Below are 54,915 nucleotides of genomic sequence, written 5' to 3'. Positions count from 1 at the left end.
ATCTTAGCACGAGGTCCAATTCAACTCAATTTTATTTATAGTATCAAATCATAACAAGAGTTATCTCAACACACTTTACAGATAGAGTAGGTCTAGACCACACTCTATAATTTGAAAAAGACCCAACAATTCCAGTAATTCCACCAAGAGCAAGCATTTACTGTGACAGTGGCGAGGAAAAACTCATTTTTTAGGAAGAAACCTGGGACAGACCCAGGCTCTTGGTAGGAGGTGTCTGATGGGACAGACCCAGACTCTTGGTAGGCGGTGTCTGACGGTACAGACCCATGCTCTTGGTAGGCGGTGTCTGATGGGACAGACCCAGGCTCTTGGTAGGCGGTGTCTGACGGTACAGACCCATGCTCTTGGTAGGCGGTGTCTGATGGGACAGACCCAGGCTCTTGGTAGGCGGTGTCTGACGGGACAGACCCAGGCTCTTGGTAGGCGATGTTGGGGGTGTGATGAACAGTGGCAATAATAGTCACAATAAAGATAATGGATCAGTGACTAGAAATGGTAGTTGTAGTAGTTCATGGCATAGCAGGGCACTGCAGGGCGTTACAGGATGTAGCAGGACGCAGCAGGACACTGCAGGACACTGCAGGGCACCGCAGAGCGTAGCAGGGCGTAGCAGAGCGTAGCAGGGAGTGCAGCAGGACCTCGGCGACAGCTGCAGCCAAGATTTTAGTCCACTTACTGGAAGTGATCTCTGGAAACAACCTTCATCACTCTTCTACTGTTTGCTCCCGTTGGAGGATAGTCTTATTAAACTAACTTCATGTTGGATCTTGTTATTTTCTAAGATTGTAAAATGACTGCCAATATAATGTAATACTTATAAAATATAGTGATCGTTAAAAGTGAGACAAGCATCTATCTTATATGGAACAGATCAGGTGTTACACTGTACTGATTAAGATGATTATTTTAGAGGAATAGTGTGGTACTCATACACTGCATTAAGAGACAAACATAGTAGTAAAAGTCTGTCATTTCTGCCGAAAAGAACCACCTTCATTGGGTAGGTTTTTGGTGAACTGGACACACCAACATTGTTGAACGGAGATGTAAATTACACTCCGTGGATTGTATTTGTAGGTATTATAAGGATCCCCATTAGCTGACGCCTAGACGACCAGCTAGTCTTCCTGGAGTCCAAAACAACATTTAATCAGACAATATTAAAACATTTCATAACATATACTGAAAAAAAAAGAAAAAAAAAGAAACTAAATACCACAATATCTGATTACAAAACTAAATAACAAACAAGACAAATTACAATTTGCATTCGCGACACCGGATAAGCGGACGAAGATGGATGGATGGATGGACAAATTACAATTAAAATTAAATGAAAAGAATAATAAACCAAGCAAATAGAGAAATATCTTGAAAACAAAGTTATATATTACAGTATGTTACATAGCTAACATTAAGGTAGCTCACATTGAAATAGACGAAAATCTGATATTTTTTCCTCACACAATCAGAAACCTCATGATAAATAATTTAAATGAAGGAAAGATTTTACTTTCTTTTTAAAATATACCTTTCCTGTAATAAAACAAATGTTAATTGGGATTTTATTCCACAAAGAACTATAACTCTATAAATGAAAGGTTTTTTTCAAGTTATTGGATTTTGGTAAAGGTAAAGTCATCTGCCCCCTACTGGCTCCTCTTGTTAAATAAGTATGGATATCTGAACTGTAGGTTATGCTATCAAAAATACATGAGAATGAACATTTCCTTGTGATGGCAACTGTTCTGCCCATCTTAGTAACTATATAGTCAATGTAATCTGACCATGACAATGCACTATCAAGCCGTAGTCCTAGAAGCTTAACTTTATTTACTTGTTTTATAGATTGGCCTGCAACTACAAGATTCAATTCAGGCCCATGTGCTAATTTATGTTTAGAGCCAAATATCCTACAGACTGTTTTTAATGCATTAAGCACAAGTTTGTTTGCTATTATCCAATTAAGTACGATGTTGAGCTCACTAGATAGAACCTGATTAAGCTCAGAGCATGTGGATGCGGCATAATGGAGGGTAGAATCATCTGCATACATTGTTACACTTGCTTTCCCAATAGCAAGTGGCAGATCACTGGTGAAAACTGCAAAAAGAAGAGGTCCAAGGCAACTCCCCTGTGGAACACCACAGTCTAACGCCTTGCTGTTTGAAAAAGTGCCATTGTAATATACTCTCTGTGATCTACCAGATCTAACACAGGATTGTGTTATAGTCTCTGTTAGCTCTAACAAATCCCAAATAGAAGTATGGTCTAAATGTTGTAGAAATTAGTTGATCTCTCGCATTGCCAGATCTATCTCCACAGCACTGTGGAGTAAGGTCTGGCTACACCATGCATACTTATTTATTTTCAAGGATAACCCCTTGAGATGCACCATCTCATTTTCAAGGGGGACCTTTAAGATACAAAAGAAACCAACATCAAGATGGAGAATCATAATTAAAGTAAATACAGCACAAGACAATAACAAACATTTAAATACAACAACATTCACATTCATATACACACACTCACTAACAATGCTCCCACAAACCTAATCCCTTCCCTTTAGCCCATACCATAATCAAAGTCAATCAGTGAGCCATCTGCAAAAATGCAGATACAGAAATAAGGTATAAATATATTTATGCACTTCACTATCGCATGCAGGTACATAACTGCAAACATGTACAGTATATGAGAAAAAAGAAAGAAAAAAAAAAAGAAAAAAGAAAGAGATCAGAAACAGGAACAAGATGTTTGAGAATAAGTAAAAAAGAGATGATTTGAAAACATAAAACGAAGTTATAGATCTGAGCGAGATAGATTGTTCCAGTCTGATGGTGCTTTAAATTTAAATGCACAATGACCTACTTCTTTGTTAATTCTGGGTACATAAAAGAAGAGCTGATCCGTATGCCTTAAATTGTACTGTGTATTAAAAGAAATTAGAAGACATTTCAAGTATGGAGGGAAATGGAAATGAATACACTTAAAAATAAGTAATAACCAGTGGAATTGCCTTCTTGACTTGGGAGCCGGCCAGTTCAAAGACTCATACATTTGGCAATGGTGAGTTCTATAAGGCCATAAGGCAAGCACAAATCTGCAAAGACTATCATAAAGTACAGAAATAGGACGAAGATTTGAATCTGTGGTATTCCCGTATATAGTATCGGCATAATCAATTATTGGAAGTATCAAATGAGTTATAATTCTTTTCCGAACCTGTTGTGAAAAGCAATCTACAGAGCGATAAAGTGACTTCAATTGGCCATATATTTTCTTGCAGATTGAGTTAATATGAGGTTTGAAGGAGAGCTGGGTATCAAGCCAAAGACCAAGATATTTATACTCTTCAACTATTGTTAAAGCTGTTTTATCAAGAAAACCAATTGACCAGCATTTAGGTATAGGCATAGAATTAGGTCTAGTGCAAAACAACATAGTGCATGATTTTTTTCTGTTCAATAGGAGTTTGTTAGAATAAAACCATTTTTGAACTAAATTAAAATCCGATTGAAGAGATAATTGGATTTGTGAAATATCAGAACTGGATGAATATATTACGGTGTCATCTGCATATAAATTAATTAAACTGTCAGTAAACATTTGCGTTAAATCATTAATAAAGATCGAGAATAAGAGCGTGCCTAAGGATGAACCATACATTCTTGGATAGGAGAAAAAATGCTCTTGGTTGTTGTTGTTTGCATTTCTTTAAACCAATCCCAATGGTCTTGGGCAGCGGTAAGCTCCAGACGCAGCAACGGTGGCTCTGCTAAATAGTCTCAGGAAGGAACTTGTGGAACATTTGCACCCTGCAAAAGAAAACGCCCCATACAATACTACAAATCCTTGTCATTCATAACCTAGCTCCACCGCCACTTGTTGCCTATATCAACAGAAGATCAGATACTGTTTGAGTCACAAGAGGATCCTTACGAGGAGACTGTGTTATTCCGATGCGGAAAAGTTCTTTTAGTCAGTCAGCCTGGTCCATCAGAGGGTCAAGAGAGTGGAACTCAATCCCAATCCACATCAGACAGTTAAACACATATACGTCTTTTGCTGAGCAGCTAAAACACTGCATAGTCAATACATATACATGTCAGCACTAACACTATTTATGATACATATTATTCTGTTAGTTTGAGTCAACATACATGAACATTTTGTTTCTTCCTAGTTTAATACTGCTCTTAATGATCTTAATGGTTATGTCTGTTCTAATTTATGTGTATATGTGTATGTGTATGTATATGTATGTGTGTGTGTATATGTATGTATGTATGTATGTATATATATGTGTATATATATATATATTATATATATATATATATATATATTTTTTTTTACTTTATACCCTGTTGTTTTGCTCTGTTGTATATCATTCTGCTTTTGTGTTGTGTCTTGTTTTGTGCTACGTTGTGTGTTGAGCTCTGTTTTGTTGTGTTCTGTTTTTGTGATGCTTTGTGCTAAGTTTTGTTTGCTTGTGTTGTTTTTTGTTTCTTTGTATTTTAAAAAGCCTTTTTAACATCAAAGGCAGGGGACTACAGATGAAAAATAGCCTTTTGGCTAATTCTGGCTTTTTTAACCCATGGGAAATCATGTGTTTTATTAATTTGCGCTGTCCCCTTTTATAAATAAACTAAACTCAAACTCAATATTAAATGAAGTTAACTGTTGACACAATACAGTAACGTGAGGTATTTAAATGAGCTGATACATGGTTAAACCTCATTGGCTCTTACCAGTGTATCTCCTTGTGTACTTGGTCCACAGCAATCCCACCAATCAGTCCCAAAACGTCACAGTTAGAGAGGAAATTATGTAAATATATTCTTTGTTAACCATTCCCTGAATGAACCAAGCAAGCCTGCCTTGATGCACCATCCAAATTTTCTCCAAGACTCGTCATTTTCAGTGTGTTGTAGCTCGAAGTTTGTTGTTGTTTCCCGAAGAAAGCGAAGTTTGAGAATGGCAACACACAGAGAGCGGGAGGTGAGGGACTTCTTTTATCCTTCAGTTATCCTAAAAATGTACTTCAGGTAATCCAGACATAATACGATATTAATGTTTCTAGTGTTGGTGCCCTCTAGTGGCCCTAGTTATAATAACGGGAGTAAAGCAGGAAGTAAGGTGAAGTATAATGCGCTTGCGACTTACAATGACTTACAAAGATACATAACGCATACAAGTGTATGCACTATACAGGATTTACCCTATTATACTTTATCGACAGGAGTTGATCAAACAGCAAACAGCCACCCACAAATAGTCTATAAACAAAGCATCAGGCTGTCTTTGAGATTTCACATGAACAATGGTTAAAGTTACTCAGGCTACCGAAGAATACCATAACTCCTCTTTTCAATTAGGCCTAAGAGACACACCCCAAGCTTCCATCTTTAACCGTTGTGCCAGCAGCGTGTTGGCATTTGAACAGAGTGCTGTGTGTCCACAGTGTGTGCAGACTGTAGTTACAGTTTTGCCTGAGGCCTTTTAGAGGAGCCACACTTAGGTTTTAGTTTGTGATCTCCCTGCAGGGGACATGTTCTGTTTGAGCTTCAACTTTACTCTGCAAACAAAAGTGTATTGGAGAGTTGAAATTGGAATTTTTTCCAGTCTGAAAATAAACAACAATAACTTTGCTATTAAAATGTGAAAAGGTGAAGTGAAAACATGCAGCTGTTACTTGCATCTATTCTAAATAAATGATGCAGCCAATGGCCAAGTGTGACTTTGGCATTATACTGTCAGCTATTCCATCAACCAATAGATAATCTCTCTCAAGAGTTAAAGATGCCACAAGGGTAACCAAACAGCCATGTATATGGGCTCTTCAGCCTCTCCACTGCTGGCTGTTCCAGTTTAACGGGAGAGAGGAGCGAGAGGGGTTAGGATGGTGACCGGCCTCTGACGAGCTGTTACCACCTCCGTCTTTAGCCAGAGGGGTTAGGATGGTGACCCTTTGACGAGCTGTTACCACCTCCATCTTCAGCCAGAGGGGTTAGGATGGTGACCAGCCTCTGACGAGCTGTTACCACCTCCATCTTCAGCCAGAGGGGTTAGGATGGTGACCCTCTGACGAGCTGTTACCACCTCTGTCTTCAGCCAGAGGGGTTAGGATGGTGATCGGCCTCTGATGAGCTGTTACCACCTCCGTCTTCAGCCAGAGGGGTTAGGATGGTGACCCTCTGACGAGCTGTTACCACCTCCATCTTCAGCCAGAGGGGTTAGGATGGTGACCCTCTGACGAGCTGTTACCACCTCCATCTTCAGCCAGAGGGGTTAGGATGGTGACCCTCTGACGAGCTGTTACCACCTCCATCTTCAGCCAGAGGGGTTAGGATGGTGACCCTCTGACGAGCTGTTACCACCTCTATCTTCAGCCAGAGAGGACATTATTTCTTTAGCTTCTTCTTGCGTTGCCACCCCGGCGGGAGGTGAATCGGTCGTGCTATTAACGTCATCGCTACAGAATGTCTTAGTTAAACCAAAATGAATTAAACTGCCTTGTTTTCTTATTGCCATGGCTATATGATGCTAACTGCAGAATGGATTTCTAGGACTTTGCGTGCCAATTAATGGCCTCCAACGTTTATATTTTTTCTACGAATCTTTGAGTTAACATGAACTAAACATGAGTTGAATTTTCACCGCAGCGATGCCATGACTTGATGCTCATGCCAAGAATAGCATGTATAGTATATAGTATAGTATATAGCATGTATAGTATAGTATAGTTATATTTGTTGAAGTGAATTAGGTTTAAATCGCTGTCATGCATGAATGAATATTTTTGCAATTTTACACATAATAATCCACGATGATCACATTACACAAAACTAGCTCCTTTTATTTATTTAAAATGTATACTCATGCAAATACTGTTGGCATGCTACCTCCTACGTTAAATGAGGCAACCATAACCGTATTACTTAAAAAGGGGAAAGATCCAGAAGACGTAAGTAGCTATAGGCCAATTTCACTTTAAACATGTGACCAAAAAATTCTGGCTAAAGCTTTGTCCAATAGGCTTAGGTCTGTAGTTGATAAACTTGTTCACCCCGATCAGACAGAATTTATTCCAAATAGGCACTCCTTTTCCAATCTTAGACGTCTTTTTAATATAATTTACTCCCACAACGCACATGCAGATGACCTGGTTATTGTTTCTCTTGACGCAGAGAAAGCATTTGACCAATTGGAGTGGTCTTATCTGTTTAAAGTTTTAAGACAGTTTGATATTGGTGATAGTTTTGAAAAGTGGATAAAGATTCTCTACTGTAAGCCCTCTGCAAGAATTCTGACTAATAAGATGCTCTCTTCAATGTTTCTACTACACAGAGGTTCCAGACAAGGTTGCGCTTTATCTCCCTTACTCTTTGCTTTGGCACTCGAGCCCTTAGCACACACTATTTGTTCCGACCCCAATATACATGGATATAGCACAGAGAATACATTAAGTAAAATCTCATTGTATGCTGATGACATCCTGTTATATATTACTAAGCCCCATTTTATTATAGCTAGAATCTTGGAAATTATCTCTCATTTTGGTACATTTTCAGGGTACCGGATAAACTGGTCTAAGAGCAAATTAATGTCTATAAAGGTTCGAGATTTTTCTGTTATACAATATTGCCCCTTTAAAATAACACAGCAAAAATTTACGTATTTACGAATTGAGGTTACAAAGGATTTTCATTTATTATTTAAGGCTAACTTTCCCCCTCTAGTATCTAAATTGAAAAATAATATTCAGTTTTCGAGATCACTCCCTCTTTCCTTGGTAGGTAGGGTTAATATTATTAAAATGATTTTTCTTCCTCAAATTCTCTTTTTCAGAACATCCCAATATTTTTTTCAAGCAATTGGATTCAATTATTATTTCTTTTGTATGGGATTACAAAGCCCATCGAATAAGTAAAGCGCATCTTTGTAAGCCTAAAGCTGGAGGCGGATTGGCACTCCCTAATTTCTCTCTTTATTACTTTGCCAGTGCTCTTCATACTATTATAATGTGGCTAGATCCCAACTTTGCACACTCCACTTGGATCCAAATGGAAAGAGAAGCATGTAGCCCATATGATATTGGGGCAGTGATCTTGTCTCCTACAAAGATAGGGAAATTGGCTTACAATTATAACTGTATAATCCATAGTACTATTCGCATTTGGAAGGAGATTAAATCAAAATTTGTCTTTTCTCTTACCAATTGGAGGGAATCCATCATTTATTCCTTCTACAATGGATTCTGCTTTCACAAAGTGGAGAGACGTAGGTATTCGAAATATTGGTGACCTATTCATTGATGGTTCTTTTGCCTCCTTTAGTCAGCTGCAGGCAAAATACGGTTTGCATAAAAACATTTTTTTCCGATATTTGCAGCTCAGGGACTATGTAAGAAAGCATTTGCCTTGTCTTGATGAGGCTTCTTCTGCAAAGTTTGATGATCTTTTAGGGCTTGGATGTGGGGTCAGTCACTTGATTTCTCTAGTGTATAACTCTTTACTATACACAACTCAACCTTCTACACAGGGTATAAGATTACAGTGGGAGCAGGAAATGGGGGTGGAGATAAGTGACAAGTTATGGGTTAATGCGTTAGAGAATATTCATAAATGCTCTGTTAATTCTCGGCATTGCCTTATTCAATTTAAGATTATTCATCGTCTTCATTACTCTAAGACAAAGCTGCATAGAATTATTTCAGATGTTTCCCCAATATGTGATAAATATCAGACAGAGGAAGCCACACTCTTGCATAGTTATGCTCTTTGCTAGTTAACTCAATTCTGGACTAATATTTTTCAAACTCTGTCAGAAATATTGCATGTTCATTTAGAGCCTAATCCACTTGTGGTGATATTTGGATTCTCAGATGACATTACCTTTCAAAACTCTCAAAAAAAAAAAAAATTCTTTATCAAACTGATCCAGTCTTGTTATCTTGTTTGATAAAGAATTTGATTTGCGTGCTGTAACGCTGTCTGACGGCTCCAGCATTAGCTTAGCCTAGCACAGATCCTGCAGGTGAATGGTTCCAGTAATCTTACGGCTCCAAATTGTGACAAAATAACTCCAACATGTTCCTATTTACATGTTGTGATTTGTAGAGTCACAGCATGTACAAAAAACAACGTAACACGCTGTGACTCTACAAATCACAACATGTAAATAGGAACATGTTGGCGTTATTTTGTCACTTATTCGGAGCAGTAGGATTACTGGAACCATTCACCTGCATGTTCTGTGCTGGCCTGATTCTGCTGGAACCGTCAGACAGCCTTACAGCACGCACGGAGATGAGAAGGGTATGTATCGACTTATCTAACTCTAGGGGTTACGGTGAATAAGCTAAATTCCCAATAAGTCGGCATGTTCCTTTAAGGGTTTAATGTACACACTTACACTTCCAATGTGTGTTACTGTGAGGCAAGTTTACACTCTGCATGAAGTTCTAGTTTCATCCCACATTCTTTCCATTTGTATTTAGGGATAATACGTGGATTTATTTGAATGCACATGACAAAGACAGTAGATGATATGATGAAAAAGCACAGACACATTTCAAAACAATACTTAAAATATTTTATTCTTTGCACTACTGGTGTTTGGTACCTGATGGTACTCAGCCTAACACATACACCTCAATCTTGTGATTTGGTGATTATGGCTAAAGTTTCCTGAACTTGGCTTTGTCTGCTGTATATTCTCATGCATAAAAGACAAAAGTTGCATTGTTCTCAAAATTGCATTGCATTGCAACATTGTTTAACCCCCCAAAGAGACTACTTGCCTTCATTTTTTAATTTTTGTAGTTCTTTACAGTCCATGGTTTGAAGTATAGCCTGTGGACTGTCTGTGGTGTAAACATAGGCACTCTAGTTGTAACTGGCCATCCCTGTGGGCCTCTAAAAGAGGTTTGATCACGTTAATCCTGTACACATGGCTCTGTGGCCCACTGGCTTTGGGTCAGCCTCCAAAAAATATCACAGGAGGATAAAAACAATGCACATACTATTCTGTATTAGATATGTGACAAAACCTTCTCAAATTCCTGTAACAGAAGGCAGGCTGAAAACATTATGCTTGTGGTTAATAAAAAGACCCAATGAAATAAACTGTTGGAAGGATGAAAAATGGAGAGAATCAAATGGGTTACCCGTGGGCCATTTTAGGACATCTCAGACTTGAGAGCTTGTCAGACTCCATTGTACTTAGGCTCATCTGTTTTGAGCTCAATCCTGACATGCTAAAAGTGCTTACATGCGAATGATAGGTTACTAAAGCGCTAACGTTTAGCGTGTGAGTTAACTGAGAAGCCAACATGGCAACATTAGCATGTTTGCATTCTTGTTGGCATGAAAGCCAATAGGTCAACATTTTGGGAAGTGCCGGTATGCCGGTGCTGCACTGGCTCATGTGTTCAAACCAATAACCGTACACTTATGTCACTTTAAGTTCCTTATGTGCTGGGATTGGATCCACTAAAGCTAAAAAAGAAACGCGTGTTAAGAACTAGGATCGTTCCTAGTTCTTGCGGTGCGGACACGACGCAAAGGGTGCTTCTTAGAACAATGAAAAAGTTCCTCCGGTCCGAAAATGCCTTCAGAGACAACCTTCAATCTTCTTATCTACTGTCATGTACTCGAGAAAGTGGGGGTCCAAAATGTCAAACTATTCCTTTGAGTGATAGATTTGGATACTTGCATGCCACATGTTGAATGAAAGAGTTATTGGTCTTTGCATTCATTCAGTGATACCTTTAAACTATCCTATCATTTAATCATCAGCTGAATCTGATAATAGTTTGTTCATTAGTTCATAACAAGATAGAAGGCTTGATGGTAGCGCTATATGAAAAGTGATGTGATCACCAGAGTTGTTAGAGTCGTCCTTTGTGGAGTGTGATGGTCTGTACTAAATATCATGACAATCAGTTCAACCTGTGTTGAGATATTTCACTGTAACCCAAAGTGGTGAAGCAACAGAGCGAGCCACATCAGCATCTGGAGCACTGCGCCGCTAGCATGGCTGAAAACCCAGCAAGCCTATTGCACATAACCTCGATTTTAGCACAGTCAAAAGACAGGCAATTGACTTTAAGTCCTGACATAGGATATTATAACATTTCAAAGTGTGCATATATTCAGACATGGCACAGTAATAAAATATTATTTATAAAACACAAAAGGGTATAAAATTAAAAACAGTTGGTTCTGTGAATGTGCAGAGGGTTTTATTGTTCAGTGTTTTTTTATGTAGGAGTGTATTTACACACCTTTCTTAGACTATTTTTTTAGACAAATTGTATCTGTCCATCTTGCTTTCTTTTAGCTTAAGAAATTAAGTATTCCTTATATTTCCTCCTTGACTTGGTGGGCATCTTCTCCGTCTTGAACATTTCACCTGTGTTTGTTCGGTCTGCTGCTCTCCTCTCTTTGTCCTGTCACACCTTGGTGTTTTTTTTAAGTACATATACCCTGTTGTGGAAGTGGATTTCATGCGGGAGGAGAATATTCCTTCCCTACCTATCCCTTTCATATTTGCAGTCCATGCTGCGGTCGGTGACCAGTTGCACACGATTGGCTCTCACGGTCCTCTTCTTCCTCCATATCTCCTTCTTTCTATACTTCTATAGTCTTAAAATAGATCCTGGCATATATTGAATCCAATTGGCTGTGTAGGGCGTGGAAGGAGGGTCTCTTGGAGGGCTCAGCGGCCCAGCAGTCCATCATGATGCGGTAAATATTCGGCGGACAGCGAGTTGGACAGGGCAGCCGAAACCCCGATGACAGCAGATCCAACACTTCCTTGTTGCTTTTTCCTAAAAGAGAGAGATATCATAAAAGCATAAAAAGGAGTGTACTCATTTCTTAACCTTTTCTTTTGCAGGAAGGGATATTCCACTCTGCAAATAGCCAGCAACCACTACTGTGATAACATCAGGATTTACTGCAACAGCTCAACTTTGAAAGGTAAAGTCAACATGACTCCTTTTAAATCAAGACATTCAGTTACCTTGCAAGATTGCTCATGGATTAAAAAAAAACACCTAAATGATAAGGCTATTGTTTCTCAAATGTTTTTCCCCCTTGAATATACCAAAACCAACAACGTTAGTCGGTCTCTCAGCACTTCAGACTTCCTGCCTGGCTCTCAGCCCCAAGCCCAGGCGTAAAGCTTTAAAAACACAAATATTGCAACATGATATCATAACTTCGCGTAAACATACACGCCACTTTCCACTTTGCATGTTATCTGTACGCATTTTGAGCTATCCGCGTGTATGTCGATGCTGTATACAGCGGACGGCAGTCTGCAACGTCACAGCGCAAACATACACGTCACGTGGCATTTTCTAAAGCCATGTGACGTGTTATCGCGAGGCTACAGTTGGCTTTAGGAAATGTCACACATGGGACCCGATCCCCGGTCTCCTGGGTGAAAGTCCTGTGTTGTTTGACCCATCCTCCCCCCTGACCAACCTCCCTACGTGGATTTTCGCCCTTTCATACTACTCGCTACGGCGTGAATTCACACGCAATCGCAAGGTAATGTTAGTCAATGGAGGCCATACGGCGTTGATAAACACGCTGAAAAACGACTATGCGTCTTGATAACGCCAATAACGGCAATGGCGAATTGGTGTGTCATCCATACGCCACTTCACAACATTAGTCTGAATACTGTATATAGTTTCATGAGTAATTTTACTTAAACAGCTGCTCACTGTAGTTTGTATCAAACAAACAGGAGGAAATTGTAGGTGCACTATTTTCAGCAGCGGATTAATCCACATTTGGTGCTCCAGGGAGTATTTGTGGCAGCAGGACAGCGTACTGTATGTGGGATTAAGTTAAAAGAAACGGTACCACTTTGTAATAACCAATATTAATAAATGGTAATTTGATTAATTTAACAATGAAATTATTATAGTTTAGTGTAATATAAAATAATTAGTTTATACATTGAGAGATAAATAATACTTGGTTAATAACTGTTTTGTAAATCATCTATAAATGTTATTTGGATGCTATTATAAACTTGCAACCAATGCTTATAATAATTAGTTGATGATTAATAAGTACCAAGTACCAACCCTGTACAATTATAGGGGAAACACTACTGCCCTCTGCCTGTATTTTATTTTTAAAATACAGGCATTTAGACCCCACGTGGATGTCTAACCCCCACTTTGCCCCTCAGCATCTCATACTGATGACCTATAAGTCTAACTGACAGACACACACAGACACAGACAGACACACACACAGACACACACACAGACACACACACACACACACACACACACAGACACACACACACAGACACACACACACACACACACACACACACAGCAGTGTTGGGCAAGTTACTTCCCAAATGTAATACACTATAGTTTACTAGTTACTGCCATTTGAGAGTAATTAGTCATATTACAATTATTGTAATATGACTCTGAATTGTAATGCTTTACACTACTTTTGCGTTATTTTCACCAAACTCACAGCGGAAGTATGACTTGACAGATAGCTTGTGAATTTCACCACAATATCAATAAAGTCTCCTCTTAATCCCCTATATACATCATAATTTATTCTTATTATTTTGTATTATTAATATGAATCTGCAAAGTAACTAAAGCTAAAATAAACAGTTGCGTCAATCGTACAATAGCCTACTTGACTCTGAATTGTGGTGGACTAGAAGTAGCAAATAAGTAGGAGAAAATTAAAATACTCAATTAAAAGCACCTTACAATTGAATCAAGGTAGCCTACGGTATTGTTACTTTTCCACCGCTAATAAAATGTAATGATATTACGTGTAGCAAGACTTAAACATTAATTCCTGACATTCCCGCATGACACAGATGTCCCTAGCCCACCGTCTCTGGTACTGTCTCTGACCACGGGAACACTGACAGAACACAGATGTCCCTAGCCCACCGTCTCTGGTTCTGGTTCTGACCACGGGAACACTGACAGGACACAGATGTCCCTAGCCCACCGTCTTTGGTTCTGGCTCTGACCACGGGAACACTGACAGGACACAGATGTCCCTAGCCCACCGTCTCTGGTTCTGGTTCTGACCACGGGAACACGGACAGGACACAGATGTCCCTAGCCCACCGTCTCTGGTTCTGACCACGGGAACACTGATAGGACACAGATGTCCCTAGCCCACAGACTCTGGTTCTGATTCTGACCACGGGAACACTGACGGGACACAGATGTCCCTAGCCCACCGTCTCTGGTTCTGACCACGGGAACACTGACAGGACAGAGATGTCCCTAGCCCACCGTCTCTGGTTCTGGCTCTGACCACGGGAACACTGACAGGACACAGATGTCCCTAGCCCACCGTCTCTGGTTCTGGTTCTGACCATGGGAACACTGACAGGACACAGATGTCCCTAGCCCACCGTCTCTGGTTCTGGTTCTGACCACGGGAACACTGAGAGGACACAGATGTCCCTAGCCCACCAACTCTGGTTCTGGTTCTGACCGCCCACCGTCTCTGGTTCTGGTTCTGACCACGGGAACACTGACAGGACACAGATGTCCCTACACCACCGTCTCTGGTTCTGGTTCTGACCATGGGAACACTGACAGGACACAGATGTTCCTACACCACCGTCTCTTGTTCTGGTTCTGACCACGGGAACACTGACAGGACACAGATGTCCCTAGCCCACCGTCTCTGGTTCTGACCACAGGAACACTGACAGGACACAGATGTACCTAGCCCACCATCTCTGGTTCTGACCACGGGAACACTGACAGGACACAGATGTCCCTAGCCCACCGTCTCTGGTTCTGACCACGGGAACACTGACAGGACACAGATGTCCCTAGCCCACCGTCTCTGGTTCTGGCTCTGACCACGGGAACACTGACAGGACACAGATGTCCCTAGCCCACCGACTCTGGTTCTGGTTCTGACCGCCCACCGTCTCTGGTTCTGGTTCTGACCACGGGAACACTGACAGGACACAGATGTCCCTACCCCACCGTCTCTGGTTCTGGTTCTGACCACGGGAACACTGACAGGACACAGATGTCCCTAGCCCACCGTCTCTGGTTCTGACCACGGGAACACTGACAGCACACAGATGTACCTAGCCCACCGTCTCTGGTTCTGACCACGGGAACACTGACAGGACACAGATGTCCCTAGCCCACCGTCTCTGGTTCTGATCATGGGAACACTGACATGACACAGATGTCCCTAGCCCACTGTCTCTGGTACTGTCTCTGACCACGGGAACACTGACAGGACACAGATGTCCCTAGCCCACCGTCTCTGGTTCTGACCACGGGAACACTGACAGCACACAGATGTACCTAGCCCACCGTCTCTGGTTCTGACCACGGGAACACTGACAGGACACAGATGTCCCTAGCCCACCGTCTCTGGTTCTGATCATGGGAACACTGACATGACACAGATGTCCCTAGCCCACTGTCTCTGGTACTGTCTCTGACCACGGGAACACTGACAGAACACAGATGTCCCTAGCCCACCGTCTCTGGTTCTGGTTCTGACCACGGGAACACTGAGAGGACACAGATGTCCCTAGCCCACCAACTCTGGTTCTGGTTCTGACCACGGGAACACGGACAGGACACAGATATCCCTAGCCCACCGTCTCTGGTTCTGGTTCTGGTTCTGACCACGGGAATACTGACAGGACACAGATGTCCCTAGCCCACCGTCTCTGGTTCTGACCACGGGAACACTGACAGCACACAGATGTACCTAGCCCACCGTCTCTGGTTCTGACCACGGGAACACTGACAGGACACAGATGTCCCTAGCCCACCGTCTCTGGTTCTGGCTCTGACCACGGGAACACTGACAGGACACAGATGTCCCTAGCCCACCGTCTCTGGTTCTGACCACGGGAACACTGACAGCACACAGATGTCCCTAGCCCACCGTCTCTGGTTCTGATCATGGGAACACTGACATGACACAGATGTCCCTAGCCCACTGTCTCTGGTACTGTCTCTGACCACGGGAACACTGACAGAACACAGATGTCCCTAGCCCACCGTCTCTGGTTCTGACCACGGGAACACTGACAGGACACAGATGTCCCTAGCCCACCGTCTCTGGTTCTGGCTCTGACCACGGGAACACTGACAGGACACAGATGTCCCTAGCCCACCGTCTCTGGTTCTGGTTCTGACCACGGGAACACTGAGAGGACACAGATGTCCCTAGCCCACCGTCTCTGGTTCTGGTTCTGACCACGGGAACACGGACAGGACACAGATATCCCTAGCCCACCGTCTCTGGTTCTGGTTCTGACCACGGGAATACTGACAGGACACAGATGTCCCTAGCCCACCGACTCTGGTTCTGGTTCTGACCGCCCACCGTCTCTGGTTCTGGTTCTGACCACGGGAACACTGACAGGACACAGATGTCCCTAGCCAACCGTCTCTTGTTCTGGTTCTGACCACGGGAACACTGACAGGACACAGATGTCCTTAGCCCACCGTCTTTGGTTCTGGCTCTGACCACGGGAACACTGACAGGACACAGATGTCCCTAGCCCACCGTCTCTGGTTCTGGTTCTGACCACGGGAACACGGACAGGACACAGATGTCCCTAGCCCACCGTCTCTGGTTCTGGTTCTGACCACGGGAACACTGACAGCACACAGATGTACCTAACCCACCGTCTCTGGTTCTGACCACGGGAACACTGACAGGACACAAATGTCCCTAGCCCACCGTCTCTGGTTCTGGCTCTCACCACGGGAACACTGACAGGACACAGATGTCCCCCCACCAAGCCCACCGTCTCTGGTTCTGGCTCTCACCACGGGAACACTGACAGGACACAGATGTCCCTAGCCCACCAACTCTGGTTCTGACCACCCACCATCTCTGGTTCTGGTTCTGACCACGGGAACACTGACAGGAAAAAGATGTGCCTAGCCCACCGTCTTTGGTTCTGGCTCTGACCACGGGAACACTGACAGGACACAGATGTCACTAGCCCACCGTCTTTGGTTCTGGTTCTGACCACGGGAACACTGACAGGACACAGATGTCCCTAGCCAACCGTCTCTTGTTCTGGTTCTGACCACGGGAACACTGACAGGACACAGATGTCCTTAGCCCACCGTCTTTGGTTCTGGCTCTGACCACGGGAACACTGACAGGACACAGATGTCCCTAGCCCACCGTCTCTGGTTCTGGTTCTGACCACGGGAACACGGACAGGACACAGATGTCCCAGCCCACACTGGATGTGGACCCGGGAACACTGACAGGACACAAATGTCCCTAGGTTCTGGTTCTGACCACGGGAACACTGACAGGACACAGATGTCCCTAACCCACCGTCTCTGGTTCTGGTTCTGACCACGGGAACACTGACAGGACACAGATGTCCCTAGCCCACCGTCTCTGGTTCTGGCTCTCACCACGGGAACACTGACAGGACACAGATGTCCCTAGCCCACCAACTCTGGTTCTGACCACCCAACGTCTCTGGTTCTGGTTCTGACCACGGGAACACTGACAGGAAAAAGATGTGCCTAGCCCACCGTCTTTGGTTCTGGCTCTGACCACGGGAACACTGACAGGACACAGATGTCACTAGCCCACCGTCTTTGGTTCTGGCTCTGACCACGGGAACACTGACAGGACACAGATGTCCCTAGCCCAGTCCTCTGGTTCTGGTTCTGACCACGGGAACACGGACAGGACACAGATGTCCCTAGCCCACCGTCTCTGGTTCTAACCACGGGTACATTGACAGGACACAGATGTCCCTAGTCCACCGTCTCTGGCTCTGACCACAGGAACACTGACAGGACACAGATGTCCCTAGCCCACCGTCTCTGGTTCTGACCACGGGAACACTGACAGGACACAGATGTCCCTAGCCAACCATCTCTGGTTCTGACCACGGGAACACAGAAAGGACACAGATGTCCCTAGCCCACCATCTCTGGTTCTGGCTCTGACCGCTCAATGTCTCTGGTTCTGGCTCTGACCACGGGAACACTGAAAGGACACCGATGTCCCTAGTCTACCGTCTCTGGTTCTGGTTCTGACCACGGGAACACTAACAGGACACAGATGTCCCTAGTCCACCGTCTCTGATTCTGGCACTGACCGCCCACCGTCTCTGGTTCTGGCTCTGACCACAGGAACACTGACAGGACACACATTTCAAAACGTTGTAATGCGTTGTAACTTGCGTTACTGAGATTGTAACAGGTATAATATTACCAACGGGTTATATCACTGCGTTACAGCAAAAAGGAATACACTGCTGCAATTGCGTTACTTTTGTAACGCGTTACTCCCATCACTGGTCCTGAGTGGTGGGAGGGAGGTTTGCGTCAGAGGAGCTGAGGTTACGCGGGGGATTGTGGCAGTGGAGCAGGTCTGTGAGGTAGGAAGGAGCTGGATGCGTTGGGAAACAGGGAGCCAGTGGAGGTTCTGGAGGACGGGAGTGATGTGATCACGGGAACGGGTGTGTGTGAGGAGACGGCCAGCAGAGTTTTGGATGTATTGGAGTTTATTTAAGGCTTTATTTAAGGCTGCAGGTGAACCATAGAGGATGCTGTTGCAGTAGTCAATCCTGGAAGCGATGAAGGTGTGAATCAAAGAAGGTGAGTGATGGGCGGAGACAGGCAATGTTTTTGAGGTGAAAGAAGGCAGTTCTGGTTATTTGGTTGATGTGGTTTTCAAAAGTGAGGTTGCTGCTGAAGATGACTCCCAGGTTACGGATGTGTGGGGATGGAGACAGGGGGGAGTTGTTGACAGGGAGACCGAAGTTATGGGTGTTCTTTGTGAGGGATTTTGGGCCAATGGAGGAAGTTGGTTTGCATCCAGGTTTTAATATCGGTGAGGCAGTTGGTCAGGGTGGAGGATGTAGCTGTGGTGATAAAGAAAGATCCTTTAAAATCCTGCGGCTGGTTGAAGAGATCGAGTTGCGGGAAGAAGGCCGTTGAGTTGGTTCTCCGGTGGGATCAGGAACCACCAGCACCCTCAGCTGCCGACAGACACTGTTGATGGGTCCTGGTGGGGGGGGGTCGGCTGGATGGACTGGGTTGGAGTCAGCTAGTCGGAGTAGTGGTTGGAGAGACTTACGCAAGGTGGGGCGACGGACCCATCCAAACCTGTCCTGTGGCCCCTGGTCGCCACCTCCATGAAGACCCGTGGTTTGGGGTTGAGCAGGAGGGTTGATGGCAGGCGGAGGGGTCCCATGCGACGGTGTCTTGGAGGGTTGAGTTTGGCTGCTTTTTGGAGGGCTCAGCCACTATGAAGCTGATCAGGACTGGGAGACAGGTCGAGAAACTGCTCAGCATGGAGTCCTTCGTCTGGAGCTTGTCCGAGAGTCGACGGATGTCTTCTTTAAGGTTGGAAATCTCTTTATTTGCCTTTCTGAGCAGCTCGCTGTCATTGCAGGTCACAGCGGGCATTGTTGTAGTGGGATGTAGTGGACCCTCTGCGGAGATGGTGCTTCAGGGTTCGGGCTATGCTTTGCTTGGTTTCCAGTGGATCCAGCTAGCTATGGTTGTTAGCTTCCAGTGCTAAAAACCAACCACCGGTAGCCTCCTAGCCTCCTAGCTATGGTTGTTAACTTCCAGTGCTAAAAACAGACCGCCAGTAGCCTTTTGGCAGTGATTCAGGTGATTCAGATTATTAAAATAGGTGAACCGGATTAAAGGTGGACTTATAAAAAAAGTGTGTTCTGAAGCATAGAGTGTGAACTGAAGAAGAGTAACTTTTTAGAGCGGGTAAGCAGCGTACTAATGATGGGCATGATTAATCGACGATCGATAATTGATTATTAAGAATTTTGTCGATGACGTTAATTTGAAGCAATTAAATTAATGTCACAGTGTGGCAGCAATTAAACATTTTACCACTCTGGGGCAATATTTGACTCCATACTCAGTTACCTGGCTGCAAGTTTCCGTTTTTTGATTTCAAAAGTAATCATGAAGAGGACACGGCCAAGTGTCGCGTGGGACCATTTTGATTTTTTTTTTTTTTTTTTTTTAAACGACTTAGTTCACAACACTGAGATGCCGTGAAGTACAACACGGCCGCGACTCACATGATGTAGCCTACCACTAAACAAAGTGTATCCGAGCCTGGTTAATGTTGGTGGTGGCCGCGGTGCATCCTGTTCTCAGTCTCAACCTAGCATAAACTCGGCGTTAGCATGGAGGAGCTGCGATGCACAACGAGCAGAGAAAATGACCCAAGGGACCTGCAAGTTCACTGACATGGATATTGGAACCAGCATATCACATTTCATCACAACGTGCCATCACCAGACTGGTAGAAACTCACTACGAAGAACAGAATAAGCTTCCCTGGGCTGGCCAGGTTAGCGCGGAGGTACCTGTGCATCCCGGCAACGCGGCTGTTTTGGGCGGCTGGACTGACGGTCACCAGGTAGCGGTTGCGTCTGACCCCAGATCATGTCAACATGCTTATCTTTCTCAACACACATCAGTAGACTGGTGCAGAAGTTGTATGTAAGTTAGCCTACTGGTTATTTTTGATTAGGCTTTGTCCCGTGCCTTGGATAGTTTGGAGTTACTTTCGGTTTAAGAACGGCAGCTCGCAGCTACAGGTTCTGCTGCTTCAGAGTGCCGCACCGCAGCGCATATATCTATAATCTATATCTATAACCTCCAGTTTAACTGCCACAAGTTGTTCTTCTTGTAATTAAGATCTCATCGAGGAAAAACATGCTGTATTTTTGTATTTTCATTGCATTTTTAACCTATAAAAAGTTAAATAAATAATGAATTTTAATATAAAAATTTTAATGATTAATCGATAGTCGATCGTTAATTCTCCCGACGATCGACGAAGAAAATTTAATCGAATGCCCATCCCTACAAGCGTACAAACAAATTGTAAACGCATGTCAACGCATGCACAGTTGAATGGACTGTCTCGTGAATCACAAAAGGTGTGGAACCTGTTGTCTGATTACTGCTTTGTTCGGTGCTCCCTTTCTTCATTCACTCTCTAGCTCGCTCGACCACCCTTGTGTTCTCTCTCTCTTGCCAACTTTGACAAAGAGTAAGCCGGTACTCATATACATTATGCCTTTAAAGCACACAATAAGCAGAGAAGGGTGCAACCACACAATTGAAACAATCATTTGCACACCCAGTACGTCCATTGTATTTTTACACCCATGAGTGTACAAGTCCATTGTGCAACAGAGAGTTGTGCATGCTTCCAATTCTTTTCCACTGCTTAATAAACAGGTAACACGCTCCCATCAATCTGCTGGAAAGCTCTGTAGTTTATATAGCTTCATCAAAAAAGTAGAAAGAAGTCAACACCATACCATCATAAGGCATCTTGCCCCGGGACATCATCTCGTACAGCAGGACCCCAAATGACCAGACATCTGATTTTACAGAGAAGCGCTGGTAAATTGCTGCTTCGGGAGCTGTCCACCTCACCGGGATCTTTGTGTTTCGACTGGCTGTATACACACTGTCCTGTAGAGAGAGATGGGGACGTTGGTAACGTTTTACAGAACAGAACCTTTCAGCGGTCTCTTTCTTAGCGGATATAAAGTCTTTCCATGTCTGTATGAATAAAACATTCTGTTATTATTGCACACAAACTGGGAATTATGCAGATTTGAGTGCTGCTCCATTATACCGGACAGATGGAGGGAGGATGGAGTTATGCATTAAGTATACATGAGGTTACACAGGAACAACAGAGCACACTATACATATTCAAAAGAACATGGGCAAAGAATTATTACTAACGTTATTCTAAAACAGGAACATTTTAGAAAAACACACACACACAACCTGCTTACCCTTATAATCCGAGCCAGTCCGAAGTCGGCCACCTTGCAGATGAGATCTTCTCCCACCAGGATGTTCCTGGCAGCCAGGTCCCTGTGGACGATGTTTCGGTCCTCCAGGTAGGCCATGCCCTCGGCGATCTGACTGCCCATGTAGATCAGATGAGCTGATGTCAGCACCTGGCCTTCAGCAGCTGAAAACACACACACACACACACACACACACACACACACACACACACACACACACACACACACACACACACACACACACACACACACACACACACACACACACACACACACACACACACACACACACACACACACACACACACACACACACACACACACACACACACACACACACACACACACACACACACACAGGTTAACAGCATGAGGATAACCCAAACAGTGATTTTCATACAGCCTAAAAAATAATACTTACAAGTTAAAATACATAGAATAAATTGAGAAGGTTCAGAGCAGAACGAGTAGCAGTAGCAGCAACAACAACAGCAGAGAGCAGAAGCCAGCATGCAAGTGTTCATAAACTTCTGGTGTATTTACAAACTTTCCAATCCATCGTTTTATGAGTACATAACCTATATGTACTACTGTAGACGTTTGGTATCATTTCGGGCATTATTAGTGGGGTCATTTACGAGATACAAACGTGGGTCCATTAGCCCCTGCGCTAAGCTATTCAGCTGATAACGCTACTCTACGCTAACTCTCCCAATGTTAGACCCAGGTGAAAAAAGATTCTGGGGGGGTGTTTGGCTCAAGGTCATGGTGCAAAGGCCCTGGGGTAAATTACTCTGAACCATCACTTTAATACATTTAAAAATTAATTTATTAACTTTTTTGATAATCGATTCGGTTTGAGTCATTTTATTATGAAATAATAGAATAAAACTCTAAATGACTCCTAAAGCTAAATGTTTATTATGATAGATGTTACATTAGAAAAGCAATGCTATTTAAGGAACATTTTATTGTTCCACTTCCATTGGCAATAATCAGCTGCAGTACTCAACAGTTTGCCAACATTTGGTTGTGATTTGCCATGGTTTATTATTGTTTACACACATACTCAAAATGATGCTAGATCCTCTTTTGCAAGATAAGAAGAAAATATCACTGGCAACCTGTGTGGAAACAGAGGTTTTACTGTAACAACTTTAATGCAGCATGGAAACCATATCGTCCAATTTCCCAACCAGATTTTGGATGAGGTCATTTCTATTCTCTCTTCTTGCTTTGTTGTACTGCATGAGGGCTTTCAGTGAAAAATATCAAAGTTGTGTCTGGTGACAAGAGATTAGGGACCGCATTGCAAGAGGGGACTGATCACTCCCCAAAGGGTATGAACATGAATGTGTGTGTGTGTGTGTGTGTGGGGGGGGGGGGGAGGGGGTTCAGCTCCTCAGGGTCTCCTTGTCTGTCATGTACTTTAAGGCCCCCTTCAGACTCAGATGGAGCCACCCATATAACCGGCAATTTCCACTGGATGAGGAACGTCGACGGAGTCATCAGGTTTCCATTAAAGTCAGTGTGTGTATTTTGTCTGCGTCCCGACTCCGTCCCAGTTCCATCAGTCCGCAGCCCTCCGCAGCAGATACGCAGAGCTTCTATTTTTGACGGACGACGGAGAGCTCCGCAGCAATTCAGCACACGGCAGATAGTGCGGGACAGGAAGTGGAGCACAGAAACAAAATAAATATCCGGTTAATTTTCAAAATAAAATAAATAAAATACACCATGCTCACGACGGATCATATCTCCCTGCACTACACCTTGAAAACACAGCACAGAGTCGTTTCCCCTCTACTCCTCTGGATGGAAACAAACTGTTGTTGGTTTTGTGGTTCTATTCTACCTGAATTTGCGTGAACTTGTGGGTCCTCGTGACTACAGCTGTCAGTCATGGCCGCAGCCGCTCCGCAACAAATCCGGACCCGGTGGGTATTGACGGACGGCGGAGCACGCAGCAGACACGCAGCGGAGCCGGTCCGCAGCTGTTACGCATCCAGTGGAAATCCCCGGTAACACTTTATACATTGTCTACTTTGTAGCCTATTGTACAGACTGAAGTGAAGGCATGCAGGCTTATACAGTATATCATCAGTCAGCAGCAGCCTGGACCAACACTAAATACTGGATTACTCAGAAGACATGATTCATGATCAAGATTTTCTTGCAGAAGTACAGTCATGACATGCAGACACACACACACACACACACACACACACACACACACACACACACACACACACACACACACACACAAAACATGAGGTATAAAAACCAACTGGAATGTATTATGTAAAATATCTGAGTCAAACCCTTCACACTGTGTACACTAAGACTCCCTGGGATTGAAGCCTTTTTGTAAAATGTCAGAACAATATTTCTCTGCGGAGCGGCGCTGCAAGAATGCTGATTATAATTCCATTTGGATTGGATTTAAGGGCGAGAGATTTAACCATCACCTGGCCTAAATACTATTTCAGAGGGATTTCCAAAAAAACTCGGAGGTATGGGCTGAAATTCTCAAACCCCGTAAAAAGCAACATTAACTTCCTGTTCTAAACCTGTTTGCATATTAAAGAGGTGCATATTGTGTGTGTTTGTGTGAGTTACACTCACAGGCGAGGTAAGACTTGAGGCTTCCTTTGCTCATGAGTTCGGTCACGATGTAGACCGGCTCTCCCCTGGAGCACATGGCCAGCAGCTGGATCAGCTTCGGGTGATGGAGGCTCTTCAACGCCTGAACCTCCTTCACAAACTCGTCCTGCTTTGTGTCCTCTGGAGGAGCAGAAAACACAAGTAATCCTCCTTCCATTCTCCCGCTTTTCCTTTTGTTCCCTGTTGTTGCTGCTTTCATGTCATTCATTTTGCTTTACGTTCATAGCTTTCCATCTTAAAAACCACGCCTGGCTTCTCCACGCAGCTTCCCACATTCCTCCAAACTTTCCCCCCCATTTCCATAATTTATATTCTCACCTACCATCTCCTCACTCTTTTCATTAATCTCATCTTATTTTCTCCCTATAACACCTTATTAATTCATGAGACAGACAGACAGACAGAAATAGAGAGAGATAATCCCAGCAGGCAAATTCTACTATCAGATGCATTGTGTTGCAATGGGCTTAACACAAATGCCAAGACAGAAAAGGGTGATATTAAGTTGTGGAATCGTACTTCATTTAAACAGAATCTACCTACTAAGTGTTTCAGCATGTGATAAGCCTCAAACTGGACGGATGGTTTGTGTCTGGTTCTTGGGCTGTCTGCACACAGCCTTAAAGAGTACCCAAACACCAGGCTGTCTTGCTGCCCTCTCTGGTACATTAAAGGGCACCTATACTTTGAACGAGAATGAATTAAGGCGGGGTATTAAGGAGTGAAAGAATGGACAGAAACCATTCATCCATTTCTTTAAGTATCACTTGTCTGGTTGGAGGTGGTTGTGGTCAGTAAGTGTGTAAACTTGAGTGTATCTTGTGCACGGTGATGACAGTTTTCCACTGATCTACAGGGGGCTTAAATGTAAAAAAAAAAAAAAGACGCATAGTCCTGGCAGGCCTGACAGCTGCTGAGAAGATTATCGCGGTATGATGGAAGCCTCCCCAATCACTTGCCATCAGACACTGGGTCCTCACCTTTTTGGATGTAATATATCTGGAACTGACAACCGCTCGGATTAACAGGGCCACTGAGAGCTAATTCTCAAAAAGATATGCTATCTAATGTGATCTTCTAAAAAAAACTATTCTCTTAATTTTGTGCATTAAGTAAACTCTCAGAAGCTCGGTTTCCCTCGGTGTGTGTGTGTGTGTGTGTGTGTGTGTATACCTGTGAATAAGCGCTTGTGCTTGTATACATGCTGGGGATTATCATTTTTGTTGTTGGAGTGCTTGTAACCGATAATCTACCTAGCTGTCCTCACTTTGTTTTATTTCTTGTCCTTTTTTTCATTTGTGATACACATTTATATCTGTGACACATTGCTTTCCAAAGTATGCGTTGTATACGTTTATGTAAATTGTCGTCTACACAAGTATCTTGCACTTTTTGCCCGTTTATTAGCATTTGGAAAATAAATATGGGACCGCAACAAAGCATTGCTTTTAATCCCCAGAGATGTCTGAGACAGCATCTCCCTGCATTCATACCTCGTTTCAGCGTCTTTATGGCCACTTTCCTGTTCTCTGTGGTCCACATGGCCTCCCACACCTCTCCAAAGTGTCCCTCTCCCAGTTTGTTGTGGAGTCTGAACTCCTCTCGAGGTCTCTCCCACGGCTCCATGTCGAACAGCTCCCGCTGCACAGAGACCACAGGGTGAGTCCAGACAACTTTAAAGTTCATTCATTCAACGTTTATTCATCCTCGAGAGACCGTTGAGGGGCGACCCTCTTTTTCTTTGTCATTGGGTCAGAGTACACAGACAAATACAGAATGACAACACAGGAAGTACAATCATAAGAAATATAGAAAGGCAATAAAACATTCAGAACAGGAAAATAATAGGGATGCAAAAGAAAATACAATTATATAAAGCAGTTACATGTAGAGCTTTGCAGGTTTAAAACCAGATTTCTAAATTGTCCAAGAAGCACAGTTGAGTTGATTTTAAGAAAGTGCTGTCAGGTGCACTGAAGTTAAAAGCAGTTTTTCTAAGTTCACACCGAGCTCGTGGAACATGAAGTAAAAGCCAGTCAGCAGAGAGAGTCTGATAATGTCCCTCTGAGTAAGGCCGGCTGCACACTGGCTGCGCGGCGTGAGCGTGTCAGCTGCGTGGCGTCTCCGTTTTTATTTTGGTTCCCATGTTAACAGGTTAGAGCTTGCACACTGCCTGCGTGACACGCACGTCTCAGGTGCGGCTCAAACCAGTGAAGATCTTGTCTTTCTTGGAGAGAGGACCACCCAATACTTTCATATGAAAGTTAAAACGGTTTCAAACTAATGGGCAGACGACACTGCAGAGACAAAAACCAAATGGGCAACTTGGTTGTATTTACACATCTTCCAGCACTGAGGGATGCATTGTGCATTTTAAATAGTGTCGGATTCATCTAGGACTGTCCCTGACCAAACAAAGTCTTAGTTGACTAACACTCGTACAATTTGATCGACTAATTGATTGGTTGATTTAATCGACGGATCTGTAAAACAGAGTTTCTACACAAAGAACCATGCAAAGGCACCACTTTAAAGGCTGGGTTTGTCTGTAATATTTTGTCTTCACCTTGTCAAATTAAAATATTATTTGTATTATGCCAAATTCTGATTGTTCTCTATGTTCAGGTTTGATGCACAGAATAGAGATTTCCCGTTTGATGACAGATCAGCAGCACGGTGTAGACGAATGAATGAATGAATGAATGAATGACAGGCTTAATAAATGGAACATGAATGCAAAGATGATATGACAAATGTATTGTCAGTAACAATCAGCTGCTATGGAACATTTTTTTCTAATGATCAAGTGCTTTGATAAACATGAAATTAAATGAACAGATCAATGAAATGATTGGTTTAAAAAGAAACCTGATGAATAAATTAAATAACAATTAGCCATCGTTCATATATAAATAAGACACTACAAATCTACACTACAGAGTAATAGTAAAGATAATTAGTGTAAATCAGGTGATGGACAAAGCCACTTGTTGCATTGCCTCAGCAGGTTTGCTGTCATGTACACAATCCTTTTCATCTAGACACATTCATATACATAAGTAGTAGTTTAGTGATATTCGTTTCCCTTTGCAGCTGGAGCTTGGACACAGAACACAACGTCAGTTGCCTGGTGTGTAAAAACACAACCAAAAAGCTCTATGTGGTCCGGAACAAACTGAAATAATAGAGGACATTGAAATTGAAAAAATATCAGTTTAAGTCTGTCGCATCTCAGTCTACTTCATACTGAAAACACCATGACAATTTTCTTACTTCCATTTTCAGTTTTTGGCACGTTTCCCCATCATCATCCTAATTGTTTCAACCAAAAGGTCATGCCGATGGTTTTGTTATTCCCATTTAACTCAAATGCGGCCTGCCTCGATTTATAATCATGCGTGACATAATCTCACTAATAGCTTTAAGTTTGACAAATGTAACCACTCGGGCTTTCACACAGTCCGTTGGCTGGCAGATTATTAGGCATTTAAACAGCAGGATTAGTCTGCTTTTAGAAACTAAAAGCTAACAGAAGAATCAGATAATGTCCTCCCAAAGCATGCTTTATCAGTTTTTATTGACTATGTCTCTTGGCTACATCATTACAGTAAAAAAAGATGTTGTGCCAAGTCAATAAAAAGTGATCAAAGGCATCGCTAGGGACTCTTTTTACTGGCATAGCAATAAATTGAAATGTTTCATTCATTTTCTAAAAGCAGATTACTTCTTGTGTTTGAGGGAGTGAAGGATTAACTGTCAGACTGTGTTTAAGCCCAGTGAAGCTGCGAGGGGCAGCTGGAGGAGCGGTGTATAAATGATAAGAGAAAACACTTCAATTAGGTCTTCGCTTCATAAATAGAATATTCGGTATTCAAACTGAAAATACAAACATTTTGGCAGCCATGAGAAGTACAACTCTTCATTACTTTATACATGTTAAAGGGATAGTTGAGATATTTTGAAGTGTGGTTGTATGAGCTACTTCTCCATTGTCAGTGTGTTAGCTCCAGTAGATGGGGGGTCAGCACTCCCCCAGTTTGGAGCAGCAGGCAGGAGTACCGACACAGAAGCTAAGCAATGTCCTGCTGTGGACGGGGGGCACAGGTAAACACATTTTAGACACCTAAAAACATCTTTATCAGTTTAAGTGTGTACTTAAACTGATACAGATGATTTTAGGTGTCTAAAATGGGTTTAGCTGCTGCCCCCGTCCACAGCAGGACATTACCGTGTCGGTACTTCTGCCTGCTTCTCCTAACTGGGGGAGTACTGACCCCCATCTACTGTAGAGAAGAGAACCTCTTCAGGAGCAGTGACATCAAGCTGGCACAAGATCGAGATCGGAATAATCACGGGCTGTACCATCTCCGTAATCCCGTTCTCCCTGGCCATGATGACACTCACAAAGTCTGCTGAACCAGAGTGCAGAGGGCCCAAGATGAAGTCAGCTCAACGCCACTGATAAGAGCATTTATGGATGACCTCCCAGTTACAACAGAGTCAGTCCCAGGCTGCCGGAGGATTCTAAACGGCCTCGAAATGGAGTGGGCACGGATGCGTTTCAAACCAGCCAAGTCAAGATCAATGGTGCTGAGAAGAGGAAAGGTGGACGACAAGTCCCAGTTTAAACACCGTTTAAAATCAGAAACACTGCAACTTAATGCTCGTCTTTAATATCTGTTAACGGTACATACTATTCCTTTAACCTAAAACATCATTCTGTATGTATAATGTGGCTCTCAACAATGTGAAGAGTGGCTGTTTTAAATAGGTGGTTTCTCAGTTTCCAGATACTGAGAGACCTGAGTTTGGTTTCACTCCCGCTGGGCTCAAACTGATGAGCCATGAATAAAGAATACAGCGCGCTGGGGGGTGATGTAAGCTGCAGTGCAGAGATAGTGTGTTCAATTACAGTACTGCCACGTGATTATATTCTGAAATAAATATTTTATCCTCTGGTTAATTACACTCCAAATATATGTTTGCCTCTTGGTATTAATCTATGCATATAAAGCAGAAGACAGTGCTCATTAAATCTCTGCTGCAGAGCAACAATAGAAAGATTAATTCAGGGTCTTTGTTGCAGATTGCCACTGCAGAGACAAAAGCTGCTCAAATCAAATGAAAAGAGAGAGAGAGAGAGAGAGAGAGAGAGAGAGAGAGAGATAAAAGAGATACTGGAACATTGGGAGTCCTTATTGGCTTCAGCCTTCAGGTTTTATTGAGAAATATGACAAAAGCTCAGTTTAACTGAGCACCATTTCACATGTATTGGTGAGGTGCAGAGAAAATATTAATATTAATACCAGGTTCTCCATTTTGCAAAACGTCATTTTATTTCAAAATTTGAAAATCTTTTTTCAACATACTATACCATGACTTTTTTTGATGTGCTTATGATGTGACTTTTTCTGACATATTATGACTTATTTATGACTTTGTGCCATATAAAATGTGTCCTGTTGAATCATCATGAATTTGTCATAAAAAAGTCACAGTAGTCTGTATTGAAAAAAAGTCATAAAAATAGTCAAAAGTATAGTTAGAATGTGATAAAAAGTCATAAAAAGGCAGTCTAGTATGTTGAAAAAAGTCATAAAAAGGCACAGTATAGTACGTCATAAAGTCATAGTAGGCTATAGAATGTCAAAAAAAGTCACCTAACCCTAACCCTAACCCCTAACCCTAACCCTAGCCCAAAGGTTCCTGTACTTTAAGAAAGTACTACCCTCCGATCAGGGACCTTTTGGGTGGTAAAAGTGTCCCCAGAACTAAACATTGTGTTTTGTGTCTCTCTTTGTGTGTCCTACCTGCTGGGTGCAGGGCTCCTCCAGCAGCACCCCTAGGCTGCGAGGGTATTTCTGGTAGTAGGAGATCAGCTCTCCCAGCGTAGAGAAGGAGATCTTATCGGAGACAAAGTAGGCCCCGATGGTGGAGCGCTGGATCCTGAAGTGGTACACATTCCCCTCATTTCGGGCTGTGAGAGGACAAAGAGTGACATATCGGGGTCACGTGTGTTAGCAAGTTCTTGAGTTCTTAAGGTTCTTGCAAACATGGTCTCGCTTTGTCCACACTAGGGCTATCAATCTTCCTCTATAATACCATTCGAATTTCATTATTTTTTTTAAATATTTGAATAATATTTGAATATTTAATATAGGGCTGCACAATTAATCAAATTTTAATCACGATCACGATTTTGCCTTCCCACGATCAAATTTGCATGATCGAGCGATATTTAAAATGCGTCATTCCGTTCATAGAACGCTCCTTATCAAAGTTTTTGCAAAGCCAATCTGTCTGATCACGTGCCTCCATGAGCCAATCAGAGTTGTTCCCTTCACCGCGCAGCTTAGTTTCTAGATGTAGACCGTCACAGAGGACAGAGTAACGAGAGGAAAATTCCACAACAGGTAGCAGTCGGTCATCATAAGCCAGTCACGATGTTTACCAGTTTACCAGTAAACGCAACATTTTGTCCCGTCTGTTTTGTTTTTCAGACAACAGCAGTGACCATAGTGCTAGTTTGTGTCTTTTAGCTCATAGCTTTAGCAGCAGACTGTTTGACATCCTGCTGTTGGAATCCTGTCACACTACCGTTTAGCTGTCAGCATTTTAACCATGTTTATTCCAGTTACTACTGTGGCTAACGGTAGGCTAACGTTACCTGCTGTGTAACAGGTTATTAGTGTTTACTAGCGTGAAATGCAGCGGTGTTTATGTTGCCTCTAACGTGGGTTTCGGAGCATCAGAGCGCAACGCAAACATGTAAGTGGCAGTGTAATAAGCCACCGAAATCCGCGTTGCTATTTCGTCAGGTAGATACCTTACGGCAAACGTGTATGTATGGAAAGTGGTCGGACAACAGCTGAAATGGCATACTCCTTCACAGTATCCTTCAATAAAGGAGGAATGTAGCACAATATGGGTGTATTAGCAGGAATGTAGCACAATATGGATGTATTAGCAGGAATTTAGCACAATATGGATGTAAAAGCTGTTATAATTAGCCTATGTGACAATAAAATTTGTTTTGGTTAAAATCAACAAATAATCGTGATAATTAATCGTGATCTCAATATTGATCAAAATAATCGTGATTATCATTTTGGCCATAATCGTGCAGCCCTAATTTAACGCTCAAATGTAGCCTGTTATTAATATGTACTACACTACTCAGGCTTATGCATAGTCAATGCCACAAAGCATGTGGTTGTTGTTACATGTTTTGTCCACTAGAGGGACATCCAACATCAGCCTGGCCTTGAAAGGGCCCTACGTCATGGGGCATTTCTGGCACGCCACTCTCTGTTTACATTATATTCCACCAGGAGCACACCAAGAGGCGACAAAACCAAATCAGCAGAGAACTCTGGAATGAAACATTATGTAACAAGTGTAGTTAAGCGGCTCTGTTGTAAGGGCTAATGGTGCTAAGTTAGCACAATGACATCATGTTAGAAAGCACAGCCGAAACCATTAGTCGTAAACTAAGTAACAATGGCTAATGGTATTGATAACTAAGCCAAATGGTACTGTCACTACTATTTTAGTGATTTATAAGGAACCTGTTTCTTTCAGATTGTCACTGGGATTTTACAGCTTTTTCCCCCCTTGCACGATGAATGAGGGACAAACTGTCCTTTTTCTACTTTCTGTATTTTAGACTCTTTATAAAGCCACTATGTGTAGAAAATGAACATTTCTAGCTTTGGCGTTCTTAGTAATCGCAGCAAAACAGGTACCGCACCCATCCACACCCCGGACCTACGGTGGCCGACAGGGGCAAACGCCCTGAAACTTCAGAAAACACTCGCAAATAGACAAAACACAAGCAAATTAAGAAAACATCTTCATCAATTTGACAACACATGTGCAGCATTTAGCAAACACGCCGCAAATGCACAAACGATCCAAAATGAAAAGTACACAATCCCCGAAAACAACTGCAACAGCAAAACGCTGCATCCATTTTATACAACGGAAGGCGAGCTTGTGTCAGAGAGTGGATATTTTGTTTTCCTAATTTTTTTATTCGATTTTTAATAAGTGTTCTACTCCGTAACATATATGGGCTAAGTAGTGTTAGCTAGCAAGCTCTGGTAGAAGTCTCTAACACGGTAGCTATGTAACCCTGTTGCTCTTTTATAATACTGTAGGAATATGCACCTATTTACAGTAGGTCACCTCTTTACTTTTTTTCCCATTTCTAAAACAAACTCTCTCCCTCTCTCTCTCTCTCTCTGTGGGGTCAAAAATCAAGCTCTCTTTTCGCATCGTTTCTGTTTTTGCAGTGTGTTTGTGTATTTGGTTGTGTTGTGTGTATTTGCAGCACGCTTGCTAAATGCTGCGCATGTGTTGTCAAATTAATGAAGATGTTTTCTTAAATTTGCTTGTGTTTTGTCTATTTGCATGTGTGTGTGTTGTTTTTTTTTGTCGCTGTGTGTTTGCCCCTGTCGGCCACCGTACAAACCTGACCTGATGACACTGAGATGAATGCTCTGAAGGGAACTGCACACAGCTCACAGGCCTTAGTCTACAAACAAAATGCAATTCAATTTTATTTATAGTATCAAATCATAACAGAGTTATCTTGAGACACTTTACAGATAGAGTAGGTCTAGACCACACTCTATAAATTCCAAGACCCCAACAATTACAGTAATTCCCTCAAGAGCAAGCATTAGCAGTGGCTGTAGCAACATTGGCGAGGAAAAACTCCCTTTTAGGAAGAAACCTCGGCAGACCCAGACTCTTGGTAGGCGGTGTCTGACGGGGCCGGTTGGGGGGGTGATGAACAGTGGCAAATAATAGTCACATTAAAGATCATGGAACAGCCATCAAAATCATTTGACTTATGCTGTAATCATGTACAAATTCTACACATTCTGGCATTATAATATCTGAAGAACTCTGGCTAAATGCAGAAGTTACAATCAGATACTGACTGCAACATACAGACAGAATACCAGGAGTTTGGTCCTCACAGGAAAACATAAACTATATTATCATAGGCTCAGAGAACAAGAAGATGGCGGTGAGGAATGTGTGTAATTGTGCCATAAGACCAAGTAATTGAAGGTGTGGTCTGATCTGCCTTCACTCTCAGGCACGTTCTGCATGCACACAGAGTACTACTGATGATGTATATTTCAGGAGGACTAGCACAGGAAAAATTGAGCATCTAACTGCAGCTTTTTCCCCCCCGGGACCTAAATGACCTTGAATAAGGGGGGGAAGGGTAGAAAGGGAGGACGCGATAGAGGAAGGAAGTGGACAGAGGGGATGGAGAGGGAAAGATGCAGACGCAGAAGAAGGTGTAGCCAGAGGGCGAAAGGAAAAAAAGTGGACAAAGTCAGAGCAGAGAGAGAAAGGAGCTGGAGGTGGTGCTGAGGAGAGAGAGAGAGAGAGAGAGAGAGAGAGAGAGAGAGAGAGAGAGAGAGAGAGAGAGAGAGATAACAATGGCTTTAAAGTCCCAAATCTCAGGAGATCCGTTACAGGATTGGCCGTGGGCTCATTCATAATGGTAGTTTGATGACGGCAACGGGCTTCCAAATGTAGGTCACGACAACTCAAGACAAGACACTAAACTCTCCTGTCTACCAAACTTTAATTTCAGAAAACCAAACAAAATCATTGTTACAAATGTCATGTGACAGCTTACTCAGCTGCTGTGTTCAGGGCTGTTCTTTTCCAAATTTGTAAAACAAGAATTGCCTTTACTAAAGGAGGAGTACAACATTTTGGTAATTTCTTTTTGAGAGTTGGATGACAAAATCTATTTCATGTTTATGTATTAAAGGGATAGTTTGGATTTTTTATCCATAGCCAGTGCATTACCTACAGTAAGCACACAACATCTGGCAACAGTGGACTATAACAGAGAGCAGACCAGAGGTTATGAAAGGGTAGCTACTCTTTTTTTATCTGTGTTCCTATGTGTTTGTGTCTAAGTGACTGATGGAACAACAATCTTTGACATTGGTCCAGTATTAAGAGAGATCGCTGCAGTTGGCAGTCAGAGAAACAAGCTACAATGTAAGTTAACAAGGCAATTGTCCAACTTGTATTTACCTTCAGAAAAGTGCTTGTTTTACCACTTTTTCCAGGATTTCTAAGGAGGTCGACCTTTCTGTTGAAGAGTAAGATCCTTTTTTTAAACATAAAAACATCCTTGGAATTGCGTTCACAAAACCCACCAGACTCCATGTAAATAATCAGTCATTTTAGCATCGTAAAATACACTTCATTCTAAGTCGACAGACACGAAATAAAACTACAAAAAGACGTTTTGGTTCATCTTTCCACTTTTCCAACCATCACAACTCTGGTTTAGGTTGAAATAAACACATAGTTTACAGATTTCCATGTGAAAATATGTTTGCTCTATACATGCTAAAAGTATTGATTATTTAAATGGAGTGTGGTGGGTTTAGCGCTAGTGACTTCAGAGCGGTTTCTGGTTAAACAGAAAGGTCTTAAAGAAGTTTAAAAAGGTCTATGTCTGTAGGAATCCTTTCCATAATGTTGCCAGACTCTTAGAATAATAATCTGAGTCTGTCAGCGGCAACAACAGAACTTTTAACAGGGGAACTTTTTAGTGGACCAAACTGACGCTGAACATTTGCCTCTTAGGGTTACATCGCAGCCCAGTCTGCAGCTGCCGGTTACAGCGCTCATGCTTAATATTGGACCAAGCTCAAAGATTGTTGTTCCCATCAGTCACTTAGACACAAAAACATAGAATAATAGGGTCCAGGTTGAAAAAAACAAAACAATTACCCTTTAATGTACCGTTACATCATCCAATCACAAAACTGGTAAAAAAACATAACTAATAAAAATCATAAATAAAAATTTATAAAAAACAGAGGCAAATTATTTCTATTCAACAAAAGTTGTACAAGTTTAAAACTGCAATCAGCCATTTCTGCCACTGGCGAGCTTTGACAAGGCTGCCTGAGGGCCCGTTGTGTGACCTGCTGCCCTCTATAGTGGGAGCAGAGAGAGAGAAAATCGAATGCAGAGAGATTAAGGCTGACAGTGGCTGGAGACCTTGAAAGACAGAAGGGAAGTGGAGGCCGGAAGGGGTGATGGATGGAGGACAGGATGGATGAAGAGAGAGAGAGGTGGTGAAGAAGAAATGAAGCGAGTGGATTCCCACTGAAACGTGGTACGATGAATTTCCTCATGCATTGGTATCTAAGTGACTTATGTAAAGAAAATCTTTGAAAATGGCCCAGTATTGAGTCAGAAGGCTGTAACCAGCAGCTGGAAACCGGGCTGCAACGTAGTCATATAGGGAAAACGCTCACCATCAGTTTCCGCCCACTAAAAGTGCTATTTTTGTTACCAAAAATACCAAAATGACCCTTTATATAATTTGGAGTGTGAGGCCTGGTTTGAAGAAGGAAGTGTTCTAAGTTATAAATTAGAAGACAGAGTGAGCTGTTGTGGATGGGTGGTGGTACCACTTACCAGAGATTGTGTACTCGTCACTGTGACTCTCACTGATGCGAACTAGGAAGGAGCCATCTTTGTTTTGGGAAGCCAGCAGCAGCTTCTCAGCTTTCACACGGTTTATATTCCCATAGTACCACCTGCACAGAGGACAGAGGAGACACACGGGGCGAGAGGGATGAGGAAAGATCGTGAGATGAATGGATGATCGGACATGTAACACAAAGAAAAAACCCGATGAATGAAAACAGAGCAGCACGGGGGTAAATCAATGAATGCATGAATGAATGAAAGAAAGAAAGCAGTGGGAATAAAAGAGAAGGAGACTGTGTTACGTATGAAAGCAAATATGCAGAAGCCCGCTCACACAATAGCAAAACAATGTGTGTAGGTAAACACACACACACATATATGAATCACATTTTGCACATTGCAAGCTGACAATGAGAGAGAAGAAGGTAAGCATTACAGAAACACACAGTTTAACTAACTGGTCCGGTCAGTTAGAACAGCAGCAGCATGTTCAGCCACAACCTGGAGCCCACTGTGTGCAGGAGGTCATCCATACAGTACACCAGAATACACATAAACACACACACAAACACACACACACACACACACAAACACACACACACACACACACACACACACACACACACACACACAACTAACAATAACTTTATACTTCTACTCCACTACATTTATCTGACAGCTTTAGTTACTTTACAGATTAAGATTGTATGTACAAAACATACAAAGAACATTGAACATGATGCTTTGTTAAATATTAAACTATCCAACAGCATACAATTTGAGCCAAATGGGGTTTTGTGCAAAAACGGCTGAATCATTTTATGATTTCAGCTTCTGATATGTGAAGATTTGCTGCTTTTCTGTCTTAGATGACAGTAAGCTACCGTAAAGACATTTGAAGGTGTCACCCCTACGCTTTGAAAATAAAACCATAAATGAATTTATGACAGGCAGTTTGAGTGCTGCCTGTTGCTCCCATACAGAAACCGACCTGTGTTTACTTGACGTTATCAGGGAAGGCGTGTCTGACCTCAGGTTTCACTCACAGTAACAGCAAGACACAGAACTCACAATAAAAGACTCCAGAAATGTTGTACTCTAGTAATTGAAATGAAAAGTCATGATAAACTAAACAAGTACCAGCACTAGAAGTTTCTATGGGAATATTAAACAGATACAAGTAGTAGTAATAATACTAGAGCTGAAGCAATTAGTCTTTTAATCATCAACCAACAGAAAGAGAATAAATAATAAAGCAAAGTACTGCTACAGTCAAGACCATGGATACAACTGTAAAAAGTACATTAAAAGACACTCACTAGGTCACCATTATCTGACATATCATAGACACGCTTTTATAGAGGTTGACGCCCAGAAACGTCCTAAACAAGATAAGAAAGTACAGGCAGAGGGCAGGTTCTCTGCAGATAGATAGACACACACACTTTTTCACTCTTAAGAAAAATGACCCTGGGTGTAATTCACATGGTCTGCTCCTTCCTGTACATAGACAAAACCCAAGGCGTTTATTTTACCTTAACTTTCCCTTAAAAAGACCATAGGTATATACTGGAAAATAAGAAGTTATCTGACAAATGGACCTAGTGGTGTAATGGACCATAGTAGATCCGTGGTCCGTACCGATCAACACTCACGGTTCAGAATCGTGGATCATTTGCAAAGTTTAACCATAATAACAGTGTGCAATAAATGTTTACTCTCGCTGTTACTTAAAGTAGGCTGATAAATCTCTACGGAGGTATTCCGTGAAAAGACACAGGCAACGCGATTTGCTGCTCACGTCAACAGCAACGCAGATTTCGGTGCCTCACTTTGGTGCCACTTGAATACCTGTGCTGCCCTCTGATGTTCCGAAACAGACGTTAGAGGCAACAGAAGTATCACTTTGCGTCACGCTAGTTAACACTAACGTTAGGCTAACGTTAAACTTGGCAGAAGGTAACGTTAGCCTGCCATTAGCTACAGTAGCAACTGGATTCAACACGGTTAAAATTCTGACAGCTAAACGGTGTAAAAGTGTGACTGTATTTCACTGTAGAGTAGTGGTGGGCGGATCGATCCAAATATGGATAATATGGATATCAATATACCAGTGTAATGAGATGGATACTTTAGTTTGAGTTTCTCTCCATTTCATCAAAGAGGCGACCTGGCTGTCTGTGTCACAGCGTGGAGCAGCCACACTTTGCTCCTCCTCCCCCCCTCTTGTGATTTGATGTTGTACCATCACGTGACTCAGTGGCGCCAGGCAAACAAGACGGCCAGCAACACACACACACACACACACACACACACACACACACACACACACACACACACACACACACACACACACACACACACACACACACACACACACACACACACACACACACACACACACACACACACACACACACACACACACACACACACAGCAGAACAACGGCAGAGAGGAAGAGGAGTAGACCGGGTAGCGATTTGACCTGTACGTTTTTCTATCCTGCTTCCGTAACAAATTTGCGGGGACCAATCACAGGACTATCCAATTGCGTACATTTGTCATTTGAACTATGCCCGTTGATCCTGCCTCTTGTGCAGTAGGAAATCCAGAGCAGACTCCCCAGACTAATGTTCAATCTTAAAAGATTGAGCTCGGTCTGCTGATAGCCAGACTAGAAGAGGAGCGCTGTGTGGCTACATTATACGGCAAGCTGTATAATTTGTAAAAAGGCTATAAGATAATGTTAACACAACAAATAATATCACAGGCATATGAAAATTCTGTCCTGGGTTTTAACTTGGTATCGGATTGATTACTGTAGATGATTCCAACACCGGTACACATGTAAAAAAGTCTGCCGCTAAAGCTACGAGCTAAAAGACACAAACTAGCACTGTGGTCACTGCTGCTGACGGAGAAACACAGATGGGACTAAATGTTGGGTTTACTGGTAAACTGGTAAACCTCGTGGTGCATTCAAAGTTATTGTCAAATACCCTTTTCTCATTTTTACTCAATTACTTTAATTTACTGGTAAAAGAAGTAATTATTGTTATTAAATTTTTAATAATCATTTAAATTCCCAATTTTTTTGTGCTGATCCAAAATTGATCCGATCCGTGACTCAAAACCGTGATCCTATCTGAACTGTGAGTTTTGTAATCCGTTGTAGGGATGTCACGAGAACCGGTACTTCGGTACTCGGTACCAAAATTCTGAACACGTGCCGGTAGGCTACTCATTCTTCCACAGTACCGTAGGTACCAGGGGATGCAATCCTTCCGGACCGGATGGGGGCAGTATATACGCCCAACGTGAAAAATGTTTATTATGTAAACATAATAAACAGATATATATTATAAGAACACTGGTGCTTGCAATCTCAGGTGTCTAGAAAAACGTAGTCTCGCTTTGCCATACCCTCCTCCAAAGAGCTCAGAGGAAGGTCTGACTAGTCCACATAGCATTCGGGGATGGGAGGAAAACTGGTTTATTGGCATTTCTAAAACCAATCACAATCGTCCTGGGCGGGGCTAAGCCCTGGACACAATGATGGTCGCTACAAAATAGTCTCAGGAAGGAACTTGTTTTGGTGGAACATGTGGACGTTCAAAAGTAGTTTTATTTGTGTGAGAGAAACCTCCGATTGGACAGATAGTCTAGCTAGCTGTCTGGATTTACCCTGCAGAGACCTGAGGAGCAGTTAACCATAGTCCTCACAAATCCACCAGAGGTTAGAACACCAACACAAAGACAGAGGAAGGGGACGGGACATCCGGCCTAAATGAAAGACATCCGGCAGATTTTCCAGCGGCAACGGAGCAATCCCGCATGTGGTACAGTACAGGCCAAAAGTTTGGACACACCTTCTCATTCAATGTGTTTCCTTTTTATTTTCATGAATATTTACATTGTAGATTCTCACTGAAGGCATCAAAACTATGAATGAACACATATGGAATTATGTACTTAACAAAAAAGTGTGAAATAACTGAAAATATGTCTTATATTTTAGATTCTTCAAAGTAGCCACCCTTTGCTTTTTTATTAATAAGGGAAAAACTTCCACTAATTAACCCTGACAAAGCACACCTATGAAGGTAAAACCATTTCAGGTGACTACCTCATGAAGCTCATTGAGAGAACACCAAGGGTTTGCAGAGTTATCAAAAAAAGCAAAGGGTGGCTACTTTGAAGAATCTAAAATATAAGACATGTTTTCAGTTATTTCACACTTTTTTGTTAAGTACATAATTCCATATGTGTTCATTCATAGTTTTGATGCCTTCAGTGAGAATCTACAATGTAAATAGTCATGAAAATAAAGAAACACATTGAATGAGAAGGTGTGTCCAAACTTTTGGCCTGTACTGTATGTCGAGGCTGTAGACTAATAAAAAACGTAACACAACTTTGTCTTTATTTTTTTTGGCTTAACAGAGTTCCTGCCATGGTCTGACAGTGGGACATGTGGGGTCAGTGTTGGACCAGAGTCATGAACACAGACAGACAAGTCAACCTTAGAGGGAGAGCTGGGCTGAAACATGATGATTCCCTGCAGGCTGAATGAATAATAGAGGATGTGCAGCTGCAGCCTCGCGGCTACTTTTAGCTCCAGTCTGGCTCAACAGCAGCAGCACAGGTTGGTTTAGATTGTTCAACTTTGCTACGGATGCCAGGAGGATGCCGGTAGGCTCCATGTTAAGTTTTTTAGATCGATGTTAAGATAATTGATTAATCATTTTAGTCATTTTATTTATTTATTTTGTAAGTCATCTGTGACAGTAAATTGCATATCTTTGAATGTCAGACTGTCTGTTGGACAAAACAAGCTGTTTCAATCTCAACTTGGGCTTTGGGATTTTTTTTGGGACCATTTTCAGATTTATAATGAATCAAACCATCAATCAAGAAAACAATTAACCGATTAATTGAATGAAAATAGCCTACTCGTTAGCAGCAGCCCTAACTATTTTAAGATCAGGTTGTCCAACCAATGGTCCAAAACTTGAAGATATTTAATTTGATTTCATTAAAGACTAAGAAAACCAAATAAAATATTCACATTTGAGCTGGTGGAACCAGTGGGGTTTTGCCATGTTTGCTTTCACACATTACTTAAATTATTCATCAATTATCAAAATAGTTGCAGCTTAATTTTTAAGTTATCATTTTTAGCAACGACCTCAAAATATTACATTTCAAATAACATAAAAACTGTAAATAGCCTAAGTAAATCAGTAAAAATCAACTATCAAAACCATTTTCGGTTGATTGACTAACCAACTAATCAACTAATCGTTTCAGCTCTAGATACGATTTGACATAACTGTAAAAATCTGCCAGGAAGGCTAAATGACATCATCAAGAGTAGACACGGTGATACATTTAGTATTTTCAGTGGTGACTGAACCACTTCATAATGATATTTTGATATCAACACTGGTCAGTTGTCAGCTTTTATTTACAGCATGTCCCAGTTTTCAGAATGGAAACAGGATTTAAGATCTGTGTCTTCAGGTCTGTCTCTCTACATGTCTCTCTGGATCTGTGTCTTCAGGTCTGTCCCTCTACATGTCTCTCTGGATCTGTGTCTTCAGGTCTGTCCCTCTACATGTCTCTCTGGACCTGTGTCTTCAGACCTGTCCCTCTACATGTCTCTCTGGATCTGTCTTCAGGTCTGTCCCTCTACATGTCTCTCTGTCTAACTTTGGCGTGGGTAACCCTTGTGTTCTCCTCCCAGGTCAAAATTGGCCCAGTCTGTTTTGCCTGTTCATAAAGCATAAAGTATAAATTATCATTGGCATTACAATTTTGTGTTACATCTTCTAAGCCAACTTCATTCTTATTACTACTAGTTGTACACTTATTTTGGACTTCACGGTCTATAAATGTCATTCATTTTAAATTAAACCTAATTTTGGAGTTAAAACCCCCAGAAATGATGAATTATTTGGACTAATTAAGATCAGAGAAACGTATGTTGATGGATAACCACAGCCTATTCCGTGTGTGGAACCATCCGTGATACTATTGGTTAAAGGAAACCCAGATTTGTTATTCAGAAACTTGGAAAACGGGTCCAATTTGACCCGAGGACTCACAGCAAATCCAGCACCAGTTCTCCTCCCATCAGCACCGTGGAATCAGGTGGCATTTGGCGAATAAAGAAAAAGAGAAGAGCAGATGATGGATTTCCAACACTCACTTGTGTTTGGCGAACTCGTCCTGCAGCAGAGCCACGTAGTTGGCCGGGATCAGTCCGGACTCCAGAGACCCCGTCAGCTTCTTGGCCAGCACGTACTCCCCCCGCTTCTCGATCACCGACAGCTTGTCCCCCTCCTTCACCGTCAGCTCGTCGTCGCTACGGGCCTCGAAATCGAAGAGCGCCGCGTAAAGCTGCACCGGTCGCTTCTTGGGCGACGGGACGCGGATGTCCCCGGACACGGTGCGGATCTCCGCCGTCTCCGCGGCGGCCGGGTTGGCGATGACATGGTTGTTGTTGGGGACGTCCGGGTCGCGGGAGTCCGGCCATAGGCAGTTCCAGAGCCCGCTCAAACACGGCATACAGGCGCGACAGCAGCCCTCCATCCCGGGACATGAAGGAGCGCGGCGGTGGGGGACTTATTCCAGATTATACCGTAACACCGATCAATAAAACGCGGTTTCAGGCTTTCAGTGCGCTGAAAACGGCCTTTTAGCGCCTACAGCAAGCAGCCGTTCAGTCCTTCGGGCTTCCTCTCTTCCTCTGGCTGGAAACATAATGCACCGCCAACAATAGTTGGCCAGATTAACCGGAGGAACCGGTTTTTTTTCTGTTGAGATCACGGATCTGAGCTCCACGCCTGCATTGCGCACGGCGGCTGCGGGAATGCGGAAAGGAAACGGGAATGGAGGGCATCCAAGTCGGATCGGTTCCCTGCGAGGACTCGGCGGCGCGAGCCAAGACCGTGAGCATGGCTCTCAAGGAAATATTAATCCATTGTATTCTGGTGCAAACGGGAAAACGGCCGCAGCACTAGTTGCGCACGTGTTTAATCCGCGAGAGGAAGAGAGAAAGATGTGAATGTGAAGCGGCGGCACGGTGCGTAAAAAGTTTCAGTTTGGCGCTCCGCACACACCTCCTGCTGCTCACACACCTGCGTACTGCGTACGTCAGGGGAGGCGGTGTGTGTGTGTGTGTGTGTGTGTGTGTGTGTGCGCGCGCGCGCGCGTGCGTCCGCATGCCTTTCAGGCTTTTTGGTTTGGTTTGGTTTATTTATGGATATAGAAAGACAACAAGGGGATCCAAGGGATAACATGTAAAAGCGAGAAACACTTTTTTCCAACATGGTCCCTGATTTAAGAGAACAGGACATACAACACATGCAAACACATACAGTCCTAAGATTAAAACAATAAAAATAAAACTACACATCAAAAAAACAGCTAAAACACCATGACTTACCAAACAATAAATGTCCCTGTCCCCAATCTAGATTTTATTTCCCCCTAATTATCTATTTTATTCCATAAGTAGGCCCTAACTTTATGTCTAAAATCCCTTTTCGTTACTGCCATTTTGATATGAAGTGGAAGACTATTCCATAAAATAATTCCTGTATAAAAAAAGAATTTTCTGGCTTCGCTATTCACACATGGCACCTTACATGAACGGACACTGGCCCTAGTCTCATGGGCATCTTGAGTATGTACCATTAAAATCTGAAATCCCAAATACTTTGGGGCTACACCATTAATAATACTGTACATATGATTGAGTTTAAGTTGTTCAACTCTAAGCTTAACAGGCAGGAACTCAACCCCCTTAAACTCATTTCTTCCCACAAGGCTGCGGGCCAGTTTTCCCTGAAGGTTGCTGTGGTTGAGGAAACGATGGAGTCTGTGTTTGCTAAACACCAACCTCGTGAATGTCAAGTACTAAATCAAACGGTTTTTATTATTTCTCTTTATTAGGCTACATCATGAAAACACTTCCGTTTTGTAATACTTCATATTGACCTATTAGTACTTTATCTAATACATAATACTTAGTACATGTAGAATACATTTGTATTCACTTTAAAAGTTTTGATCTTGAACTTGATCTCATCATGGGAGAAAAATAATGTTGAGATAATATGATTGATTAATTAAATGGCAACCAGCAAAAAAAATATTATTATTTGTTTTATAGAATGTTGGTTGGACAAAACAAGCGATTTAAAGACAAGAGCTCGGCCCTGGGAGCAATAAAAGTAAATGAGTGTAATACCAGAGTCTGAAGGTGCTGAAGACTCTTTTTTTTACTCTGTCCCAATATTTGAATCTCATCTTCCTCTGGCTTTTTATTTATAGACTGTGGAGTGTAATGACTGCAGCCTGTGTAGACTCCCTCCCTTTATGCCTTTAATCCTGCATCAGTTCTGCATCAATACTCTAGGATACAGTTGCCTCTTATTATTAGAAGCTCTGTGCTCGGTTGGATACTCCTAAATTATGTTATGAGAAGAGATAGAGTAGAGGATGTAGATCTCTTTTAGTTGTGTTGCTCTGAAATGAGCACACAACACAAACAAAGCAGTAGTCCAAGAGGAGCTCACGAAGAGAGCTAAACCAACAGCAAATGTAACAAGTCCTGTGTGATGGATCGTCTTCCAATGTTCTATGAGCTCCATTGTTGTTAGAAACACATCAGTGAGCCACACTGTTGCATGGCTGACATGCTCCTGCATCACCATGAACACACACACACACACACACACACACACACACACACACACACACACACACACACACACTGTTATTCTGACTCAATCCCACACACACCGTCCTGCTGCCAGTAGCCTAATATTTACTAGAGCCCCAAATGTGGATTAATCTGCGGCTATAAATAGTCCCCAACAAATGCACCGTTTCCTACACTACAGTGAGCAGCTGTTTTTTTTTTGTTTTTTTTTAAGTCAAACTATATATTTGTGAGTATAGAAGTCAAAAAGTATTGAGAGACGGACTAACACATTCATGATTTTGTTTTTTTCTTTTTTTTCAAACATGTATTTATTGGGTTTTAGTTTCCTTTACAACAAAGGCAAGTACAACAACAAAAAAGAAAAGAAACACAAACAGACAGCATGCACGAACGGAACAGTCGTACATAGCACATCCATCCCCCTCCCCACATCAAAAGAAACGCAGAAGTTCTGTTAAGTTATGTTACCATCACTAGAATACTAAAATGATATATGCACATAAGCAAGGATTTACACAGTAATGAATAAAATTACAATATGAACAGATCTATACAAAAAAAAGAAAAAAAAGGGTATATATATAAAAGGGGAGATACAGCCACAGTCACAATCAAATCACACTCCCTCCATCACTTCGTATACTTTCATTGTCCAGGAAATTATAAAAAACTCTCCAAATACTCCAAAACCTATGGATCTTGTTTTTTATGAAATAACTTATCTTTTCCAGTGCCAGATAGGAAGTGACTCCGTTTAACCATTCAGAGACGCCACATACAGTTGTTTTTTTCCATGACTTAGCAAGGCACCTTTTAGCCTCCAAAAGGCACATACTAATTAAAAGTTTCTTCATCATTAGTTATCACAAAATTGACAGGGTAAATATTCAGGATACATAACTTAGGATCAGTAGGAATCACCTTGCCAATAATACAACCAATAACCAACTGACTGAGTTTTCACCAAAGAGCAGGCCTCTGACCATTCTTCCTCCGATACATTTACATTTAAATCCATATTCCAGGCCCGTAATATATCATTTGAGGACTCATTAGATCCACTGACAAACAGATTGTAAAGCACAGACACCTGTCCCCTAGCTCTTAAGTACTTTAAAGTAGTGTCTTCTAAAATGGACAAGGGGGGGAGCGCCAGGCTGTGATTTTGGTCTTTCAGAAGAAATCCAGCCTTATCCTCACAAGAATATGGAGGACAGAAGCTGCCTAAATCAAAAATAAAATAAATAAGTTAATAAATAAATGACTAGATAAATTAATATGCCATTAAATGTAAACCCAAGGGCAACTTGACTTGGTTAAAGGCGCACCGAAGACTTTTGGTCTCTCATCCAAGAGACTTCTTCACTTCTGAGTGAACAGTAGGAACGTCTGCCTTTGTTCCAACATTTCCTTTTTCATGAATTTGTATCAGATTTTATCATCCTAACCCTAAACCTTAACCCTAAAAAATGTGGAAGGATAGGGCTTAAATGTAAGGGAAATGTAGGAACACAAGACCTAATTTTGAAAATGTCCTAGAAATGTGGGAACATTGGGCTGTGGGAAAATAGAACCTAATTTTAAGAAAAATCTTAGAAATGTGGGAATATAGGGCTGTGGGAACATAGGGCTGACCCCCTACAGAGCACCTTTAACCAAGTCTAGTTGCCCTTGAGTTTATCCTTCCCTTAGTCTCCCATTGCCAGACCTTTTTTCACAGCACTGTGGAGGAGGGTCTGACTAGTCCACACATCATTCCTGGATGGGAGAAAAAAACGTGCTCTGGTTTATTGGCATTTCTATAAACCAATCACAATCGTCTTGGGCGGTGCTAAGCTCCAGACGGAGCCACAGAGCCTCTGCTAAATAGTCTCAGGAAGGAACTTGTTTTGGTGGAACATGTGGACGTTCAAAAGTAGTTTTAGTCGTGTGAGAGAAACCTCCGATTGGACAGATAGTCTAGCTAGTTGTCTGGATTTACCCTGCAGAGATCTGAGGAACAGTTAACCATAGTCCTCACAAATCCACCGGAGGTTAGAACGCCAACACAAAGAATGATTTCGATTTTGGCATCTCCCGTCCTTCATATAAGCCTGCTATGAAAATAGTATCCTACTAGACAGTTGGCCTTTACCATCTTAAAGCAGCAGGAAAGTTTAAATCCTAAAACTGATTCAAATCCAACATGAAAGATTTTCAGCTTGAGCTCTAATCTTAATCTTTCAATTGGAACGGCGTCTTTAACTGGGTGAAAGGCTCAGTTTCTCAGTGTGCACATTGACTTTATAAGCTACAGTTACATCAGAGAAGTGAGGAACAGTCTCCATATTACAGACTGACAGACTGTTCTGGTTCACTTCACAAAGTTTAAAGCTCAAAGAACCTGGATTTTTCAGCTAAATGAATATGATCCTGCAATAAAAAAATGAAAAGAAGGAGGAGGAAGGACAGTTTACTTAAAGGTCCTATATCATGCTGCTTTTTGGATGCTTTTATATAGGCCTTAGTGGTCCCCTAATACTGTATCTGAAGTCTCTTTTATATAGACCTTAGTGGTCCCCTAATACTGTATCTGAAGTCTCTTTTATATAGGCCTTAGTGGTCCCCTAATACTGTATCTGAAGTCTCTTTTATATAGGCCTTAGTGGTCCCCTAATACTGTATCTGAAGTCTCTTTTATATAGGCCTTAGTGGTCCCCTAATACTGTATCTGAAGTCTCTTTTATATAGACCTTAGTGGTCCCCTAATACTGTATCTGAAGTCTCTTTTATATAGACCTTAGTGGTCCACTAATACTGTATCTGAAGTCTCTTTTATATAGGCCTTAGTGGTCCACTAATACTGTATCTGAAGTCTCTTTTATATAGGCCTTAGTGGTCCCCTAATACTGTATCTGAAGTCTCTTTTATATAGACCTTAGTGGTCCCTAATACTGTATATGAAGTCTCTTTTATATAGACCTTAGTGGTCCACTAATACTGTATCTGAAGTCTCTTTTATATAGACCTTAGTGGTCCACGCATACTGTATCTGAAGTCTCTTTTATATAGACCTTAGTGGTCCCCTAATACTGTATCTGAAGTCTCTTTTATATAGACCTTAGTGGTCCACTAATACTGTATCTGAAGTCTCTTTTATATAGGCCTTAGTGGTCCACTAATACTGTATCTGAAGTCTCTTTTATATAGGCCTTAGTGGTCCCCTAATACTGTATCTGAAGTCTCTTTTATATAGACCTTAGTGGTCCCTAATACTGTATATGAAGTCTCTTTTATATAGACCTTAGTGGTCCACTAATACTGTATCTGAAGTCTCTTTTATATAGACCTTAGTGGTCCACGCATACTGTATCTGAAGTCTCTTTCCCGAAATTCAGCCTTGGTGCAGAATTACAGCCACTAGAGCCAGTCCCACAATGAGCTTTCCTTAGGATGTGCCATTTCTGTGTCTGGAGCTATTGAGGAGGAGAGAGGGTGGTCAAGGTGGAGGGGGGTTTCAAGTTCAGGTCCAATTCAAAATTCCTCTTAAGTAAAAGAACAAAAGTATTATCAACAAAATATAAAAGTAGTAAAGTAAAAGTAGTCGTTCTGCAGTAAATGAAGTCTCTGTCTACAACTGATATCTGATTATAATGTTTGCTATTTTAATGAAAGCATGGGAGAAGTTGAGTGTAAAACGTGATAAGAGATAGGAGTGCCATTAAAAAGAATTCAATAAACTGAATATTAAAATAATTGTGGAAATAATAAAAGAGGAATAAATAAAAGAATAAATACATGTGGAAAATATAGGACTTTCGGTCGGCACCAAAGTGCTTCTGGAAAACTGTTCGCCACCTCAGGAGGGGGAAGCGGGGAACCATCCAAGCTGTGTACAGTAAGGATGGGACACTGTTGACCTCAACTGAGGAGGTAATAGGGCGGTGGAAGGAGCACTTTGAGGAACTCCTGAATCCGACTAATACGCCCTCTATGTTAGAGGCAGAGCTGGAGGATAATGGGGGATTGTCGTCGATTTCCCAGGCGGAAGTCACTGATGTAGTCAAACAACTACACAGTGGCAAAGCCCCGGGGATTGATGAGATCCGTCCAGAAATGCTCAAGGCTCTGGGTGTGGAGGGGCTGTCCTGGTTGACACGCCTTTTCAACATTGCGTGGAAGTCTGGGGACGGTGCCAAAGGAGTGGCAGACTGGGGTGGTGGTTCCCCTTTAAAAAGGGGGACCAGAGGGTGTGTGCCAATTATAGGGGTATCACACTTCTCAGCCTCCCTGGTAAAGTCTACTCCAAGGTGCTGGAAAGGAGGGTTCGGCCGATAGTCGAACCTCGGGTTGAGGAGGAACAATGCGGATTCCGTCCTGGTCGTGGAACAACGGACCAGCTCTTCACTCGCAAGGATCCTGGAGGGAGCCTGGGAGTATGCCCAACCGGTCTACATGTGTTTTGTGGATTTGGAGAAGGCGTATGACCGGGTCCCCGGGAGATACTGTGGGAGGTGCTGCGGGAGTATGGGGTGAGGGGGTCTCTTCTCAGGGCCATCCAATCTCTGTACAACCAAAGCGAGAGCTGTGTCCGGGTTCTCGGTAGTAAGTCGGACTCGTTTCAGGTGAGGGTTGGCCTCCGCCAGGGCTGCGCTTTGTCACCAATCCTGTTTGTAGTATTTATGGACAGGATATCGAGGCGTAGTCGGGGTGGGGAGGGGTTGCAGTTTGGTGGGCTGGGGATCTCATCGCTGCTCTTTGCAGATGATGTGGTCCTGATGGCATCATCGGCCTGCGACCTTCAGCACTCACTGGATCGGTTCGCAACCGAGTGTGAAGCGGTTGGGATGAGGATCAGCACCTCTAAATCTGAGGCCATGGTTCTCAGCAGGAAACCGATGGAATGCCTTCTCCAGGTAGGGAATGAGTCCTTACCCCAAGTGAAGGAGTTCAAGTACCTTGGGGTTGTGTTCGCGAGTGAGGGGACAATGGAGCGGGAGATTGGTCGGAGAATCGGGCGCAGCGGGTGCGGTATTGCATTCAATCTATCGCACCGTTAGGACGAAAAGAGAGCTTAGCCAGAAGGCAAAGCTCTCGATCTACCGGTCAGTTTTCGTTCCTACCCTCACCTATGGTCATGAAGGCTGGGTCATGACCGAAAGAACGAGATCCAGGGTACAAGCAGCCGAAATGGGTTTCCTCAGGAGGGTGGCTGGCGTCTCCCTTAGAGATAGGGTGAGAAGCTCAGTCATCCGTGAGGAGCTCGGAGTAGAGCCGCTGCTCCTTTGCGTCGAAAGGAGCCAGTTGAGGTGGTTCGGGCATCTGGTAAGGATGCCCCCTGGGCGCCTCCCTAGGGAGGTGTTCCAGGCACGTCCAGCTGGGAGGAGGCCTCGGGGAAGACCCAGGACTAGGTGGAGGGATTATATCTCCAACCTGGCCTGGGAACGCCTCGGGATCCCCCAGTCGGAGCTGGTTAATGTTGCTCGGGAAAGGGAAGTTTGGGGTCCCCTGCTGGAACTGCTCCCCCCGCGACCCGACACCGGATAAGCGGACGAAGATGGATGGATGGATGGATGGATGGAAAATATAAAGAAAAATAACAAAATATAAAATACCTCTAAAAATTACACAAGCCTAAAAAGTTACAAAGCCTTTGGTTTAATCTTTAACATAACATTGTATTTCGCATACTATAAAGGTCCACTGTGTAGGAAGCGGTGAAATTGTGTTTTGCATTCAAACCAATAGTGCCCTCTAGCGCCTCGCTTTTTCTAATGTGTGTTGCAGCTACGGTAGCCGTTATGTACCAAGAAGCTATGACAACATGTCTTCCGGTTTTAGCTTTTTTTTGGCGACGAGGATTCCTTCTCCTGTGGCTTGGTGTATAAGTCTGATCCTCCATTATGAACTAAAGGGCAGTGACGAGCGCTACTCACTGATCTCCTTCTCCGTTTCAGCTGGTTTCAGTCACCTGACGCTGGCTCTGAACAAGCACGACGGTAGTGGATTATCTAGACTGGTAGGCTAGTGATTTATTTTTTATTTAATGTTTTTCATCGGCTCTCAGCGATGACGGAACCATATGGAAGCCTACTTGGACTTGTAATGTGGTAATGGGGTACTTTCCATAAAATCATCTCTCAATGCAAATCAAACCAGCTATTAGGCTAACTGAAATAAAACCATGCCAATCTGTAGGTATGGTGAAGGGTAGGTGGTGATGGGGGACCAAGGGAACTTTATCAGGATGCATAGTATCCTGGATCCATGAAATAACTGGCCTTTAAAAATAACCATCTCCCTGCCTCTATGGGAATTTAACATAGGGGTGGACTGACTTATGCCCAATATATATTTTAAGGAAGAACATTAATTTATTTACGATACATTATTCATTCATTCAGTTGAGGTGGTTCGGGCATCTGGTAAGGATGCCCCCTGGGCGCCTCCCTAGGGAGGTGTTCCAGGCACGTCCAGCTGGGAGGAGGCCTCGGGGAAGACCCAGGACTAGGTGGAGGGATTATATCTCCAACCTGGCCTGGGAACGCCTCGGGATCCCCCAGTCGGAGCTGGTTAATGTTGCTCGGGAAAGGGAAGTTTGGGGTGCCCTGCTGGAGCTGCTCCCCCCGCGACCCGACACCGGATAAGTGGACGAAGATGGATGGATGGACATTATTCATTCATAAAGAAAATTGGGGTCCTTAAAGGTCGGATTTTTCTGCATTTTTTTAAATTAAGGCATTAAGATCAATTTCCAAAAGATGATTTTTTATTCCTCTTTTTAGTCAACTTTAGCATAAACTTATGAGCACCCCTGTAAGTCAGATCATTGGCAGAGGTCATTTTACACCAACGAGGACATATTTATGAATGAAGACGTTGATTTTAGCTAATCAAATACTTAAAACACTACACAGCGTGGCTGGGTTAGCTCAGTTGGTAGAGCGGGCGCACATATGTAGGGGTGTATGCCTCGACACAGAATGTCCAGGGTTCGAGTCCGACCTCTGACGATTTTCCTGCATGTCCTCCCCCCCTCTCATATCTAGCTGTTCTTGACATTAAAGGCTGAAATGCCCCCCAAAAAATACCTTTAAGCCTATATGTGAATAAAAAGTGTGAAATCAACTACAGCTGTAATATAAATGTCGTGGAGTAATGTAAGTGGAATTAGAAAGTAACAGTAAGGAACATGTTCAGGTAACCAGGGGCGTCGGACTGGGGGTAAAACCGATACTGATTACCAGGGCCCAAGGGGTGAGAGGGCCCTTGAAAAGTCTGTAATATATTTTATTTCACCTGGATATTTTCATTTCCTAATTCAATTTCATAATGCATGTCAGATGAAATGTAAAGTTAGTGTATTGGCTGAATAACTTGGTTGATTGACTACATTTTGACTACATTTTGTATACAAAAAAAGATTAGGTCTCACCCACCCCTTGCTAATGCGCCAAATGGTTTAGTCCATCTGCACGCATTTTGTTTACATTAGCTAGTTCAGTTGAGCGTCTGGTGGAGCGCAAACTTCTGCTGTAGAAATAGAGCTCAACAGTCCCGCCCCTCCTCTGAGAGACCTTGGGTTCCGGAAGTAAATTTCCCGTCATTTCTCCCATTGACGTCTGGAAAACTCCGTCCATAAAGAGTTAAGGCTAACCAGATGGTACGTGACTCATATGAATACAATGTACCATTTAGAGTGAAAACACGATCACAAAATCCAAAAAAAAGTCAAAGGTACAAGACTGTGTACATATCGTCATTTCAAAGCGAAGGAACTACTCATCCCATAAACCACTGCGCACCACTGAATAAAGGAAGCTATGTTAGTTTAGCTAACGGCTAATTCAGCTAACTGCTAGCTGAGACAGCATGTAATTTTTTGTAACTTTAACAGACCCTCAAAATAAAACCTGAAAATAACCGTTAAAATATATAATGGCTGTTACATCAGCTGTAGCCTGCTTTCCCAGTGTTTAGTTTGAGTTAACGTTATTTTAGACTGAATCAAGCTGTCAGCTAGCGGTTAGCCGAAATAGCTGTTAGCTAAACTAACGTTAGCTTCCCAGCGGAGGCTAACGGCAAAGCGTGGAACAGATCGTGATTCGTGCAGTGTCGTAAATCCTCGTGACGGATCGTGCAGGCAGCTCCCCCTCCTCCCTTCCTCACCAGCATGAGTTCCACCAATCAGAGGCGTCACTGTGGGATTGTTCAGGATTGTGGGTAATGAAGTACTTATCCAAGACATCGCGAATAAAAGACTTTTATCGCAAAACAAGGTTGGTGCCCCATGATTTTAGGCGTCTATATGATTATATAAAATCGCTTAGTCACGTCGACATGCTGGTTTTAAGTCTACCATTGACGGTTATCATTTTATGGCTTATACTCCAAATTGTCAATGGAGAAATTGCATTGTATTTTTACTTCCGGAACCCGCTGTGGGCGGGACTGTTGAGCTCTATGTCTTTGTCAAAGAAAGCCAAATCATGCTACGGACATACTTCTGATTATTTCTTTGATACGGGTATGCCAATAGATTACAGAAGAGACAGGCTGTGGACTGTCAACAAAGTTAGTTTGATAACTAACAAAAGGGTCTGAAGACCAAAACAATTACAATTGAACAGAAATAGTCTGAGAAACTATTAAATAAAAAAAAATAAAAAATAGTTTGTGACAATTTAAAGAAGCTCTTGACTATTTATAAGATAGTCTGTGACACTTTAAACAAGCTCTTGACTATTTCGAGACGGACTGCGGAAGACATAAAATAGTAAATAGTCTGTGACACCCTAAGCGAGTTCTTGACTATTAAATTGATAATAAAATAGTCTACGAAACTAGCACGTTTCCTGACTATTAGAGACGGTCTGAAGACCGTTCCGGGTTTTGCGAGGTTTGCCGAAGAAAAGAACTAAGCCTTGTGGTGACGACTGCATTGAAAAAGAACTAAAGCTTCTGTAACTATGGGGGATGTATCCTCCATGTGAAGCATCTGGACCCATTGTTGGTGAGATGAACCAGAGATATGGACCGAACTGCTTGAGATGTCTGACATATTGGTCCTTTTTTCAATTAACCTATTTTTTCTGCTTTTATATGTTTAACATTTTTAACTGTTCTTTATTTGCGTATTTTATCTCTCAGTTCTTTAAATTCTTATACTGCACTGTAAAATGTATTCTTGTCTTTTAAATTGTTTTTAATTGTTTTATAACTGCTCTTTCATGTTTTATGTAAAGCACTTTGAATTGCCCTGTTGCTGAAATGTGCTATAAAAATAAAGCTGCCTTGCCTTGCCTTACCAAAAAAGAAAGGAAAGACAGGAGAAGGAGAGAAAACAAAATGAGGGGAAACAATTGGTAACTGACTTATTTTCAAAGAGAGGTGAGCACAAACTAGAAAACCAAATCCATGGTGCTAAACTGCTTGAATATCTCCGTGAGTGTTGGTGCTAAAAACGGACTGAGACAACCCATATAAAGAGGAGAACATACACTTTCAAATGATAATTTGGTTATACATGTAATCTGAGGTAAAGGCTAAATAAATAAACTACACTAGCAATGCTGTTTGCATATAACACACCATTGTAATAGCCTAATTTAAAACATGTTTAATTTTAAATTAATAGGCTATAATGTCTATAATTAGCAATAATAGGCTAATCAGTGTCATAGGTAGCTTGGTAGCTCATTGGTAGATACATATCATGTCAACATTATAGTTATGTCAGATTTAGTAGAAGCAGATATTAACATTGTGAAACACATGGCCCTCAGTTTCAGAAACTGTCACAGCAGGGAGCAACAGAACCCTCAGCCTCCTTTTTGGATTTGAAACAAGGGAAGTTTATATCAAAATTAAAACAAACCATGTTTAGCCATTTTGACTGAAAGGTGTTAAGTAACACTAACATGTTAGTGTGTTTTATTATATTAGGTTACAATTAGGATAAGAGGCTAATATCAGATGTATCCTTCATAGAGAAAGATGATAGAGAAGATGTGATTGAGGATGATGGGTGAAGACAGCAGGGAGCATGAGTGTTGCTCTGAGCACAGTGTGGAAATGAGAGCTGAGGAACTGGAAAGTAGGCAGAGCAGTGACCAGTTTTTGCCTGAGGATCCAGGACTATGGCCAG

The 54,915-nt window shown here is 42.5% G+C and overlaps 1 protein-coding gene across 1 annotated transcript; it reads right to left on the bottom strand.

The window, feature by feature from the left end:
- Positions 1-11,253: 11,253 nt before the first annotated feature.
- srms (src-related kinase lacking C-terminal regulatory tyrosine and N-terminal myristylation sites) lies at positions 11,254-43,188 on the bottom strand. The gene is made up of 8 exons (XM_028582915.1): positions 42,267-43,188; positions 36,040-36,161; positions 30,372-30,538; positions 26,055-26,202; positions 24,523-24,681; positions 21,880-22,061; positions 21,391-21,547; positions 11,254-11,860 (listed from the first exon to the last, which is right to left on the bottom strand). The coding sequence occupies exons 1-8, from the start codon at positions 42,647-42,649 to the stop codon at positions 11,661-11,663; spliced, it is 1,518 nt and encodes a 505-aa protein (XP_028438716.1). The 5' UTR covers positions 42,650-43,188; the 3' UTR covers positions 11,254-11,660.
- Between the last annotated feature and the right edge of the window lie 11,727 nt (positions 43,189-54,915).

This window comes from Perca flavescens, chromosome 7 (assembly GCF_004354835.1).
Source record: "Perca flavescens isolate YP-PL-M2 chromosome 7, PFLA_1.0, whole genome shotgun sequence".
Classification (NCBI taxonomy): Eukaryota; Metazoa; Chordata; class Actinopteri; order Perciformes; family Percidae; genus Perca; species Perca flavescens.
This window is presented reverse-complemented; position numbering and strand designations above follow the sequence as displayed.

Bases quoted from the DNA above. Each gene is read 5' to 3' on its own strand.
- srms (XM_028582915.1), bottom strand. From the start codon at position 42,649: ATGGAGGGCTGCTGTCGCGCCTGTATGCCGTGTTTGAGCGGGCTCTGG. The intron at 21,548-21,879 runs GTAAGCAGGTTG...CTCTCTCTACAG, and splicing joins GACTGGCTCGGATTATAAGG to GACAGTGTGTATACAGCCAG. The intron at 11,861-21,390 runs GTATGGTGTTGA...TCTCTCTTTTAG, and splicing joins GGGCAAGATGCCTTATGATG to GAAAAAGCAACAAGGAAGTG.